The sequence below is a fragment of the Caretta caretta genome, chromosome 3, assembly GCF_965140235.1.
Source record: "Caretta caretta isolate rCarCar2 chromosome 3, rCarCar1.hap1, whole genome shotgun sequence".
NCBI lineage: Eukaryota > Metazoa > Chordata > Testudines > Cheloniidae > Caretta > Caretta caretta.
The window spans coordinates 28,331,714-28,403,802 of record NC_134208.1 but is presented as its reverse complement, the minus strand read 5'-3'; the positions used below and the strand labels follow the sequence as shown (position 1 = coordinate 28,403,802).

At 42.7% G+C, this 72,089-nt stretch overlaps 1 protein-coding gene across 2 annotated transcripts; it reads left to right on the top strand.

Moving 5' to 3' along the window:
* The first annotated feature begins 18,327 nt into the window (after window positions 1–18,327).
* Window positions 18,328–47,591, top strand: LOC125633213 (uncharacterized). Of its 2 annotated transcripts, XM_048842200.2 has the most exons (4): window positions 18,328–18,540; window positions 23,172–23,270; window positions 24,127–24,229; window positions 46,285–47,591. In XM_048842200.2, the coding sequence occupies exon 4, from the start codon at window positions 46,285–46,287 to the stop codon at window positions 47,086–47,088; it is 804 nt and encodes a 267-aa protein (XP_048698157.2). In that variant the 5' UTR covers window positions 18,328–18,540; window positions 23,172–23,270; window positions 24,127–24,229; the 3' UTR covers window positions 47,089–47,591. The 2 variants fall into 2 exon arrangements, with proteins under 2 accessions (XP_048698157.2, XP_048698156.2); XM_048842199.2 differs by lacking the exon at window positions 23,172–23,270.
* The last annotated feature ends 24,498 nt before the right edge of the window (window positions 47,592–72,089 follow it).

Here is a 72,089-nt window from a genome sequence, read left to right as displayed (position 1 = left end):
TAATCAAGGTGGGCCATTTCCAGCACAAATCCAGGGCTTAACAAGAACGTCTGGGGGGGGGGTAGGAAAAAACAAGGGGAAATAGGTTACCTTGCATAATGACTTAGCCACTCCCAGTCTCTATTCAAGCCTAAGTTAATTGTATCAAATTTGCAAATGAATTCCAATTCAACAGTTTCTCGCTGGAGTCTGGTTTTGAAGTTTTTTTGTTGTAATATCACAACTTTCATGTCTGTAATCGCATGGCCAGAGAGATTGAAGTGTTCTCCGACTGGTTTATGAATGTTATAATTCTTGACATCTGATTTGTGTCCATTTATTCTTTTACGTAGAGACTGTCCAGTTTGACCAATGTACATGGCAGAGGGGTATTGCTGGCACATGATAGCATATATCACATTGGTGGATGTGCAGGTGAATGAGCCTCTGATAGTGTGGCTGATGTTATTAGGCCCTGTGATGGTGTCCCCTGAATAGATATGTGGGCACAGTTGGCAATGGGCTTTGTTGCAAGGACAGGTTCCTGGGTTAGTGGTTCTGTTGTGTGGTATGTGGTTGCTGGTGAGTATTTGCTTCAGGTTGGGGGGCTGTCTGTAGGCAAGGACTGGCCTGTCTCCCAAGATTTGTGAGAGTGTTGGGTCATCCTTCAGGATAGGTTGTAGATCCTTAATAATGCGTTGGAGGGGTTTTAGTTGGGGGCTGAAGGTGACGGCTAGTGGCATTCTGTTATTTTCTTTGTTAGGCCTGTCCTGTAGTAGGAGACTTCTGGGAACTCTTCTGGCTCTATCAATCTGTTTCTTCACTTCCGCAGGTGGGTATTGTAGTTGTAAGAATCAACCTCAGCCTGGTCCAGTACACACTAGAGATCCACTTCCTGGACACTACAGTGCTAATAAACGATGGTCACATGAACACCACCCTATACCGGAAACCTACTGACCGCTATTCCTACCTACATGCCTCCAGCTTTCACCCTGACCACACCACACGATCCACCGTCTACGGCCAAGCTCTGTGATACAACCACATTTGCTCCAACCCCTCAGACAGAGACAAACACCTACAAGATCTCTATCTAGCATTCTTACAAGTACAATACCCTTACAAGCAACCACATACCACACAACAGAACCACTAAGTTGCTATTTTACAACAAAAAAACTTCAAATCCAGACTCCAGCGAGAAACTATTGAATTGGAATTCATTTGCAAATTGGATACAATTAACTTAGGCTTGAATAGAGACTGGGAGTGGCTAAGTCATTATGCAAGGTAACCTATTTCCCCTTGTTTTTTCCTACTCCCCCCCCCCCCCCCCCCCCAGACGTTCTTGTTAAACCCTGGATTTGTGCTGGAAATGGCCCAACCTGATTATCATACACATTGTAAGGAGAGTGATCACTTTAGATAAGCTATTACCAGCAGGGGAGTGGGGTGGGAGGAGGTATTTTTTCATGCTTTGGGTGTATATAATAAGATCTTCTACACTTTCCACAGTATTCATCTGATGAAGTGAGCTGTAGCTCACGAAAACTTATGCTCAAATAAATTGGTTAGTCTCTAAGGTGCCACAAGTACTCCTTTTCTTTTAACCCAGGAACCTATCCTTGCAACAAAGCCCGTTGCCAACTGTGCCCACATATCTATTCAGGGGACACCATCACAGGGCCTCATAACATCAGCCACACTATCAGAGGCTCGTTCACCTGCACATCCACCAATGTGATATATGCCATCATGTGCCAGCAATGCCCCTCTGCCATGTACATTGGTCAAACTGGACAGTCTCTACGTAAAAGAATAAATGGACACAAATCAGATGTCAAGAATTATAACATTCATAAACCAGTCAGAGAACACTTCAATCTCTCTGGCCACGCGATTACAGACATGAAAGTTGCGATATTACAACAGAAAAACTTCAAAACCAGACTCCAGCAAGAAACTGTTGAATTGGAATTCATTTGCAAATTGGATACTATTAACTTAGGCTTGAATAGAGACTGGGAGTGGCTAAGTCATTATGCAAGGTAACCTATTTCCCCTTGTTTTTTCCTACTGCCCCCCCCCAGACGTTCTTGTTAAACCCTGGATTTGTGCTGGAGATGGCCCACCTTTATTATCATACACGTTGTAAGGAGAGTGATCACTTTAGATAAGCTATTACCAGCAGGAGAGTGGGGTGGGGGGAGAGAAAACCTTTTGTAGTGGTAAACACCCATTTTTTCATGGTTTGTGTGTATAAAAAGATCTTCTGTACTTTCCACAGTATGCATCCGATGAAGTGAGCTGTAGCTCACAAAAGCTTATGCTCAGATAAATTGGTTAGTCTCTAAGGTGCCACAAGTACTCCTTTTCTTTTTGCGAATACAGACTAACACGGCTGTTACTCTGAAACCTGTCATTTTACAAATTAGACATCCTCATGTTTTATTACTTTACCTAACACATCTATCTCCTCCCAAGGAAAAAAATATTTAACCTATGATTGTAACTACAATATCACTCCATATTAAACTAAAACTAAATTAAAAATTTTGTCATGGGCCTGATCCAAAGCCTGATGACCTAGCTGGGAAGACTCAAAGCCTGGACCCCTTCCGGAGGGGTCTGCTTAGAGCAATTGCCTTGACAAAGAGGCTGGTGCCACTCAACCTCCACTTACTACAATATCTTGTTGTGTCTACCTGTTTACTGTGGAGGTTTATTTTGATTTTTTAGATGGATCTATCATTTTAAATTGGAAAACGGGATTCAGGGTGGGTTTTCCTGCTTCCCTGTTTTTTTGGGTAGGATTGTGTCTGCTTTTTCCAGTAGACATTACCCCTTCCCTAGAAGGGAAAGGCCTAACAAGATTGAGAGGCTATGCTATCTGAAAAACAACAAGCAAACAAATCACACTCTTTCCAGGGTAAGAGGCTTGCTGCAGCCTTGATGTCATGTGGAATGAATGAGATGTGCATTCCTTAGAGGGGGGAAAAAAGGTGACTGAAAAATCTGAGTCAGCCTGAAAGATGTTAAACAGGAATTTTAAAGACCTGTGAGGTGCTGCTGTGTAACTACCATAGACAGAAGAAATAAACTAATGTCCAGAGTAAATACTCTGAAGCAATGTATTGCTGGGATGAAAACACAACTGATTAAACATGACCATAGAAACAGTATGTGGGGAGAAATTAAGCCAAGCAGATAAAATAATTCAATGTGCTTATGAAAGATAACGAGGCACTAAACACAATGGAAAGGTTTGAAAATAAAACTAGGTCCCACGATATGTTTGTCTTAGGGATGACACCAACTTTCTGATGAAAACTTTGTTCAAACCAATACATTTGTACAAAGTGTTTGAGCTTTGACAAGACAGCATATTTTGGCAAAATGTCATTGTGTCAAAGTTATTCTGACCAGCTTTAAAGCTTTGAATGCTGATATCTATGGCTATAAGGCTGTGGTTTGTGAGAGCCTGCAGGAAAGGCATAATAATGAATATTTACACAAGTAATGCATGGAAGTGGCAGCCATGACTGAGATGACCATGTAACGCTTAAGACTGATATTATACACAGACTCATGTGATTTAGGGATTGATCCAAAGCCTTCTATGGGTATGGGGACAGGCCCATAATGAGGACAAAAGAGATAATTGCTAATGGACCCAAATTCTAATGATGTAGAAAGAGAGAGCCTGAGCCTGTTCAAGAGGCCTAGTGTAATGCCGAAGGCCCAAATGGAGTAAAGCCCTGCTAACATAAAGCAGAGTTAGCAAGAGTCAGGCCATGTCAGGCCCTGAACTGTGCCTGCAAGCAAGCATCTGCTTTGTGTGTTTATCAGATACATGAACTTGGCAATAACAGGGCTGGCATTGCAGAAAACACAGGCACTCCTAGGCACTAAGTATTCATGTGAAAATATACCAGAAGGGTAGTACCAGAACACCCCAATACAGGGTTATGATGTAAACACGCTCCCAAAAGATGAAACAAGGACACACTTATCCTTTTAAAGATAAGGGCAGGATGATAGGATAATGGATAGATATGTATTGATTGACTGAACAGGTACAAGGTAAGGGTGGTAACTAACCATGTCAGAGGGGCAATACGTAACTTGTTTGCATCAGTTTATAAAAGAGGGGCCTCAGAGGGAGTGTCTTTGTCCAGCTGAGGGGGGAATGGAAAGCCCTGCCATTCACTGAGCTGAGTCCGTTCTCATGGGCATACATGTGCTGTGTAACTGTAGACATTGATCTGGGGAGCTAATACCATGTCGGTAATAAACCTAGCCAAGTGCCTTCGCTACGGAACCTGGTATACAGGCTATCTGACCAGAGCCAGTGCAGCACGCAGGCCCAACAACTGACAACTCCTTTTATTAGAAACTCATTTTAAAAAGTTAATCTCTGAATGGAGTGTTTGCAGCTTTGTTTTTTATAATTTTGGCACCACTCCTTGTTCTGCTGTTTGCTTTTGTTGTTAACATTTTTGATGTTCAGTGAAATGAAACCCTGTTAGTACATTTTTTAAAATCTTTTACTCGATCTCTAATCTCTGGCATTATGCACTTGTATAACAGGATGTGAGAGATGTGTTGTGCTATGTTTCCATGCTTAATGTAATAACCACTGCATCCCATATAAATGAATGCCTTCAGAACAACCTCTTTTTTTAAAGCTTTCCCATGAATATGTATTGTTTGTGCTGCAGTTGGGTTTACCAATATCACTAAAAACTCGTGTTTCTAGATATTTTAAAAAACACACCTACACATCAAGCATGTAGCTGGTCTATGCAACCATTTGTTCTGATCACAGTTCCCTTTGTGACCACTCAGTATGTATATTACATTCTGTTGTTGTCTTGCCTTAATATAGGCATTAATCCTGTGCACGTGTATATTATCCCCATTGACTTAAATGAGACTCATAAGAGTAAAGTTAAGCACATACTTGTTTATAGGATCAGGACCCTAGACTGTAAACCGTAAATTCTATTTTCTACTTTATGTATGCTAGTACAAAGGGGCACTAATCTGACTGGAGCCTTTAATCACATTACAAAATATAAATTTTAAACAGTAGCAGGGTTGGCCAATATTTGGAAAACAAATGACATTTTTCCATGGAAGTTTTCATTGAAAAATCAGATATTGTTGACCTCTCCTTTTTGGGGGGTGGGGAGAATGGGGAGAGACAGGGGTACTTATATATTGCATGGCTGATTGAAGTTGCTTGATTTTTGAGACGTGTCAACATTTTGAAAACCTGTAAAGTCTTCAAAGATTGACAAACTTTTTTGACCGGATGTGACTAGGTCTCTAGAAAGACCCCTTTGCTGTCTGTTAGTATTAATGTCAGATGTTTGTAAGACCTTAGAATTCATTAACTATTTGGTGGAAAAAAAGATTAAGGTACATCCACAGGTGAAAGATTAGAATGAACAGCAAGAGCTAGGCGTGATTAAAAAGTCTGGCCATGTTCTAGGAACAGCTGTAAGGGGGTTGGTGGTTTGGGGGTTTTTTTTGGAGGCGGTGGTACTTGAATTTTTTGTGGGGGAAATATTGAAGTGTAGGTTTTTATTATTTATCATTTTCTCAAGGTATAGTGAATAGAATGTAAAATTAAATGGTGTCCCTCACTGTCATAAGAAACTCTTCTTCCATGATGCCAACAATTAATAATTGAGAATTAAGAATAAATATTAATAAGCCAGACTCTGCTTGATGGGTGTTAAAAAATATCTTGAGTCCAGAGAGTGAGCTGTTTCACTGGTGACAGAGGAGCAAGGGGGTGGTCCTAGGTTCAGAGGGCCTCAGACATAAAGAAGCCTAAATGGAGGAGATGGATGGACTCAGATGGGACTGACTAAGATTAACTACCCCCTCCCAGCTAAAACAGTGGCATGAAGGCTTGTTTGCCTACCACATTTGACCTCCAGTTACTTAATCAGGTCTCTGAAGGGGCACTGTTCTCTACATCAGTGTGTCATTGAAAGTCCATTAGGGGAAACAGAGACAGAAATGTACCTGAAGTTCTGGTATACCTGAAGAGATGTATCAGGTGCCACCAGCGAGTGTACAGGGAGTCATACTAGCCTTGACAGAAGGGGGTGCATCAGGATAAGTACTCACCATAACAGGGGCACACAGGATATGACATATGACTATGCCCTCCTGAGCTTGCATCTCTAGTCTTTATACAGTAAAACATTCAGAAGTTTGAAGTTTGAGTAAGAGTTTGTCTACATGACTACTTGTTCATGGCAAGTTAGGCTGTAATCTACCCCACCCTGTGCATTGGTGTAAGGGGTGTCACTCACCTCTTGCGCACCTCCTAGCAGCTCAGTGTGGTACTGAAGTCCTTTTGGCACCCCCTGCAGGCTGGCCAGTCTTGATGGGTCTTTCATTGGCTCGCCTTCCAGCTAAATCACAAAGTTCAAATGAGCCTCTTCCAGGATAGGGAAAAGTCCAATAAATGAACAGTCCTGTTGCCCTCATGAGGGTCTTCAATTACAGCACTGGGTCCTTTAAATACAGCCCTTTGTTCAGGCTCTCAACTAAGCTCCTCCCATTCTTGGGGTTTATGCAACTGTCATCAGTAGGGCAAACACAGGCCTGCCCACTACTCCAGATTCCAATCCAGAGACCCTCTAAAGAGCAGCTACATACTGCTAAGTTTCAGTCCATCACTTCTTCCCTGGGCCTCTTCCTATCTGGCCTCCTTTAGCTTCACCCTTACCTCAGGGTTAAGCTTCTCAGGTCTTTTTTCCTCCTGCAAAGCACATCAGAAACAAACTCTGGTTTTCCCTTAAGATCTTTGGCCAGAGAGGAACATCCTTCCTCGCTCCTCTAGTCCCAACCTGGAACTGACCTACCAAGGCCCTGCAGCTGTTTTTATCTGAGCCTGCAGAGCTCTGATTGGCTGCTTCTGTGAGGCCACTCTAGGCAGGCCTGGAAGATCCAGCTTCACTGCTCTGTTCCTTCCCTATCACTGCCTTCTGGGGTGGGGTGTTGTAGGATTATGAGACCTCCTGAAGGGAATTGCAAAGACCAGGTACACCCCATTACAACTCATTAACAATTAACCTACTGTCTGTACCCATATATCCCAACTCAAAGGGTTGATTGGATTTTGTACCAAGTAAGAATTCTATTTCCTGCCAATTTGCAGGGAAGAACAATATACAGTAAATTGTGAGACACTTTCTCTGCTGCATTCATAGTGAAGAAGGTCAGAGTCAAGAAAAGGCAGAATCATATGATCTAGAAAATTGGAAAGATGGGAAAAAATCAATATATTCATAAGGATACAGAAGCCACAAATGTTAATGTTGTTTGACTATTGATGTATTCAGCATATAGGTTTACCTTTCACATTTGCTGCTTACTTTGTGGTAGCATATTTTATGTACATGTAACCCTTCTGCCAGGCCGAGCTGATAGCAGCAAGGGCCGGGTTCAATACACAGGGGTTCCCTCTCATCAAAGCAAATGCAAAACTGGCTCGAGCCCCCACCCAGTGACCTGGGAAAATCTTACACACACCCCTGGGCGCCTCAAAGAGGCAATACTTCCCCTCTCGCAAGCACAGAGTCTCGGTGTAGCAGAGAATCTTTAATAACATGAGGTAAACGACATCAGCATTAAATTGGGAAAACAACACAACTAGTGTTTATTAACCAAACCATGAGCAAAGACCCACCTCAGCAAATTGGGCCACGTCCTTTCCCTCGGGTTCTTGAGTCCTACAACCCAAACGTCTCTTGAGTCCAGCAATCCAAAAATCATCCAAATCCAAAAAGTCCAGCCCCAGAGTTCAAAAGTTCATCTGCAGAGTGTTACTCCCCATAGAATCATAGAATATCAGGGTTGGAAGAGACCTCAGGAGGTCATCTAGTCCGACCCCCTGCTCAAAGCAGGACCGATCCCCAACTAAATCATCCCAGCCAGGGCTTTGTCAAGCCTGACCTTAAAAACTTCTAGGGAAGGAGATTCCACCACCTCCCTAGGTAACGCATTCCAGTGTTTCACCACCCTCATAGTGAAAAAGCTTTTCCTAATAACCAACCTAAATCTCCCCCACTGCAACTTGAGACCATTACTCCTTGTTCTGTCATCAGCTACCACTGAGAACAGTCTAGAGCCATCCTCTTTGGAACCCCCTTTCAGGTAGTTGAAAGCAGCTATCAAATCCCCCCTCATTCTTCTCTTCTGAAGACTAAACATCCCCAGTTCCCTCAGCCTCTCCTCATAAGTCATGTCTTCCAGTCCCCTAATCATTTTTGTTGCCCTTCGCTGGACTCTTTCCAATTTTTCCACATCCTTCTTGTAGTGTGGGGCCCAAAACTGGACACAGTACTCCAGATGAGGCTTCACCAATGTTGAATAGAGGGGAACGATCACGTCCATTGTTCTGCTGGCAATGCCTATACATCCCAAAATGCCATTGGCCTTCTTGGCAACAAGGGCACACTGTTGACTCATATCCAGCTTCTCGTCCACTGTCACCCCTAGGTCCTTTTCTGCAGAACTGCTGCCGAGCCATTCGGTCCCTAGTCTGTAGCGGTGCATTGGATTCTTCCATCCTAAGTGCAGGACTCTGCACTTGTCCTTGTTGAACCTCATCAGATTTCTTTTGGCCCAATCCTCCAATTTCTCTAGGTCCCTCTGTATCCTATCCCTACCCTCCAGCGTATCTACCACTCCTCCCAGTTTAGTGTCATCTGCAAACTTGCTGAGGGTGAAATCCACACCATCCTCCAGATCATTTAGGAAGATATTGAACAAAACCGGCCCCAGGACCGACCCCTGGGGCACTCCACTTGATACCAGCTGCCAACTAGACATGGAGCCATTGATCACTACCCATTGAGCCCGACAATCTAGCCAGCTTTCTATCCACCTTATAGTCCATTCATCCAGCCCATACTTCTTTAACTTGCTGGCAAGAATACTGTGGGAGACCGTGTCAAAAGCTTTGCTAAAGTCAAGGAACAACACGTCCACTGCTTTTCCTTCATCCACAGATCCAGTTATCTCGTCATAGAAGGCAATTAGATTAGTCAGTCATGACTTGCCCTTGGTGAATCCATGCTGACTGTTCCTGACCACTTTCCTCTCCTCTAAGTGCTTCAGAATTTTTACCCAGTCTGGGTAAAAATGTGCGTGGGGGGAGGGGGGGGAAGAAGAGGGAAGGGGCACCTTACATGACCTGAAGCCGACTGCCCCACAGGGCTTCACTCTGATCCGCTCCGCCAGCCCATCCATGAACAGCACCACTGCGCTCTAGATCTTCAGGCTTCCCACTACTTGGCACAATGCTCAGTGATTTCAGCTCTTAGTAATTTTAGCTCTTTAGTGATTTCAGCTCATAGTAGTGGGAGCCTTAGGGCTGCTGCACCATAAGGCCAAAGTGAATTCAGCACAATACCTGTAGCTAGACTCTTAATAGACCCAAAATTAGCTCTGACATACCACAGTGGAGAGAGGCAGAGATGCAATTGATGTTTCAGGCCCTCACAAAGGGGCCCACACCACCAGGTACTAATACCTGTCTCAAGTCTCTCTCAATTCACAGAGTTTTGGCACCCATGTCCCTTGCCTAGCGAGTGCTACTTAGTTGATGGTGAGTCCCTCCATCATACAAAAGCAAATACAGTTCCACTCTCCTTGATTCCCTTAATCAGGGTAATAACAATTTATACTTCCTGCCCCAATAATAGAGACACTGGGGATCCCACAGCAGCCAAAGTGACCATTTGGGCAGCTATGGCCTCATTCTAGGCGGGGTGGGTGTGCCTATGCAAATGAGATCAGCCCCTGAAGTTCTTTTCCACAACTTGCCACACCTCACCACCACATGTCAGGGTGGAGCTCATCCTGACTCTGCTTACATCCATATTACGACTCAGAGCATTGTTTTAAATGTCAATGTGAGAGGTCATATTTTGTGGCTTTCGACTAGAGAGGAAGCCATTGGTTATGTCTATGTTGTATCATATTAACTTGACTTTATGTTTTCTATAACCATGCTGGACTTTTGCCTCGATTTTTCATTGTTTTGCTGAAATGTCCATAATATTTTTGAAGAGGAATACACCATGTGGATTTATTACTACTATTTATTGTGGTCTGAATTGACTCCCACCAAAAGTGTGAGTATGGGACTTTTTCTGAGCTGCTCAGTGATATCATATGATTTATCCACACCAGGAGAAAAAAGTGACTTGGTTTAGAGTTTTTCACTTCTGTCTCCATATACACAGATAGAGTGAGTGATAACCTATTTCTTTTTTCGTGACATCTGAGATTATCAGAAAAGTTTAAATGCCTAAATCTGTCTAATATTAGTTATGATTGATGACTGATATCTTGTACCAGTAACTACCTAGAGATTACTTTCCTCAAAGATCTTTAATATACATATTTTTCTTAGAATGTTGATGCTCATAGTAAACTCCTTTGAAACAAAAATCTGATGCATTAACAATCCTGGCAGAATTAAACTGATTTTAATTACTTCTATTAATATCCAGATAAACATGTAAGGTAAAATATTCTAAATTTCTCTCAATCTCTCCTGTTGTAGCTGTTCCGTTTGTATAAATAATTAGCTATTTCATGGAGCAGGGACTTGAATCTTATTCCTCTATCATATGTGAGTGGCCTAACCGCTGGGCTATAAAGTACATCTCTTGACTGCTCTTTGGCCCAATGGATACTTAATTATTTATACAAAGTGGAATAGATTCAACAAGAACAACTCACTATAGAATACCCAATAATCTTATGGTTTCAGCACCCTCCTAGGATGTGGGAGATCTGGTTTCTAGTTCCTTGTCCATAACAGGTATTTGAAAATAGGTGTCCCATATCCCAGGTGATGCCCTAACCACTGAGCAATAGGCTACAATTGTGTAGGGGATTCCATTATTTTTTCAAGAAGAAGGCTGATCTGGATTAGGTGTCTAACTGCAGGAGAGGTTTTGTGGCTGTGAATCCCAGCTGAAGAGAGGTGCCACCCTCTAGCTCCTCAGTTAGGTGCCTAAATACCTTTGTGAATCTCCTCCTCCTCCTCCTCACCATTCCTATGCATTTAACTCTTGATTAGCTTCAGCAGCTCCTCACTTCACTTCTGTGAATCCCTTTGTTAGGTGCTTAGCTCTCTCCATACGGTGCATGGGAAACTTGGGTGACTAACTTGAGCTGTGAATTCCCCTGGGAAGCAGGACATGTAGGAGTTAGGCATTGTAATAATTCACTTTAGTGAATCTAGCTCTTTTCAAGATTTTATTCACCATCTTCACTTAATCCAGATCAGAGCAATGGTCTGTTCTACACAGTCCTGTATCCTGGCTCCACCCTGGCTAGAACTAGATGTTGCACAAAGGAACATACAAGAATCTTTGTAATGGGCTGCTACGGAATAACCTGTCCAGACGGAAAGTTTCATATGGACCCTAGGAAGTTAGTGGTTGGAATATATATGCAGAAGCATGAAGGTATATCCCCTTATATTTTTTATCCTTATGAAGTATAATTAGCCATATAGATGTCTAATCTTCTTTTGATTTTTGCTTTGAATTGCAGGAACAACAACTATTACCATGGCCTGTGCATGAAGTGTGGAGGGTAGAAAATTGAGGCAGACATTTGGCAGACCCACAGAGGGGAAAAGCAGAGGCTCCACTGAATTCTCTCATGGCTTATGAAGACCAGACAACGAGCAAACAATGACTTAGGCATGCTCCCCTCAGCTCATGCCCAGTCTTCATTATTAATATTAGTGTAGCTGTTGTCTGTTGTTGGCTGCATGGGTGTTCTCTCTGTGTCCTGCGCTGGCTCTGGCCACATAGCCCATAGAGCAGACTTTAATTGAACTACCCAAGACCACACTCCGTTCAGTGGCGAAGGCACTTGGCCAGGTTTATTGTTAACAAAGCGCAATACTAGAGCCCAGTAGACTCTACAAGGATACTAACACGTGTGCCCATTACAATGGACTCGGCTCAGTGAGTGGTGGGAGTTGCCACCCCTCCCTTCCCCCTTGGATGGACAAAGACATGGTCATCATCTTCATACATTTCCACATATCCCTTCCTGCAGGTTGCATGCATGTGGGGTTGGAACTGTCGAGGGACTTGTTCTTAATGTACAAGAAGCAAGTACATGTGACAGGAGGTGTGCACACAGGCGTATTTTGATTCAGGGTACCATGTTTATACTGGCATAAAAGTTTCAAGGCTTGCATTACCACTAAAATATGGATAAAAAGGGTGAAAGTGCCCATAGGAAGTCCCATTTTCCTGAGATCTGTTTCACTACCTGAGTCTTCCTTAACACACAGGAACTGGAAATATTTCTATACTTGCTTTCTTGAGCAGGAAACCCCTACCCATTCACTGAAATCTGAACATAAAGCAAATGATTTTCTGCTTTCCAATCAACTCTATATAAATATTAAAATATTAAGCCTCCTCCTCCTCCTTCTTCTCTCTCTCTCTCTCTCTCTCTCTCTCTCTCTCTCAATAGAACAACGTTTTGGAAGCATTATTCTGTTATTAATGCTTATTTAAGCCATGGAAAGTGATTTATCCTGTTTCACTAAGAAACCTTGGTGCTTATACTATTCTTCCTAGGACATTGACATTTCAAGGATAATATAATATTCTCTCTGAGGAATAGTCGGTCCATGAAATTACTGAAAGAATACATGCTTATTCACTTTAACTAGCTATATTCTGGGGGAATTTGCCAGGTGTTGCCAAATTTATACTCTTCTAACTTAAGGCTAATACTTAGATGTTAGGGGGCTTATTCTTTCACCCACTTACTTCCCTGGTCATTCTCGCATGAACAGAGAGCAACAATACACGAAGTCCAAAGGTGCAAATAATTCTATGTTTATTAGGGTGAACTTCCAGCAAGCATGATTCCAGTTTCCTTTCTTAGTGTCCCCCTTTCCAGCTCTGACACCACAGAGCCTTACCTGTGTCCCTGTTCCCATTCCCCTCCTTAGCAAAACATGATTCCAATTTCCCACCCCCATTCCCTGTTCCCATTCCCCCTCTTACTTCCTGACTGACTGCAGACTATATAGTAAAACTTGTGTTCTGCTTAGCTATACCTTAACCAATCATTTTACTGAAATTTAACTAACCAATCCTAACATATTGTGACATGATTATTTAACCAATTATATCCCACCACCTTAATTAGTTTACACCCAAAATTAATTATACAGCAGACAGAAACAATCACAGAACCAGACAGAGACCCTCCAAATAAACAATAGCAAAGTGGAACTATAATGACAAAACAATACAGAAGTGAGGATTTCACATCCCAGCTATTGATAAGTGAGTTCTTGCCAGACAGGATGCTATCAAACTAAGTTTCCTTTTACATTTTCTAGGCCACTTCCCTTTCTCTGAAGGTGATAGGACAGGATTGTATTCTTAACAGCCCAATAGCACCTTATTTCAATGTGACTAGGTTGGAAAGTAAGGATGTGACCGGTCGCTTCCCAGCTTATGGCTGGCTCTGCTGCTTAGCCAAAGGCCTTAGCCTAAGAACAGGGCCTCAGACTGTCACAGTAAGAGAAGGCCATTACACTGGCAGACAGTGAATTTATACCTCTATCACTAGCTAAGTGATAAGAATACACTAAACTCTTAGAGTATAGGTCTTTACAGACAGGCCTGAATATCTATATCCTAACACATACTAACATAAATTCTGCTGCACCAGTTAATTTTCAATAGACATGTACAATCTGATTATAGCTGAGCTGCTCCGTGGATTTAAAGGACAGCATTTCTCACAATGTTTTTTACTTTTAAACAATTCAAAAAACTTAGTTTAAACACAGCTATTCTATCATGTGAAGCCTGCAGGCTTTTGTCAATCTTTACTGTTTCAAATTTTAAAAATAAAATATTTTTCTGGAGCTAAGAATTTCTGTCCCTTTTGATAAGCTGTATGTTTTTTGGTTTTTTTTTTTTTTTGTTTTCTTTTGTTTTTTAAACAGGCAGGCCTAGAATGAACATCTGTTTGTGCAGCTTGTGAATCTGCATATTACCCAAGATTTTAACTATGCAAAATAATGAGTAATACTTTAATCCATCTCTTATCTCATATATACTCAAACAAATTATTTCATGATGTTGTTTTCAAAGTATTCCCCATCTTCCACCTTTGTCAGAATTGATCAATTTGATTTTGCAGTGGTATTGATTATTAATGCAGCCTAAAGTAGTTTTAAAGAACTATTCCATGATGAGATTTGCAATGTGACTTCCTTACTGGCACTTGGTGTTAGTATTTTGAGCTAACAAATCTGTATCTCATTCCACCACATTTACTTTTCTTCAGTAACTGAATTCCTCTCTTCGATTTGGAATTTTATATATTCCATGGATATAGGGGCTGATTTTTTAAAAGAGTATCAACATGGCTTCACATTTGTTTGCCCCCTAGTAACAGTGGGCACCCCATTCCAGGGGAATTTACTTTTGGTGCAAATGATGGCATGTAAAATTCTAATGACCTGACTTGTTAGCTCAAAAAGGGAATCTAAATCAGAGTCCTCACATACAGGGTGGGCATTCTGTTAACCCACATGTATTTCCTGTAGTCTATAATAAATCCCTTTATGGTCTTTATACCCTCACTTCACAATACTGTTTGATTTGTCCTTTCATACTATTCATCCTCCAAACCATCCACTGTGGATCTAATGAGCAAAATATGTGATATTTCCTTTTAAATATACTTTAAAATGATACTTGTCCTTTTCATTTACTTAGATGGTTAGCTCTTTGGCACCCAGACCATCTTTTTGTTATATGTGTTATAGTCCCCAGCACAACAGGGCACTGATCCCATGCAGGGGTCCCTGAGGTGCAACCACACTGCAAAGAATAATACTGCCATATTGGTCATGCATTGGTTCAGGGGTGGAAGAACAGTGAATCAGGCACTTAAACCCAGATCCACAAAAGAATTTAGGTGCTTAACTCCTGGAGAGGGGGCGGAGCTTGTGCATCTATTGTTTGTTAGTTTAGGAAGCTCCTAGCCCAGAGCTGGGCAAACTACGGCCCGCGGGACCATCCTGCCCAGACCCTGAGCTCCTGGCCCGGGAGGCTAGCCCCCAGCCCCTCCCCTGCTGTCGCCCCGCAGCCATGCCGCTGTGAGGCGCAATGCTCTGGGCGACGGGGCTACAGAGCCCGGCCTGACCCAGTGCTCTGTGCTGCGCGGCGTGGCTGCCTCTCCTGGTGCAGCCATGCTGCCAGCCACTGGTGCTCCAGGCAGCTCGGTAAGGGGACACGGGGGGATTGGATAGAGGGCAGGGGAGTTAGGGGGGTGGTCAGGGGCATGGATAGGGGTCAGGGCAGTCAAAGGGCAGGGAACGGGGGTTGAATGGGGGCAGGGGTCTCGGGGGGGCAGTCAGGAAGGAAAGGAGTGGTTGGATGGGGCAGTGGGGAGTGGTCAGGGGACAGGGAGCACGGGGGGTGGATGGCGCAGGGGTCCCTGGGGGGGAATCAGGAAGGAGAGGGGGATTGAATGGGTATGGTGGGCAGTTAGGGGCGAGGAGTCTGGGGGCGGTCAGGGAGAAGGGGTGGTTGGATGGGGCAGGGGTCCCGGGGGTGGGGGGGTGGGGAGTCAGGAAGGAAGGGGGGTTGGACGGGGCAGGAGTCCCGGGGGGGCTGTCAGGGGGTGAGAAGCGGGCGTGGGATCAGATGGGGGCGGGGGCTGGGCCATGCCTGGCTGTTTGGGGAGGCATAGACTCCCCTGTCTGGCCCTCTATACAATTTCAGAAATCCGATGCGACCCTCAGGCCAAAAAGTTTGCCTGCCCCTGTCCTAACCTATGGTGTTGGCTTTTGTGAATCCCATTCTTAGGTGCCTGTCTCTCCCCACACACTTTATAGGTGCCAACTGTGGATTATAGCTTTATGGATTCCATTGGATGACTAGGCACCTAAAACATAGGTTTAGCAATGCTCAGTGTTGCAATGTCTAAGTCATTTTATGGAGAGGAGCTCTAGTTTCATGATATATATTATATTTTGATGGTTGTAACACACTAAACACTGTGATGTACCAGACACTACTCATAAATAATAACAAAGCCATATTTTTCTTAAATCTTCCCCATTCCCCCTTAACTCCTCTTGATGTATGCATACTGCCTAAATTGTTCCTATTCTGCTGATTCTTTTTATACCCAACTCTGCAAACTGTGGAGTATGGAAAAGAAAGTAAATTCCATGGAGAGAAAAGGGCCTGGCACCCTGCGAGAAATAGGAGGGAAGCTCTCAGATGGCCCCCTGGTGGGAGTACACTGGTGGAATCTCCATAATCTGGAACTAGGAGGCATGACTCAGACTCTAGGGGATTACAGCAAGGTGAAAGGATACTAAAACATCCCACAAAATCTAGGTCAGTTGAGAGGTATGTTCTTCCCCCCTGGAATGGTAGATTACAATACATGAGTTTAAGGCACAATTCCACCTTCTGATATGCACACACAACTCCAACTGAATGCAATGGAAGTTAGAAATGTGTCCCTGAGATTAAAATTTGGCCTGTAGCTATTCAGAAACAAGTTTTCATAACCTACATTACCACATGCATGAACAGAAGCAGACCACATCAAGACTGAGGTTGCTGTCAAAAGAGGGTGGCAGAGGAGGAGATCCTGCTAGGTCATGCCCAGCCAAAAGGGGCATGCCAGCTGCTGAATCACTCTTCTAGGCTGCAATATTGTGAGCCAAATTAAAGCCTGGCTAAGAACATATTCCTTCCCCTCTGAGATGATTTATTCTGAATGTATTTTGTAATTCTCACTTTATGTAGAAAGTACAAAACATAGAGCTCTTTGTGGGTATGTCTACACTGCAGCTGGAAATGAGCCTCCCAGTGCAGGTAGACAGGTTTGGGCTAGAGGGGCTTGAGCTGCCATGCTAAAAATAGCAGTGTGAGCATTGTGGTTTCAATGGTGACTCAGGCTCTCATGCCCACCTCACCCCCTGAGCATGGGTGGCTAGATAAGTCTCTGCTGGAACTGCAATGTCTACATTGCTATTTTTAGCATGTGAGCTTGAGCTGAGCTAGCTTGAGTCTGTCTACTCGCACCAAGCTCCAATGTAGACATATCCTTAAAGTTCCTGTTTGTATAGATAGTCTTCCCCCTTTCTTTCACCATCAGAGTAACCACTTTTTTTGTATTGTTTCTCCTTAAACGCCTCAGTTCTACTATTGCAGGGATTACCATCTTTACAGCAGTTAGCATGCACTAGTTGATTGACAGTGTAATCCACATTTTTATGTGATTGGGTGGCTGCTGTCTCCCAGGAGTGATGTGTTCAGGATCATGCCTTTTAAACGATAAATCTCCCATTTTCAATCATGATGTTTACTCTAAGAAATTGACTCGGCTTTCTCTGTACTCAAGGGTAAACTTTTAAACTGGGGTCAAGTTTTGTGGAAAGCTGTTAATCACTTTGGTCTCCTCTATGGATGTTATCATAAGAGGATTTTAGGTTTAAGAGGTTTGATTGATTTATTATGATAACTCTTATGCATAAAAATGAATAGTCAAGCAGCATTTGCATTCCAATTGCTATTATTTAAAAGTAATCCTGGTTTATTCATTCCAGTGAGGTAAACTCAATCACATTATGAACATTTGACTCCCGTCCAGCAAGGTGATTTGGTGTCATTAGGTACTCATCATATATGAGTTTCACAGGTGGATAAATTATGATCCCCAGTGTTGTTTGTGTGTTAGGAGCTTTGTCCATGTGTACAAACACCTTGGTTATTGGGTATGTATATGGCTGCTTGGGTACACTTATTAAAAACCTATAGTATGCTGATGTGTGTATAAAATGATTTAATGGCTTTCCCACAAAGAAGGTCTAATATTTAAATTCTTAACAAAGAGAGTTATTTGGATCTCCCTTGATAGTCATCTCTGGCCAATTTTGACAGTGTGTTCATACATAATATCATTTGGGTTCACTTCTCTATTAATTACTATTATTAATAGAGTTTTTAAAGATTTCTACTTTGCTCACCTTGTTCCCAGCTTTATATATTATTAATTCCCTATTATAAAATGACCACTTGTGTTCTCTTTAGATGATCATTTGCTTTCTTATTAAAGGCATATGTTTTAGGATCTTGTATCTTGCATGTGCAAGGTTACTAGTATTGAACAAGTCTGAACATGCCCAAGGTAATGTTGGTAGTGAGCATGTGCAGTAATTCTAAAGGTTTGACAGTATAAAAGGCAGTGTGCTGACAGGTAGTTAGAAAGTCAGGAGACGGCAAGTAATGTAACCTGGGAGAAGACTGACAGAAATTGGACACCAGCAAGAAGAGCTGCTAAAGAAGAATCAGAAACTGTGGCGAGAGAGAGAAGAAGAAGACCAGAACAAATGGAGCTGACTGACCAGATATGAGCAGCAACCGCGATTAAAGAAGAATACCAAAGAATTTATAAAGCAGCAACAGAGATTAAAAGAACAGGATGTAGAAAGTAAGCCTGTTAGGTTTTTTTAAACTATAATTTTAGTGTAGTCTACTCTACCATATTATTTAATATATGTATACTTGAAATGTGAGTGTGTATTTTATTTGTATTTACTTATATAAAAAAAGTATAATTTAAGAACTGCTCTCAGTGATGTGTTACAAACTAGCCATTTGTAGCAAAGTGCTTGACTTAGAATCCTTTAAACTGTATAAAAACAACGAGGAGTTAGGTGGCACCTTAAAGACGAACAGATTTATTTGGGCATAAGCTTTTGTGGGTAAAAAACCCACTTCTTCAGAAGCATGGAGTGAAAATTACAGATACAGACATAAATATATTGGCACATGAAGAGAAGGGAGTTACCTTACAAGTGGAGAACCAGTGCTGACAAGGCCAATTCAGTCAGGGTGGATGTGGTCCACTCCCAATAATTGATAAAGAGGTGTCAATACTAAAGAGAGGGAAAATTGCTTCTGTAGTGAGCCAGCCACTCCCAGTCCCTATTCAAGCCCAAGTTTGCAAATGAATTGTAGCTCTGCAGTGTCTCTTTGAAGTCTGTTTTTGAAGTTCTTTTGTTGAAGGATGGCTACTTTTAAATCGTTATTTGAATGTCCAGGGAGACTGAAGTGTTCTCCGACTGGCTTTTCTATGTTATCATTCCTGATGTCTGATTTGTGTCCATTTATTCTTTTATGTAGAGTCTGTCTGGTTTGGCAGAGGGGCATTGCTGGCAGATGATGGCATATATCACATTCATAGATGTGCCAGTGAATGAGCCCCTGGTGGTGTGGCTAATGTGGCTGGGTCCTATGATGGTGTCACTAGAGTAGATATGGGGACACATTAGGCAACAGCGTTTGTTACAGGGATTGGTTCCTGGCTTAGTGTTTCTGTGGTGTGGTGTGTAGTTGCTGGTGAGTATTTGCTTCAGGTTGGTGCACAGTTGGTAAGTGAGGACTGGCCTGCCTCCCAAGGTCTGTGAGAGTGGGAGATCATTTTCCAGGATAGGTGGTAGATCGTTGACGATGTGCTGGAGAGATTTTAGCTGGGGGCTGTATGTGATGGCCAGTGGTGTTCTGTTATTTTCCTTGTTGGGCCTGTCCTGTAGTAGGTGATTTCTGGGTACTTGTCTTGCTCTGTCAATCTGTTTCTTCACTTCCCCAGGTGGATATTGTTAGTTTTAAGAATGCTTGATAAAGATCTTGTAGGTGTTTGTCTCCGTCTGAGGGATTGAAGCAAATGTGGTTGTATTTTAGGGCTTGGCTGTAGACAATGTATCGTGTGATGTGTCTTGGATGGAAGCTGAAGGCATGTAGGTAAGTATAGCGGTCAGCAGGTTTCCAGTATAGGGTGGTGTTTATGTGACCATCACTTATTTGCACAGTAATGTCCAGGAAGTGGATCTCTTGTGTGGACTGGTCCACGCTGAGGTTGATGGTGGGGTGGAAACTGTTGAAATCCAGGTGGAATTCTTCAAGGGCCTCCTTCCTGTGGGGCCATATGATGAAGATGTCATCAGTGGTAGCAGATGACAGAACAAGGAGTAATGGTCTCAAGTTGCAGTTGGGGAGGTTTAGGTTGGATATTAGGAAAAGCTTTATCACTAGGAGGGTGGTGAAGCACTGGAATGCGTTACCTAGGGAGGTGGTGGAATCTCCTTCCTTAGAAGTTTTTAAGGTCAGGCTTGACAAAGCCCTGGCTGGGATGATTTAGTTGGGGATTGGTCCTGCTTTGAGCAGGGGGTTGGACTAGATGACCTCCTGAGGTCCCTTCCAACCCTGATATTTTATGATTCTATGAATGTATTGCAAATAGAGGACAGGCGCTGGGGGACGAGAGCTGTATGTGATTGAGGTTTGAATGCTTTTTAACTTGCAATAAGGTTTATGTCTGATTTCTATTTTTAGATTATATTGTGTGGTAGACCCAGGCCAGTTGGGTACAGCAGAGTAGTCGAAGGCAGATATACTGGCCACCGGATAAACAGTTTTCTGCTCCCTGAGTGACCAGAGCAGGGGCTGCGCTAGAGCAATCAGGAACCTGCTATAACCAGTTAAGACAGGCAAGCTAATTAAGACACCTGGAGCCAATTAAGAATATACTAGAATCAATTATGGCAGGCAGACTAATCAGGACACCTGGTTTAAAACGTACCTCCCATCAGTTAGTGAAGTGTGTGCAAGGAGTGAGAAGGCATGCTGCTGGAGGACTGAGGAATACAAGTGTGATCAGGCTTCAGGAGGAAGATCCTGCTGTGAGGATAAAGAAGGTGATGGGGGGTAGCCTTGGGGAAGTAGCCCAGGGAGTTGTAGCTGTCACGGAGCTGTTACAGGAGACACTGTAGATAGCTGCAATCCACAGGGCCTTGGGCTGGAACCCGGAGTAGAGGGCAGGCCCGGGTTCCCCCCATCCTCCCCAACTCCCTATTTGATATAAGAGGAGTTGACCAGGACTGTGTGTCCCACCAGAGGGGAAGGTCTCTGGCCTGTCCCCCAACCCACTAGGTGGGCCAGCAGAGTCTGCGGTGATTGTTCTCCTTTTCCCCATGCTGGCCAGTGTTGAGGTTAGCCGAGTGAACGGCAGGTTTGAGCCACTGGCAAAAGTGGCCAAACTGAGGGCTGCCGTGAATCTCTGAGGCGAGCAAATCCGTCAATAAGCGCAGGACACACGAAGGCAGAGGAGGAACTTTGTCACAATTATAATAGGGATTATTAGCTTCTTTAATGAAATGATACTTTGTTTTGGAAGATATACTGCCTGTGTCAATCACGTCATCACAAGATTACATCTGTGTCCTCTAGTGTTTCCTTAACGACCCTGGAAACTCAGACCTCCTGAGCTATCAGTGGGTTATTATAAGGGCATCCCCACATTCATTTTTCGAGGTAATAGGGTTCACTAACCACAGGCAAAAGCTTTCCTGCAGCTAGAGCTTAGCTAAAAAATACTGAAACCTAAATAAATAAAATGAGTCCAACTTTTTGTCTTGCACCTAGCAGTAGCAAGTCAGAGTGGTAGCTTTTTTACCCACTTTGCACTGATATAAATGACACAACATGGTGCAGGGCAATGCTGAATTGAGTCCAATATAGTCTTCTTTCAGCAGGTCACCTTGCACTTACATTGCACTGTGGGGCTAGCTCACAGCTCAGCCCAAACCGCAAGATATATTTTTGCAAGAGCTCACCATGCTTAGATAGAGTGATGAGCTCTGCTGCATTCCCCTCATAATGGTGTAGCTTTTTATGTGTAATATTTTTTATATAAACAACTTTTTGACATATACATAAATCAAGATTGAAAAGAGCAATTTTGCAAACAAATACAACTACATGGTCGAGGTGAATTCCTTCCTGATCAGTTTATACCCTGAAGCATAAGATTTTTTTAACTAGTTCTTCTGATAGTGTAGTTGCACAAAGGGACTTGCTGTGGTAGTGTGGGATTTGTTTTAAAAAGCTGTGTTTCTGTACTGTTTTCTTTGTCTCTCACCTTTTAGATGTAAAAATTCAGCTGTATTTCTGTAGGGTGCAGTGATGTGAAAGGATTCAAGATGGAAAATCTAACAGAATGGGAAATAAACTCTGCTGTAACATTTCATGAGGCACCAGATGGTGATACAGCAGATTGTCTTGCTAGTTCTCTTTGTCTGACTGTATTTGTGTTAAAGCTTAGGAAAATGCTTATCGTCAGTTGTGAGGCAGGTTTTTTAGATACTGTGCATATCTTCGGTAATGTCTCTTCTGCTTTATTCTCTCTCTGACTGGTTTATTGCTTAAATGGACTCCTGCTGTCTATTGGTTATACTTTCAAGTAAACTCAACATCAGATAGTGTCAAAATATTACCTGGTATTAGCAGTCCTGTAAGTGAACATTTCAGCACAACCAAGTGTTTTTAAATAACTTATTCCTACCCTGGATGCACTGTAGTCAATTAGGAAATCAGCACTGACTTTGATGGGTCCAGAATCAGGCTTTAGGAATCCATGTTCTTTTTAAGATAAAAGAGAGATACTGGAACTGTGTAAATGATAGTGAAGGAGATGGGAAAGCTGCCTCAGTCAGAGTCACTGGTCTCTTTGTGAGAATGGCAGGTGGTGTTACTAATTGGACAGCCATTTCACCATGGTTTTATCCTATTTCTCAAAGCAGTAATGCACCACCACAGTATCACTTTTCAACTTCTACTTCTTTAAGTCGGGTATTCTGCATCCAGCTATTTCCAATACCATTTATCTCCAATGATGGACCTAAATGATTGTGCAATACTTCTTAACCACTGCAGGCAATGCCCTGAAACTTGATCACACTGAGTAATTTCTGCTGCTTTGTAGGCTGATCCATTTTTTCTTTCCTGCAACAAATTAAAGGTGCCACGTAGCACACCACCATTGCTAAGTATACTGTCTAGATCGTGAAAATCCTGTACTTTGACTAATAGCAATAACCTTCAATTGACCTCTGGCTAAACACTGAAAGTGTAACATTCAGCTCCAGCTTTCCTAGACTACCTTTCACTTATGCTTGATTACCCCAGTTCTGCTTGCCATATCCCTTGGAATAAAGGTAGAGGGCCATCTGCACACCAACACTTGAGTCTCATGATTGTTTAAATTGAGTCTTCTTTCCCCAGCCTGCAGGAATGCAGAATACAACTCTGAGTTCTCAAGAAACCTTGAGAAGTAACAACTGGCAGAAACAGGCCTCTTATTTTTAACAGCAGTACAAAAAGGTAAAGATAAGTGGATGGTTTTCCTTTGCAGGCCATGATCCCTTTCATTTTACAGTGGTAGAACAATGACTGTTATTGACATCATTATGAGTAATGTCCAGAGAATATTTTTTTTGTGTGAAAGATCTTCTGTTAAGGAGAGATGTGCTTACTATGGGCTAGACATTCTTCTGTGTAAATGCTCTTAGTCTTAAACAACTTTTGGTGTAATTCAGGCCAACATGTCCAAACTTTCTGCTGAAAATAAATATATTTTGTACATCCTAATATACACATGCTGCATAATTATTGATGCACTGAGGCACATTCTTGTGCCTTTGTCTGATTTATGATTTATTTAATGTCTTCATTTACACAAGCTGTGGGTACCCTTGATAAATGCATGTTACCCGTAGAAAATACCTAATCTGGGAGCAACATAAAAGAGTTTTAATGAACCCCACTAAAAGGTTCTGATCCTGCAAACATTAACATGCGTAAAGTTATGCACATACATGAATAGTCCTATTGACTTCAATAGAACTACTCACATATGTAAAGATAAGCCTGTGTTAATGCAGGATTAGGACAAAAACCACCAACAGAATCTCCTCCAACGACACCCATCTTCCAGTGGGCTGTGCATCCTGCCCTGAAGGTTAACACACTCAGTCTTTTGAAAAGAGAAGCTCCATGATGCCAGGGAGGGCAAGAAACAGTGGGTAGATACAGAGTGTGTACATGGATGTGTCTGGTTTTTGCAATTCTCAGGTGATCTGAGGATTTCAGGAACAGATCCTTTGCCTGAGAAAGATGAAAACACTGCCAGTACATATTCAAGAGTTTTCTCTATCCTATATGTGCTTTTGCTATACAGGGAGCACAAATGGAGTTAGGTGACATCAAAAGAGAGACCTGGTTACGTGTGAGCATGAGCAAGACAGTGGTGATGCAAATGAACAAGAGGAAGGCCTTCAGCGGTAAGTCTAAAATTCACACTTTTGCCTGTTAATGTTACATCCCATTCTTGCTTCAATGCCGAACTGCAAGATAGGGTTCAGAGAAGAGCTACAAGAATGATTAAAGGATTAGAAAACATGTCTTATAGGTATAGACTCAAGGAGCTCAATCTATTTATTTAGCTTAACAAAAGGAAAGTTAAGGGTGACTTGCTTACCATCAATAAGTACATACATGGGGAACAAATATTTGATAATGGCATCTTCAATCTAGGAGACAAAGGTATAACATGATCCAATGGCTGGAAGTTGAAGCTAGACAAATTCATACTGGAAATAAGGCATACGTCACTGAGGGTTATTAACCATTGGAACAATTTGCCAAGGGTCATGGTGGAGTCTCCACCACTGGTTAAGTTTTAAATTAAGACTGGATTATTTCTTCAAAAGATATGTTCTAGATATTTTGGGGGGTAGTTCTTTGGCCTGTGCTATACGGTCAGGCTAAACTATTACAACGGTCCCTTCTGGCCCTGAATCTATGAGAGCTGTCTGTGGGAGGAGTTTCAACCATGATTTGTAATTTCTTTGGTTGTTTTAGTATTGTTGATACCAATGGGTTCAATTATTTTATTGATAAGACATCAGATAAGTCAGTTCAATCAGTTTATTAAAACATAGAGAAATCAGCACAAAGAGACAGGTTCATACATTACCAATCTCTGGAGGACAGGCTTATAGCTGAAGTCTGTTCCGAATTTCTTACAACAACTACCTGTTTTTATACCCCACTTGTTTACAACAGATACAATATTCTACAGAATCCTCTTTATTAATTAAAGATCTTTCACACCCCTTCTTATGTAGTTTCCAATTATTTTGCAGGTCACAAGGACATCTGAAGGCATCTTATACCAGTTATCCCTAAAACAGATAACTAGCATTGCCCATATTTGGCAGGCCTTAACAGAATATATATCTTGTTTTTGCCATTTCCCACAAGTATAAGGAACAAGGGGCATACATAGTTTAACTACCCATGTATTTCCACTATAAATTTAAAGCATGCTGGGAGCATGTTTCATAGTTAAACAAGTTAGCAAAAATACAAAGCCTTTTAAAAATATATGATATTGGCTAACAATATCTTGTAAAAATTCACGTAATTTAAATGTTTTCTGTATTTATTGGGGGGGGGAAGTTTCAAATACAGTACTTTTCATAATCTGTGTATCTCAAAGATACATCATCAGAGTTAATTACATTACATCATCAGAGTTAATAAATTATAACACACTATATTTTGAATTCCATGTTTTTCATAAAGCAACTCAACATTAGTACCCTATATATTCTTACTTCATTGTAACTGCACAAATTGCTGCGGGACTTGGGAGTTTTATCCATAGTAACTCTCAAATCTCTTTCCTAGTCAGTATGCAGGAAGGCAGCTACTCCCATTTAAAACTCCTCTTTCTTCATTGTTTGCTACAGTATATGACTGGTTAGAGTCATTAATCTGTATTGAACTGCTGATTTCTGCAAATATTCCACCAATAACTTCTCTCTCAGGTCTTGCAGTTCTGTTAATTAGGGTTGCCCTTTTCATATTATTTTTATTTTAATTTGTAGGCCACTTGCTAATTGTTTTTTTTTCCTACAATGGTTGCATGTACTTTTCTAGTAATTGCTACATCGTCCTTAAATGCTGCTTAAAAATGAAGTACATAATTCCAAGTGTGCTTTTTCCCCAATGCCCATCTAGGTGTTAATATAAATTCAGTTGCAACAGCTCTGCATTGATGATTTAGTACTGACCCCCAGAAGAAGTTCAGTTTCTTAACCACTCAGAAACTATAGTAAAGGGCATGGTATAAGAACCTGAACAGATTAGAACAGAATCATTCTGCTCTGAGGTCAAGAATTTATTTAATTCCCTTCCTTGTATATTAATGGTTACCTTTTCCCCATAACATGTCTTTCCCTTGATATATTTTTAAATTCCCCTTAACCCTTTCAGTAGTATTAACTCATTCTCATTTGTTTCAGAGTAACAGCCGTGTTAGTCTGTATTCGCAAAAAGAAAAGGAGTACTTATGGCACCTTAGAGACTAACCAATTTATTTGAGCATGAGCTTTCGTGAGCTACAGCTCACTTCATCGGATGCATACTGTGGAAAGTGTAGAAGATCTTTTTATATACACACAAAGCATGAAAAAATACCTCCTCCCACCCCACTCTCCTGCTGGTAATAGCTTATCTAAAGTGATCGCTCTCCTTACAATGTGTATGATAATCAAGTTGGGCCATTTCCAGCACAAATCCAGGTTTTCTCACCCCATCACACACACAAACCCACTCTCCTGCTGGTAATAGCTTATCTAAAGTGACCACTCTCCTTACAATGTGTATGATAATCAAGGTGGGCCATTTCCAGCACAAATCCAGGGTTTAACAAGAATGTCTGGGGGGAGGGGGAGAGGAAAAAACAAGGGGAAATAGGTTACCTTGGATAATGACTTAACCACTCCCAGTCTCTATTCAAGCCTAAGTTAATTGTATCCAATTTGCAAATGAATTCCAATTCAACAGTTTCTCGCTGGAGTCCGGATTTTAAGATTTTTTGTTGTAAAATAGCGACTTAGTGGTTCTGTTGTGTGGTATGTGGTTGCTGGTGAGTATTTGCTTCAGGTTGGGGGGCTGTCTGTAGGCAAGGACTGGCCTGTCTCCCAAGATTTGTGAGAGTGTTGGGTCATCCTTCAGGATAGGTTGCAGATCCTTAATAATGCGTTGGAGGGGTTTTAGTTGGGAGCTGAAGGTGACGGCTAGTGGCGTTCTGTTATTTTCTTTGTTAGGCCTGTCCTGTAGTAGGTGACTTCTGGGAACTCTTCTGGCTCTATCAATCTGTTTCTTCACTTCCGCAGGTGGGTATTGTAGTTGTAAGAATGCTTGATAGAGATCTTGTAGGTGTTTGTCTCTGTCTGAGGGGTTGGAGCAAATGCGGTTGTATCGCAGAGCTTGGCTGTACACAATGGATCGAGTGGTGTGGTCAGGGTGAAAGCTGGAGGCATGTAGGTAGGAATAGCGGTCAGTAGGTTTCCGGTATAGGGTGGTGTTTATGTGACCATCATTTATTAGCACCGTAATAAAAAAACCCAACCTGCACCCCCCCCCCAAAAAAAAAAAAAAAAAAAAAAAGATCAGCATCCATTTAAGCACCCAAGTAAAGTAAGGACCGGAGTTTCAGAAGTGGTGGTCAGAGATCACACAGTGCATCACAGGCTTGCAAGAGCTCTACTTTCTTTGGAGTGTGGTTCTAACTGGCTGGACATAACAAGAGTTTCACAGCACCCTGCCTAGACTCTGTCTGGAAAGCTCAGTCCTTAAAGGCACTGCCCCAAATACTACAGTCCCAATGAGGTCCTGGACTGATCGTGAATCATTCATAAGAAAGATTAAGAAGAGGTAAGCAGTTCTGACGATGGAGGGAGCCTTGAACAACAAGGAAACCAAAGGAGAATTTTGTTATGTTTGGATCCAACAGAGAAGGAGATGGAGCTCAGAGAATCCACAGTCAAATCATGTTAGGGAGGATGATAGTAAGGAAGCAGACCTCTTAAACTGATGATTTTAGAAACTTCTAGCAGGAGGGGCCCGGTTCTGTTCCCAGTTAAATCAATAGGAATGTTGCCATTGTCTTCAGTGGTAACAGGTTTAGGCTAATATACAGAAGCAGAGGGGAAGGAAGGGTGATCCAGTGGACATACTGTATTTAGGTTTTCAGAATGCCTTTGGCAAGGTCCCACACCAAAGACTCTTAAGCAAAGTAAGCTGTCAGGGGATAAGAAGGAAGGTCCCCTCCTACATCAGTAACTGGTTAAAAGATAGGACACAAAGGGTAGGAATAAGTGGTTAGGGAAGTAAATAGTGGTGGTCCCCCTTGGACAAGTACTGTTCAACATATTCATAATCTGAGAAAAGGGAGTAAACAGTGAGGAGGCAAAATTTACAGATGATGCAAAACTACTCAAGAAAAGTCCAAAGCAGACTGAAGAGTTACAAAGGGATCTCACAAAACTGGGTGACTGGGTAACAAAATGGCAGGTGAAATTCAATGCGGATAACTGCAAACTAATACACACTGGAAAACATAATCCCAACTATTCATATAAAATGATGGGATCTAAATTAGCTGTTACCACTCAAGAAAGACCTTAAAGTCATTGTGGATACTTTTTTGAAATCAGCTGCTCAATGTGTAGTGGCAGTCAAAAAAGCAAACTGAATGTTGGGAATCATTAGGAAAGGGATAGATAATAAGACCGAAAATAACATACTGCCTCCATATAAATCCATAGTACGCCCACATCTTGCATCGTGCATGCAGATCTGGTCGCCCCAACTCAAAAAAGATATATTGGAACTGGAAAAGGTACAAAAAGGATGACAAAAATTATTAGGGGTACAGAACAACTTCCTCACAAGCTGTTAATAAGAACATAAGAATGGCCCTATTGGGTCAGACCAAAGGTCCATCTCGCCCAGTATCCTGTCTTCTGACAGTGGCCAGTGCCAGGTAATGAATGAACGGAGGGAGTAATCATCAAGTGATCCATCCCCTGTTGCTCATTCTCAGCCTCTGGCAAACAGAGGCTAAGGACACCATTCCTACTCACCCTGTCTAATAGCTATTGATGGACCTATCCTCCATGAATTTATCTAGTTCTTTTTTGACCCCTGTTATGGTCTTGGCCTTCACAACATCCTCTGGCAAGGAGTTCCACAGGTTGACTGTGCATTGTTGTGAAGAAATACTTATTTTTATTTGTTTTAAACCTGCTGTCTATTAATTTCATTTGGAACTTTTCAGCTTGGAAAAGAGATGATTAAGAGGGACATGTGCCCCATCCCCTAATCATTTCCATTGTCCTCTGCTGGACTCAATTTGTCCCTATCCTTTTGGTGGGGGGGGGGAACCAAAACTGGATGCAATACTCCAGATGTGGCCTCACCAGTGCTGAATAGAGGGGAATAATCACTTCCCTCGATCTGCTGGCAATGCTCCTACTAATGCAGCCCAACATGCCATTAGCCTTGTTGGCAACAAGGGCACACTATTGACTTATATCCAGCTTCTCGTCCACTGTAATCCCCAAGTCCATCAATGGCTATTAGCCAGGATGGGCAGGGATGCAAACCCATGATCTGAAGTGTCCCTAGCCTCTGTTTTCCAGAAGCTGGAAATGGGCTACAGAGGATGGATCACTTGATGATTACCTGTTTTGTTCATTCCCTCTGAAGCACCTTGCATTGGCCCCTGTCTAAAGACAAGATACTGTGGTAGATGGACCCAATATGACTGTTATATTCCATGCATGCAGAAAATACCCAAAAATAGTGTTTCAAGAATGCGTTAAAACAGGGAATTAATTGAGTGACGTGAATGATGTGATTTGAATAAGAATTTGTTTACTTTACCCTGATCGCCCCTGACAAACAATGATTGCTTAATATCCTGATGGCATCTATGAGCAGGCTAACATAAGCAAAAGGAGTTGTTGGATGAGAAGGTGACTGATTCTATAACCTTGGCTGTGCAACCTTGCAGTGAATCACCCCAAACTGAGACTACTTAATCCCCTCAGTAAAGGGATCAGAAGCGGGAAAGCAGCTGTAAGGAAGACCTGGCTAAAACATAGGATTTCTTGTTTGTGAGAAATTTAAATATTTGAAACTTGGTTTAGTTCCAATTAAAAATATATATATATATATTCTAAATCCTCACCCTGGAAATCCTGAAAACATTTTGTTTTGGAAACACTGGCACATGGTGTTTCTGAAACAAAATATGCTCCACAGGACCAGCTACTGAAACTGAGTCCAAGTCTACACTTACAAGCTTACAGTGACACAGCTGCACCAATACAGCTGTGCCACTGTAAGAGCACTCAGGTAGCCACATTATGCTGACAGGAGAGCGCTCGCCCATCGACATAATAAAACTGTCTCAACAAGCAACGGTAGCTGTGTCATAGAATCATAGAATCATAGAATATAAGGGTTGGAAGGGACCCCAGAAGGTCATCTAGTCCAACCCCCTGCTCGAAGTAGGACCAAATTCCAGTTAAATCATCCCAGCCAGGGCTTTGTCAAGCCTGACCTTAAAAACCTCTAAGGAAGGAGATTCTACCACCTCCCTAGGTAACGCATGTCGGCAGGAGAGTGTCTCCCACCAGAACAGCACTGCGCGTATGAGTGCTTATGCCAGCAAAATGTATGTTCGCTCAGGGCAGTGTTTTTTCACACCCCTGAGTGACAAGTTTTGCCATCATAATTGCTAGTGTAGACATGGCCTGACATTGTTAATTTCACATGAAAAGAATGCAAGAATGTCAAGTCAGCAGCTTCCAGAGTTGCCAAGTTTGGTAGCTCTGGGACAGTCCCCCATATAGATTATCCTGGAACTGGGTATCCCAGAGCTTCAAGGCTCTTGGGCCAGTCAGTGTGGTGGGGCTACTCTAGAGCTATGGCTTGATGCTTGAGGCTCCCAGCAACCTTTCAGGTGCGTTGGCAGGGTACTAGAATCATGCCTGTGATTGAACAAAATTTTGTCAAACCCAGCTGGCTTTTGAGACATCTTGTGCTCAATGAACTGGCATTTTCCAACAAAACTCTATTTTTGTCATACTTTCCAGCCACCTCTAATCTAACATTTGGCCTGAGTTTGACTCCACAACCCACTTGTGTTAGTGTCTCTGTTATCCTCATGTGTATCATGGCTGAATCCTCATGCCTGTGTATGGGCCTGATACAAAGCCCATGGAAATCAGTGAAGAGACTCCCTTTGACTACCATGGGCTTTGGGTTATACCCTCAATAACTAGCACTTAGGCTTGTGTACTGGGCTTGTGCCACTTTGTGGCATTTGGTTTCGTTTTTGTCCTGGCCTAGCCTTTCTATACCACGCATCTTATTATTGTGGCTGAGCAATGGCCATGCTTTTGCTGCCCAATGAGCACTGTGATGAGAACTTTCTTACAAAATGGTGTCTAATACTCTTTCCTTTTCACATGATGCAACTGAGATCTCCCTCACTTTTGGAAAAGAAGCCTCCCTCTCTCTATGCATTTTGTAGGTTTGATATACTGTCCTCCACAAATACAATGTATGCCCCCCCAAGTTTCCAATCTATAGAATATATCCAACAGCTTTGACATACCCTTAGAGACAGGTATGTGTGTACACACACAATAGTATCACACTATCAGATCTATCAACACCTCTAAATCTGTACACCTCTTTAAAAATATCTTTGAATTGCACAGAAAATATTTGCATACTCATTATTTTGGCAAACATAGAGCCAGGTATAAACCAAGAATGCAGTTTTACTGTAACTGGCTCTAGTGTGATACAGGATTACATAGATCATAAAGTAGTTTTGGATAAAGTCTATTAACTGTCCTTGAGGGAGAGGGAAAGGAGTCCAGCCATGTCTTATGTTTACACTGAAACATTAAAAAGTAATATACAGTCACTCACATCTCTGCTTTCTGGTGAAAACTCAAACTGTAAATTCATTCTCTTATAACCAGAAAATTAAATCAGGTATCTTTGCAGAGTGAACAAAGTGACCTTTGATCCATGACAACTAGCAGAAAATCAAATTAAGCACCACATGGTCTTTGACTCTGTTGCTCATTAGATCAGTTCAGGGACTGAAGGAGAGTAAGGAAATTTTGGTTATTAAACTCTATCTCAGACCCTCGTGCAGTAGATTTCTCCTCTTTCTCCCAGGGCAGAGACTCTTATTCTATCCAACAGGCAAGTTGCAACTGTCACATTGCCAAAGAGATAGGATTGTTTATTGCAAACATCTCTTACTTTGATTGGGAATAAGAAATGTTTCTTTGTATTCAAAACTCTGATTTGCTTCTCTGAATTCCTTCTCTGTGCTTACACCACAGGAAGGAAATCAGGACAGAAAGATGTTTACCTTTTATTTCCATTTTCTTGTCCTAGGCTTCTGCTATCAATAAGCTGCTACTGAATATGAACAAAAGAAACTACAATCATTACAGTCTCCCTCTGGATTTCCTTTTTTTCTGTAGTATACACTATGATTTTTACTCAGACAATATGGTCCTTAGTATTTAAAGCCAATAATTTAGGCGATACTATTTTGAGAGAGGGATTAGGATCATTTCCCAGGGGATACCTTACATTCCTGGATCTTACTTGAATCCTGCTCCCATTGAAATCAAATGCAAAACTCCCATTGAAGTAATTCTTCAGGGTCAGGCCACTGGCTTTCAGGAGAGCTGGTCAGGTTTTTTGGATAGAAATTTTGCTGAAAATTAATATTTGTTTTCTTTTTCACAATTGTTAACAGAAAATCTTGACTTTTCATTGGAAAACCAAAAAAAAAAAAAAAAACCTACTGAAAACTACTCAAATTGTCAAGTTTTGGGTTTTCAGTTTTGCAACAAAAAAATAAAGGAAGGCAGACACTTTCCATAAAAATTGTTTACTTAAAAATCCAGTTTTCTGCTATCAAGGTTTGACAGCATTTTTGAACATCACTATGCTCCAGTTGTTCCAAACAACATTCCAGAGCTGTATTACTTTTAGCTAAAAGTTTATTTTGGTGCAGATTCTGTTAACTGTAGAAGTCTTATTCCCCAACAGCCTACGAAGGAAGGGTCACACTGAATCAGACCAATGACCTATCTATCCTAGTGTCTATTACTCCAACATTGGCCAATACCAGGTGCTTCAGAGGGGATGAACAGAACAGGGCAATCATCAAGCGATCCATTCCCTGTTCAGTCCCAGCATCTGGCAGCCAGAGGTAAAAGACACCAGGAGCATGGGGCTGTATCCCTGATCTGGGCTAATAGACATTGATAGACCTATCTTCCATGAACTTGTCTAATTCTTTTTTGAACCCAGTTATACTTTTGGCCTTAACAACATCTCCTGGTAACAAGTTCCACAGGTTGACTGTGTTGTGTGAAGAAGTACTTCCTTATGTTTGTGTTTTAAACCCACTGCCTATTAATTTCATTGGGTGACCTCTGGTTCTTGTGTTATGTGAAGGGGTAAATCATACTTCCTTATTTACTTTTGCCACACCATTCATGATTTTATGTAGCTCTATAATATTGCCCCCTTAGTGGTCTTGCTTGTAAGCTGAAGAAGTCCCAGTATCTTTAATCTCTCCTCATATGGAAGCGGTTCTATGCACCTAATCTTTTTTTTTGTTGCCCTTCTGTATACTTTTGCCAGTTCTAATATCTTTTTTGAGATGGGCTGACCAGAACTGCACACACTATCCAAGGTGTAGGTGTACCCTGGATTTATAGTGGCATTATGTTATTTTCTGTCTTAGTATCTGTCCCTCTCCTAGTGGTTAATAACATTCTGTTCGCTTTTTTGACTGCTGCTGCACATTGAGCAGATGTTTTCAGAGAACTATCCACAATGATTCTAAGATCTTTCTTGAGTGGTAAGAACTGTTTAGACCTGTAGCAAGGCAGTGACTCACCGTTGCAGCACCTCCTGCTAGTCATCCTGGGAATTAGCCCTTCCAACCCCAAGCACCCTCTGCAGGCCGTTATCTTGCTTGCCGCTGGCACCCATGTCCCTCCCGGACCCTGGTGACCCTTTGCCTTGGGGTGCTGCCCCCTGGCAGTGTCACCACACTCTGGGTCTCCCCTCCCAGGGGAACCCCCAACCCTTTATCCCCACCTTGCCTCAGTGGCTACTGACGGTCATATCTAGCCCCCACACCCACTGGGGCAGACTGCAGTCTGTAAACCACTTATCAATGTGGCACAGGGGTTTGGACCTGCTGCCTTTGCCTAACCCCAGGCTACACCTCTGTAGCCTCAATACCTGCTTTGGGCCTTATCCAAGGCCTCAGCCTGGGGAGTTGCCAGGCTGGAACTCCCCAGCCCCTCTTGCCTTTCCCCAGAACTGGTCTACTCGGGTAACCTGCTCAGCTCCCAGGCAGCCAGATCCACCTCTCTCCACAGCTAGAGAGCTAGTAGCCCTTTTATAGGACCAGCTGTGGCCTGATTGGGGCGTGGCCCGAGCTGTGGCTGCTTCCCCAATCAGCCTAGCCTATTGGCTCCCAGGGGCAGCCCTTTCCCAGGGCTGTTTTAACCCCTTCAGGGCCGGAGCAGGTGACCACCCCGCTACAAGACCCCATCATTTTCTATATATAGTTGGGATTATGTTTTCCAATGTGCATTACTTTGTATTTATCAACATGGAATTTCATCTGCCATTCTGTTCCCTAGTTACACAATTTTGTGAGATTCCTTTGTAACTCCTCAGTCTGCTTTGGACTTAACTATCCTGAGTAATTTTGTATCAGCAATTTTTGCCACATCACTGTTTATCCCTTTTTCCAGCTCACTTATGAATATATTGAATTGCACTCTTCCCAGTACAGATACCCATGGGACAGTACTATTTACCTCTCTCCATTCTGAAAACTGGCCATCTATTCTATCCTTTGTTTCCTGTCTTTTAACCAGCTACTGGTCCACAGGAGGACTTTCCCTTTTATCCCACAACTGCTTACTTTTCTTAAGAGCCTTTGGTGAGGGACCTTGTCAAAGGCTTTCTGAAAGTCCAAGTACACTATATCCATTGGATCACCCTTGTCCATTTGTGTTTGACCCCCTCAGTCTTGTGGAAGTTAGAGGGACTACTGTCATATATGGAGTTAGTAAGTAAAAAGTGTTTTCAAAGGTATCAGAATTTGGCCTTTTGTGATGAAGCTGCTTCTAAAAACTGGATTCGAAATTTTACCTGGTGTGTTGTACCTACAAGTCAGTATTCTAATGGCTCATCCCTTCTGTTCAGCCTTTTTGCTATCAATTCAATTCTTCCTTCAGTGGATGTCTGCTGTAGCTAGCTGCATTTTGTGCAGATGAACAAGTATTTGCTCAAATATTTTTTGAATTCCTATAGATTCTCCCAGCCAAATTTCTTCCATACTGGGGTTCAGAGGGTGGCAACCCAGGGAAAAAACATTTTGAAAATGTTTCTACCATGCCAAATATGCAGGCTGATCAGGTCACCCTATGAATCTGGTTCTCTTTTGCCTCTACAGAGCCCTAAGGATTCGGACTAGGTCCCATACAGTAACCTTTATTGTCTGTGAATAGGAATCATCTGTGGAAGTCTACAATGTTTGCTGAAAGAAAGGACTATGATATCCATTACTTTCCTGACTAGGATTTTTCCTAGCACAGAGATGGTATCGGGCTGATTGCATTATGGCATGATCAAAAACTTGGCTACTGCATCAATATCTGTTCTTCAGCAACCCACCAGTATATTGACAGACTAGAAGCCAAAAATGAATTTGCACTGTGGTTCGGGGTATATGTTTCATGTGTTATCACTTATGCTGAAGGGAACATAGGTAATGCCATACCAGATCAAAGCAGAGGTATGAAATACAAATTTTTCAGCCATAACCATTTCTGCACTCACTTTTATGTTGTGCTCTATGCATGGAATGGCCTTTCAGGACACCTGCCATGCCACTTCTCTCTCTCTCTCCCCATAAAAGCCTCTTCTGCTGCACCCCGTGTTAGAGGCTGGCTGACTAAGGATAAGTTCTAGGAGTTGGGGATAATTAATATATTATGCCCTCCAAAAAAAGTTACCCAGGTTATAAACTGTAACATGATTAACTTGTAAACCCAGGGAGGCCTTGTGCATTCTCTGTGTTTGGAAAGCACTGTGCACACTGCAAACACTGCAGCTACTGCAAACAAATAACGGTGAATCATTGCTATCAATTTATTCTGGAACCTCTTGACATCTCTCTTACAGTGCCTGCAAAACGCAGGGGATGCAGACATCTGTTTTATAGAAGCACATTTTCCAGTATAAATCCCATGCAACACTGCGCATCACAACCTATAAGTCTTCAGCTAAAACTCTCAGTCACTAGGACTACTTCAGGCTATTAGCAAATAAGTAGTTTTTGTGAGCTTTGGTTCCTTTTTTAAATGTTTGTTTTGTCAGTCTGAGTTATGAGTTTGCATACTAATAATGCACCTTCCCTGAGCCAAGGCTGCAGATTGCACTTGGCAGTTCAGGAGTTGGACAACATTTCATAGGCTTTCAAGGCAATGCAGAGCACTGGTGTCTATAGGAGTTGGAAATATGTGAATAGCTTTCACTTGCCAGGCCCATGCTGTTTGAAAGGATCATGGGGTAGAATAATGGGTTGAGATGGAAAACATATCAGCACTACATATCAGCTTACTTTGAGCTGGGGAGAGTGAGGTGGGGTGAATTAAATATATTGTGGAGTACTTAAACTAATCCTCATGCTGGGTAACCATTACAAAAGCATTCTGCTTTGCCTTCACATTGAGAAAATCCTGGGCACTCGGACTCTTTAATCTAGCAGAGAATAGCACAACAAGCTGGAAGTTAAAGCAAAAACAAGTTCTACTTAGGAATACGGCATCTCTTTAACACTGAGGATGCTTGTTCCAGTGGTTAAACTGCCAAGATAAGTGGATGGATTCACCATCTTTTAACGTTGTCAAAGTGAGACAGGATGCCTGTTTGGACAATGCTTGGTCAAACAAGTTACTGAGGTCATTCTATGTAACACAATTCCAGGAAAAAACACTCCATCATGCTGAAACCTATTGTGTCTATGTAGTCAGTAAAAAGAAAAGGAGGACTTGTGGCACCTTAGAGACTAACAAATGTATTTGAGCATAAGCTTTCATGAGCTACAGCTCACTTCATCGGATACAATCACGAAAGCTTATGCTCAAATACATTTGTTAGTCTCTAAGGTGCCACAAGTACTCCTTTTCTTTTTGCGAATACAGACTAACACGGCTGCTACTCTGAAACCTGTCATTATATAGTCAGTGTGAAGCAATGGAAGCAGATACCAGCATGGCTGAGAGCTTTTTGTTCAGAATATCAATAGGCTGAATCATCATTAAGTTTCACAGTCTTTTGCCCTCCAGTTTAAGTTCTCAGCCATTTTGACTTTATGAATTACACTTGTGCAGTGTACATCTACACTAAGGCATCTATCTACGTCATGCCAAGAGTCCTACACCATGGTAACTCACCCAGTCACCACCCTTTCTCTACAGCTAATTTGCATGTAACAGTAGCATGGGTTATATAAAGGAACCTGCATAGATGGTGGATTACTTGGCCCAACTGCCATACCTGTGCGACAGCACGCACAATAACCCCAAGCACAGCCCCTTGAGGCAGTTCACACCCCTCATTCACTACCCACATACAAATCTCCTGGCACAACACACACATTCACTTACCCACCCTCACTCATACTTACCATAAAGTCATAAACTTGTGTGGCAAAGTCATGGGTCCATCACTAGTACAGGAGTAACTGGATGAAAACTTATGACCTTTATTATACAGGAGATCAGACAAGATGATCTAATGGTCCCTTTTGGCCTTAATCTACAAAAACCTCAATTCTATAGATTCCTGTTTAATACTTTGTGTATTAAATTCATCTATGTCTATATTACCCAAAAAGTCAACGGTATCATATTTTCTGCTCAGTGATTGCTGAATTTGAAAAGTTTCATTCGCCAATTAAATTTGAAAGGTTTCATTCACAAATTAAATGTTTTCAGGCTGGTCTGCACTAGACAATGGACTACGCCTATGGCTGTTCCAAGCTGACTTTGGAAGATAGAAGACTTTTTTCGTGAAATCCTGGCCCCTTTGCAGCCAATAAGAATATTGTTATTGATTTCATTGGGCCCAGGATTTATCCACAGTCAATTACAAGAACTCTAGTATCTTCTTATGAAGCATCTGCTATAGGCCACTTTCAATGACCAGAAACTAGACTTATGTGGACCCTTCAACTTATCCTGTAACAATTCCCATAGTAATATAGCCATCCTTTTAAGATACATCTTACTCCTGTGAAAGACATTGCATGGTTGGTATTGGCATAAGTGTTCCCTTGCAGAAGAAACAAGTAGCCTGAATGGAAACTTGCAGCCTGTTCTATCCCTTTAAGCAATCCTAAGTGGGAAAGGGAGGGACAAGTGAGACACAGCAAACCAAAGAAAAGACCTAGTAGAATATTTTGTGGAGTGTCAGACTAGCCTTTACAAACTATGTGCTACAGCACATTCATTAGCAAATGGCTAACTTGAGGTCCAAAGTCTATTGTACACAAAACCTAGGACATTGTCCTAGGTACCACAATAAATATGCAATAAATATGTGTACTATAGAAGGTTCATGATTGACTTAAGTAGGGCTGGCCAGAAATCAAGAATTCCATTTCACAAAATTGAGGGTTTTTTTCCTCTTCACACTGGAATGAAATATGTTTCATGGGAAAACACAATAGCTCAGAATAGTCTATGCCCTGGTGGTTCGGGCACTCAGCTGGTATGTAGGAAAGTTAGGCAGAGCAAAGACTTGAAACTGGGTCTCACACATTCTAGATGAGTAACCTAACATCTAGGCTATTGGCTGTTCTGGGGTAGGGGGCATCTCTTTCGCCTACCCACCTGAAATTCTATCCTGGACTGGAGGAAATGGTATTTTTTGACCTGCTCTAATTTTAACCATTTTGGATGTCTTTTGTTCATGTTTATTACATGAATCTCAATATCCAGTTCAGACTTTGTAAGCTGTCATTGTCCCAAGAATATGTATTAACCTTGAGCTTCAGAGATTATGGTTTACATAGATTTTAAATTCAGTATATTTATAGCAGACAGCATGACTCTATTTTTGTTGTATCTATTTTAAGCAGGTTAAGTCCATTGACTTACATTTTTCCCCATGTTTACACATGTATAAATTGGCCTAAAGCCTGTGATAACTATTACTGTTTAAAATTCTATTGTCCAAGTTTTAGTCACTGATTTTTATTCCAGTGATTATAATTTTACATAGTCTTCTAATCATAAGCAACTTTTTGAGGATTTCCACAAGACAAAACATCTCAAACTAAACAACTTCAATGAATTACAACTGAATTGTAATTCAACACTTATTTTCAAAAGGAGACTTAGTTTCCTATTCTTGATTGGCTGCAATTTGAGACACTAAGACTTATCTCTTTACCTTTTTTTTTTTTTTTTTTTTTTTTTAAGAGCTGAAGTTCTAAATACTGGATATTTAAATATTTACAACTTTTAAAAATCTGGAACCCTATAACATTATTTTAATAATATAGCATCTTAGCCTGATGTCACAGTACACAATATAATAAATAAGTCTTCAAATCAACACAGCACACTATCTACTTTCCTGTAAACTGTACTGTCACCTGAGAAAAATGGTTAACCCCAGTCCTTACTCAGATGCTCTACAATACTGTCTCAAACTAGAAAACTTACTATGTAACAAATGATTCGATTATACAGGCTGTCACCCTCTTTGTCTGGCCAATCGCAAAAACAAGAGGAAAGTATGTGAAAGGGAGGCTCCTTATGACCTAAATAAAGTGTCCTGTTGTTTTTTGGATACTCTCTCAGGGGTTATGATAGTTAAAGGTATAACTAATCCTGGGGGAAGGGGTGATCTGGAGCAAGGGTTCTCAACCTTTTTCTTTCTGAGGTCACCCCAACATGCTATTAAAAACTCCATCGCCCACCGGTGCCACAACGGGATTTTTTCTGCATATAAAAGCCAGGGCCTGCATTGGGGGTAGCAAGCAGGGCAACTCCATGGGACCTGAGAATCTATGCTGCTCAGGCTTCAGCTTTGACCCCGGGTGGCGGGGTTTAGTGCAGTGTGGCTTTGGCTTTCGGCCCTGGGCCCCAATGAGTCTAATGCCAGCCCTGTTTTGAGGACCCTTTGAAACCTGCTCATGGCCCCACAGGGGTGCTCGGACCCTGGCTGAAAACTGCTGATCTGGAGGTTCTAAATCATTCATCTTGCTGAGCTGATTTTATAACTTATTTGTTTTGTATTCTATGGACTAAGACTAAGATGCTATATTAATTTATAATCATCTGGTAAGAGCACATTAAATACAGTACAACTATGATACTGCAAACACTGAGCCTACCTAAAATAAAGGGCAGAGGTTCTTAATAGTCATTAGAATGAGTGGATTCGTTTTAGACAATTCATACATTTGCAAGACCAGTTTAGGTCTTCAAGGAAAAATGGAAAGCTTGATAATAGTAATGCTTTGAACTTAAATTTAAGCATAGGTATTTTTAATATAAATCATGAACAGGTCACGGGCCTGAATTTTTGTTTATTGCCCATGACCGGTCCATGACTTTTACTAAAAATACCCATGACTAAATCACAGTCTTAATCATTATACACTCTGCACCTATTAATCTGAAAAATATTTCAGTTAACAAAGAGAAGTTAAAGTCTGGCCACATAAGATGTGTTGCTGTCCCATTATAAAATAGTTACACTTGTAGAGACATAATTAAATTCAAATTTTCATTTAAATTTCACACAATAGTCTTGACAAATACTCCCTTAAGACAGAATTCATTGCTGGCAGTCTGGGACCCTAGTTAAGGCTGGCAGTCAACTATAACTTGACTATCCTGCACTTGTCCCTGTGACAAAGAATAAGTACAGGGTAGTCCTTTATTTTTTATATTTGCGGATTTATAGATGCTGGTTTCCTTATTTTATTAAAATAGCTTCTGTTTGGAGTACCTTATAAGTTACGGTGCTCTCTTTTGATCATATATGTGCTTGGTATATGAAAAACAGGTGCATATCTTTCATAAAGGTGAAGGGTGGAAATCTTAACCTACCATCAGGTATTGAATAGGCTTAATAGATTTTCCTTGAATGGAGAGATCAGATACGAATAGATGTCTTAGTGTGGTGGTTTGTAGGGTGAATGACATCTGTATGGTTTATTGACAATCCTGCAAGATGCTGAGTACTTCTTTGGACCTGTATGTCTACTCCTACTAACTTTTAAATAGATCTTACATGATCAGCCCCTATATAGGAAATAGCATGTGGTAAGTGTTACTGTTTGGCAGGATTATATATGACTTTGGGTGCTATGCAGTGGAGTGGCTGTAGATTATTATGTAGATTATCACTGGGAAAACCTGAAATCTAAGTGTGGAACTTGTTTCCCATATCTGTGAGGGGACTCTTTACATTGAGATCTTCTCCTTTCACACATGGAGAGTGAGGAGGGGTTGACTACCTCAGCATTCTCTATATTCAGACACTTAGAAGGATGCTCCACAGTTCTAGGGATAGACCAGGGATAGGACCCAGGCACATACTTGGTGCACCTCCATCAGAAGCCCAGATGATGAGGAAAAGATACAGCCTCAATCTGTCTCTTCCATTGCTCTCTCTGTGATGGGGATCCCTTTTTGTGTTCTCTTTCAGCAGAGACAATAGCTGATTTCAAGTTAACAAGGGTTGTATAAAATTCCCCCTTGGGAAGGATAGGACAAAACAATTAATAATGGTAGAGTGGCCATGCCTGAAACTGACTAGTTCCTTGGCAAATAAATTACAACTCTCTGCCCAGTTGTTTAACTTCCCAGCAGATATCTGCCATAGACCTTCAAAAAACACCCCTAAGTGACTAACTGGTTAGTAATTTATTACACAGTCCTACCTGAGTCCCCTGCCTTGAATGCAAGGGACTCAGAGCTCCAGTATGAAACTGGAGCAAAGCCTGTTGAGAATCTTTGGGTTAATTTTAGAGGCAAGAGCAACAAGGGTGATGTGGGTGTCTGCTATAGAGCACCAAACCAGGAAGATGAGGTACACAAGGCTTTCTTCAAACAAATAACAGAAGTTTCCAGATCACAGGCCCTGATTCTCAAGGGGAATTTCAATCACCCTGACATCTACTAGGAGAGCAATACAGCAATGTACAGACAATCTAGGAATCTTTTGGAGACTGTTGGGGACAACTTCCTCATGCAAGTGCTCGAGGAACCAACTAGGGGCCATGCTCCTCTTGACCTGCTGCTCAAAAACAAAGAAGAATTGGTAGGGGAAGTAAAATTGGGTGGCAACCTGGGCTGCGGTGACCATGAGATGGTCAGGTTCAGGATCCTGACAAATAGAAGAAAGGAGAGCAGCAGAATACGGACCCTGGACTTCAGAAAAGCAGACTTTGACTCCCTCAGGGAACTGATGGGCAGGATCCCCTGGGAGGCTAATATGAGGGGGGAAAGAGTCCAGGGAAGTTGGCTGTATTTTAAAAAAGTCTTACTGACGGCGAAGGAACAAACCATCCCGATGTGCAGAAAGAATAGCAAATATGGCAGGCAACCAGCTTGGCTTAACAGAGAAATCTTCAGAGAGATTAAACACAAAATGGAAGCTTACAAGAAGTGGAAACTCGGACAGATGACAAGGGCGGAGTATAAAGATATTGCTCGAATGTGCAAGAATGTAATCACGAAGGCAAAAGCACAAGTGGAGTTGAAGCTAGCAAGGTATGTGAAGGGTAACAAGAAGGGTTTCTACAAGTATGTTAGCAACAAGAAAAAGGTCCAGGAAAGTGTGGGACCCTTACTGAATGGGGGAAGCAACCTAGTGACAGATAATGTGGAAAAAGCTGATGTACTCAATGCTTTTTTTGCTCGGTCTTCATAGACAAGGTCAGCTCCCAGACTACTGCACTGGGCAGCACAGTATGGAGGGGAGGTGAGCAGCCCTCAGTGGTGAAAGAACAGGTTAAGGACTATTTAAAAAAGCTGGACATGCAGAAGTTACTCCTGGGGGAATTCTGCCCCATGGAGTGTGCACAGAATTCATGTCCCCTGCAAATTTCTTTGCTTCCCCCACAGAAAAATGTCTTTCTGACAAGGAAGCAAAGGGAAGCTTCAAGAGCAGTCACACACCACTCTCTAGCTGAGCAGGTACATCATTTCCGGCACCCTGAGCAGCTGGTGGAGAGGTAAATAACTACAGGACTGGGGACACCCCAGCCAGTGACTTCTACCCTGAGCCGGGATCAGCTGCTAGTTTCAGCTGGGCTGGAGGCAGGAGAGGATGGGACTTCCTCTTTCCCTGCATGGAATGGCTGGGGCAGAGTCAGACCCACCCCCAGAAACCTCCCCCAACTGCAGGAAGCTCAGCATCCTCCCCTGCTTCCTGCCCCCATCACTTCTCAGCTGCCTGGGGAGGGGTCTCTGTATGTGGAGCTCCTCCCAACCCCCATGCATCCCCCAAACTCCCATACCCAGACACCCCCACCAAGCCTCACCCCATACACCCAGAACCCACCCTGGCACTCCATACCCAAACCCCACCACACTGAACCTCAACCCTTTCCTCCAGACCCACACCCTTGCACCCAGACTTCCCCCCACCGAGCTCCCTGCACTCAAACTCCCACCCTGACAAGTCCCACCTGTTGCACCACCCAGAGCCCCCACATCCAGACCCCCACTACTACTGACTCCCAATTAGCTGCACCCAGGCCCCACCAAGCCCCACTCCCCCAGCATCCAGATCCTCCTGCTGAGACCCCAACATTCAGACCCCCTTTTCTGAGCCCCAACCACTTTTACCTGGAAGCCTCTGCAGAGTCCCATTGTCCCTACACCTGGACTGCTTCTGTGCTTCAAGATCCCCCCCACACACCTAGACCACCCACTGAGCTGCCTTCACCCAGACTGTCCCACACCAAATCCTCTCACCCCATACCTGGATCCCCCACACTGAGCCCCTCCACACTTGGATCCTGCCTGGTTGAGCCTGCCTGCCCCACACCTGGTGCACCTATCACAGAGGGGCAGGGCACCAGGGTGTTTCTGGGGTAGTCCAATGTCATCTGCTGTGTCAGGGTTGGGTGCAGCCTCACCACTGAGTCCGTGTCCTGGGGGTGGGGAGGCTGCAGGGTGATCTCCCACCTTTGTACAGCTTGACAAAGCCCTGGTTGGGATAATTTAGTTGGTGTTGGTCTTGCTTTGAGCAGGAAGTTGGACTAGATGACCTTCTGAGGTCTGTTCCAACCCTAGTATTCTATGATTCTATGATTTCCTTCCAGTCTTACACTTCTATTATTCTATGATGCCCAGGATCATTTGTGTCCATTTTTTATAAATGGTAACAATAGTGTCAGTGGATCAACCTGGAGAAAAGTCCCTTTATTTACACTAAAAAGAACTCTGCCTACACAGGACTGCCAATCAGTATTGTCTATATAAACTTCTGCTAGGATAAGATCTTCTCGATAAGCTTTATTGTGGCATAGAATTTTAATGAACCAGCAGACTTCCTTGGTGGTGACTGAGAGCCAGTCTGAAAGGGAAAACAGCTGAGGTCCATTGAGATGTACCATAACAAATGACTGATAATAAGGGTCAGAAAAATGTCTCTCCAAAAGCATATTGGGAATCAGGGCTCTGAAATTTACCTTAATTTTCTCATAGCCTATGGCCAGCAACGTCCAAAATACAGATTTCTTTTTTCCTGTGGTCATGAGTTCAAATTTCTTCCACAGGGCTGTTTTCTTATTCAGCAATATTTTATATTCCTTTCTAAGGATAACTAATCAGGGGACCCATTATTTCTAATAGCTCTTGCCGTAGACTGATGCTGTTTTTTATAACCAAAGTAATGCAAATCATAACAGGTTTTTATCTTTTAGATGAAAATATTGTTTTTAGTGGTCAGACCACCCTGTAATTTTTTAACAATCACAACAAATACTATGTGAGCTTTCTGGATTGCTGGTTCATCAAAACTGGAATATAAAATATAAAGGGAAGGGTAACCACCTTTCTGTATACAGAACTATAAAATCCCTCCTGGCCAGAGGCAAAACCCTTTCACCTATAAAGGGTTAAGAAGCTAGGATAACCTCACTGGCACCTGACCAAAATGACTCAATGAGGAGACAAGTTACTTTCAAAGCTGGGGTGGGGGGAGGTGAGGGAACAAAGGGTCTGTCTGTCTGTGTGATGCTTTTGCCGGGACCAGGTCAGGAATGCTCTTCAGAACATCTGTTAAGTTAGTAAGTAATCTCGCTAGAAATGTGTTAGATTCTATTTTGTTTAAATGGCTGGTAAATAAGCTGTGCTGGATAGACTGTATATTCCTGTTTTTGTGTCTTTTTGTAACTTAAGGTTTTGCCTAGAGGGATTCTCTATGTTTTGAATCTGATTACCCTGTTAGGTATTTACCATCCTTTACAGAGGTGATTCTTTTACCTTTTCTTTAATTAAAATTCTTCTTTTAAGATCCTGATTGCTTTTTCATTGTTCTTTAAGATCCAAGGGTTTGGGTCTGTGTTCACCTATGCAAATTGGTGAGGATTTTTATCAAACCTTCCCCAGGAAAGGGGGTGTAGGGCTTGGGGGGATATTTTGTGGGGAAGACATCTCCGAGTGGGCTCTTTCCCTGGTCTTTGTTTAACACACTTGGTGGTGGCAGCATAGGGTTCAAGGACAAGGCAAAGTTTGTACCTTGAGGAAGTCTTTAACCTAAGCTGGTAAGAATAAGCTTAGGGGGTCTTTCATGCAGGTCCCCATACCTGTACCCTAGAGTTCAGAGTGGGGAAGGAACCTTGACATGGTGGCAGAGTGGTGGGATCATTTTAAGATTTTTTTTTTAGATAATTTTGAGATTTTTTTTTAGATAATTTTGAAGCAGAAGCACAGTAGGATTTTAAAAGGACATTTTTTCCCCCTTTGGGCTGCTTGGAAACAAGTTTTAAGCTGAAAGCAGTTAGAGTTTTTTTGTCTCTGCCTGGGGGCCAGAGCAGCAGGCATAACAAAGGGATTTGTCTTTTTTGAGCTGGAGTTTTCTCTACCTCAAGGCAGGGTAGTTAACCTCCTGCAGGGAAATTCACAAGTTTTTCACAGACTTGAAGAGGGTTTTTTGGTTTTTGTTTGTTTGTTTGTTTTTCAACAAAGAGCAACTAGAGGGTTTTTCTGTCTATTTGCCTGGAGACAAAGGATTTTTCTGTAGGCTGAAATAGCTATCAGAGAACATAGGTATCATATTACAGCACAGCAAAATTTTACAAGCCAAGTTTTTTTTTTTTTTTTAACTCTCTGGTGTAAAGTTAGTTAAAAACAGAGAGGCTAAGATGACAGAATCCAAGGCAGAAAAAAGCAAAGAGGCTGCCCACAGGAGAGCTATGGAGGTAAAGGAAACAGAATGGAAGCATGCTGAGGAGCAAAGGGAGGCTGCGCACAGAAGAAAACTGGAGGCAGTGAAAGAGGCAGAAAAAAAACAAGAGGCTGCCCACAGGAGAGCATTGGAGGCCAGGGAAAAAGCAATGGAGGCAAGAGGAAAAGAACTGGAGGAAAAGGAAAAAGAGAAGAAGCATGCACTGGAGATGGAGAAGGCAAAGGCTCAGCAGAATGTACCAACAATATACCCTAGCAATCCTTCTTCAGGTACTGCTTCACATCCCAGGAAGTTCCCCACCTACAAGGCAGGCGATGATACTGAGGCCTTCTTAGAAAACTTCGAAAGAGCCTGCCTTGGGTACAGCATCTCTACAGAACAATACATGGTAGAGCTGAGGCCACAGCTCAGTGGACCCTTAGCTGAGATGGCGGCTGAAATCCCTAAGGACCACATGAACAAGTATGAACTGTTTAAAACCAAGGCGAGAGTCAGAATGGGGCTAACAACCGAGCATTCCCGTCAACAATTCAGAGTCCTAAGGTGGAAACCAGACGTGTCATTTACCCAACATGCCTACCACATTGTGAAACATTGGGATGCCTGGATATCAGGGGCAAGTGTTAAATCTCCAGAAGATTTGCCCTTCCTAATGCAAATGGAGCAGTTCTTAGAGGGTGTTCCTGAGGAAATAGAAAGAGACATCCTAGGTGGGAAGCCCAAAACGGTAATCGAGGCAAGGGAGATTGGAGCCAAATGAGTGGAGGTGGCAGAAAAGAAGAAAACTGGTCGCAGTTGGAGCAGATACCAGAAGGGACAACCTCAGACCACACCCTACTACCAGGGGCAACCCAAGGCCCCAACTGAACCCCAAGGAACACTCCAGACACCTTATCGTCCCGCCACACTGTTCTCCAGCAACCCACTTCGCCCCAGTGACCCGTCAGCTGGACGATGTTTTAAATGTAACAAGCCGGGGCCCAAGACCAGGTCAAAGCCCCTCTCAAGCCACTCCCCATCATTGAGGTTCCATTTCAGCCAGTAGCTGTGTATATTCTGGGTTCTCTTCTGAAAAAGACACACAGACGAAAGCAGTACATACTGATTTTCATGGAGTTTGCCACCCGATGGCCCGAAGCAGTAGCTCTAAGCAACACTAGGGCTAAAAGTGTGTGCCAGGCACTAGCAGACATTTTTGCCAGGGTAGGTTGGCCCTCCGACATCCTCACAGATGCAGGAACTAATTTCCCGGCAGGAACTATGGAAAGCCTTTGGGAAGCTCAAGGGGTAAATCACGTGGTTACCACTCCTTACCACCATCAAACAAATGGCATGGTGGAGAAGTTTAATGGAACTTTGGGGGCCATGATACGTAAATTCATAAATGAGCACTCCAGTGACTGGGACCTAGTGTTGCAGCAGTTGCTCTATGCCTACAGAGCTGTACACATCTCAGTTTAGGGTTTTCACCATTTTAACTTGTATATGGCCGCTAAGTTAAGGAGCCATTACAGTTAGTGAAGCAGCAATGGATTTACACCTTCTCCAGGAACTAACATTCTGGACTTTGTAACCAACCTACAAAACACCCTCCGAAACTCTTTAGCCCTTGCTAAAGAAAACTTACAGGATGCTCAAAAAGAGCAAAAAACCTGGTATGATAAACATGCCAGAGAGCGTTCCTTCAAAGTAGGGGACCAGATCATGGTCTTAAAGGCGCTCCAGGCCCATAAAATGGAAGCATCGTGGGAAGGGCCATTCACAGTCCAGGAGTGCCTGGGAGCTGTTAATTGTCTTATAGCATTCCCCACCTCCAACTGAAAGCCTAAGGTGTACCATATTAATTCTCTAAAGCCCTTTTATTCCAGAGAGTTAAAGGTTTGTCATTTTATAGCCCAGGGAGGAGACGACGCTGAGTGGCCTGAAGGTGTCTACTACGAAGGGAAAAGTGAAGGTGGCGTGGAAGAGGTGAACCTCTCCATGACCCTTGGGCGTATGCAGCGACAGCGATCCAGGAGCTGGGCACTAGCTACGCGCCAACGTTCTCAGCCACCCCAGGACTGACTGAATGGGCATTCCACTCCATTGACACATGTAATGCTCACCTAATTAAAGTCCAACCTTACCCGGTGTCTCCTCAAGCTAAAACTGCTATAGAACGGGAGACCCAGGATATGCTACAGATGGGTGTAATCCGCCCCTCTGGCAGTGCATGGGCATCTCCAGTGGTTCTGGTTCCCAAACCAGATAGGGAGATACGTTTTTGTGTGGACTACCATAAGCTAAATGCTGTAACTCGGCCAGACAACTATCCAATGCCACACACAGATGAACTATTGGAGAAACTGGGATGGGCCCAGTTCATCTCTACCGTGGAATTAACCAAGGGGTACTGGCAGGTACCGCTACATGAATCCTCCAAGGAAAGGTCAGCCTTCACCACACATGTCAGGCTGTATAAATTTAATGTACTCCCTTTCGGGCTGCGGAATGCACCCACCATCTACCAAAGACTTGTAGATGGTCTCCTAGCGGGACTAGGAGAATATGCAGTTGCCTACCTTGACGATGTGGCCATATTTTTGGATTCCTGGGCAGAACACGTGGAACATTTACAAAAAGTCTTTGAGCGCATAAGGGAGGCAGGACTAACTGTTAAGGCTAAGAAGTGTCAAATAGGCCTAAACAGAGTGACTTACCTTGGACACCAGGTGGGTCAAGGAACTATCAACCTCCTACAGGCCAAAGTGGATTCTATCCAAAAGGACTTTGGACTGTCCCAAAGTCAAAGACACAGGTCCAATCCTTCTTAGGCTTGGCCGGATATTACAGGTGATTTGTACCACAATACAGCCAAATCGCCGCCCCACTGACAGACCTAACCAAAAAGAAACAGCCAAATGCCGTTCAGTGGACCGAACAGTGTCAGAAGGCCTTTAACCATCTTAAAGCGACACTCATGTCTGACCCTGTGCTAAGGGCCCCAGACTTTGACAAACCATTCCAAGTAACCACAGATCTGTCCGAGCGTGGTGTGGGAGCAGTTTTAAGGCAGGAAGGACCGGATCAAGAATTCCATCCTGTAGTTTTTCTCAGCAAGAAGCTGAAATATTTCTGTGAACAGATGAATGAGAGTGTCAAGCTCTGCCCATGAAGACTCATAGAAGGGGAGCCTGATAGGGTGAAGGGGGTGGTCCAAGCATTCAGTGCTAAAAGAATAAGTGCTTTGGTGAAAAATACTGTTAACCGGAAAATAGGGCTGACCAGATGTTAACCTGTTAGTTATGACATTTAATTTTGCAGAAACAAAGGCTAAACCACTTACTAGTCTATTCCGCTTTGTGAGCATAACACCTTCTAAAAGAGGTTCAAAGCCTGTGTCACCTGGGGTGCCTCCCACTGGAAATGCCAAGGTCAGGGAACGCTGCAAGAGGGAGAACAGATACTCACCAGTCTTGAGAGTAACAGTGAAATTAAACTCCCCAATCAGTCACAAACTTCTGTGCTTCTGGTCCCCCACACTGGTTATCAAGAAAAAAAAAAAGAAATCTCACAGCCCTTATTGCATTTCAGTTCTCTGGCTCCCAATCAGGACCTAGTTACAGTAAGAAATTATTTTAAAACTCTGCTCGCTATACAAAAAGTTCTTCTGAACCCCAAAGGGTCAGCCACATTACCAGATCAGTATAAGTTTGGATCTTCCCCAAAATACCATGCTGCCAGCCAATCCTTTAGCATCTAAAACTAAAGGTTTATTATAAAGAAAAAGAAAGAATAAGAATAGAGTTATTAAATGGTAAAGGAGTCACATATATACAAAGATTCCAACTCAGTGTATCAGATTAGCAGTATTGGTGAGTTTGCTGACTTGAAAGTCCCTTTGGAATACATCCACAACTTGGATGGGTCATTCAGTCCTTTGTTCAGAGCTTCAGTTTGTAGCAAAGTTCCTCCAGATCTAAGAAGCAGGAATGAAGACAAAATGGAGAAGATGCAGCTGCCTTTTATAGTCCTTTGCCATGCAGCTTGTATTTCCTTTGTTACAAACACAAATTGCCCAGCACATGGCATGGAAGCCTTAGACATCTGTTCATATGCATGGCCTGCCCATCCCTGCATGCCTTGCTAAGTCATAAGGTGTAGCCCCTTGCCCTTTCAATGGGTTCATTGTGCAGCTAATGTCCCTTGATGGGCCATCAAGCAGGCTCAGTGCTGATGCCAATCTGTCTGGGAGTGTCACCCAGAGACACAGCACAAGTTTGGAAATACAAATATAACCTATATATCTATAATTCACAATACAAAGGTGATACAAACATATGAACAAGATTATCAGACTTGGTAAATTATAACATTTTTGCAGATACCTCACGCAGCATATCTGGCACAACTCACTGCAATTTTACAACATTGATATTCATCATATCCCAAAGTGTCCCCCAGATTCCATAGAGCATCACAGCCTGTGTAACAAGACAGTCTGCCCTCTAACAAGAGCAGCTGGCTTTGTTCCGGCGAGGTGCCCATCTGACAAAGCTGGACAGCATTTAGTGATTGCGGCTGATTCCTAGCCAGGGGGTATAAAGAAGAGCCCCAGCTCCGTGAGGGATCCCTAGAACTAGGAGAGGGCTAGGAGTGCACACTCCTTTGGCTGTAGTACAAGGCTGTGAGAGGTCAGACAAGCCTAGCTACAGGTCTCCTGATTCAATTAGTTTTGCAGTTGTCTGTCTTTCAGCATCTTCCTATCATTAAAAAAAAGAACTCTACTACTTGGAGCATTTAGGCATTGCACATATAATTCTCAAATGAATTCTCTCAAGGCTGCTGTGACTAACATTGTGGGATTTCCAGGAAGTGCCTTTGCATTCAATTTGAATCAGTTTAAGACCAAAAAGGACCTCCAGATCATCTAGTCTCACCTCCTGTATTTCAGGCCACCAACAGCACCCACAAACAGTATCCAGCAACTAAAATGAGGCCAAAGTATTTCAGCCCCCACAAGACTAGACTATTATGAACCACATCCAGAGAACCAGGAGGTACAGAGGGATACGTATGTTTGTAGGCATCTTGAAGGCTCTAAGTCTGGAGCAGAAAGAAAGCAGTAGCACAGTTCAGTACCTGCTGCTGGAATAGATCCTTGTCCATATATCGTAAGGTTTTCTGTAACAGCCATCACCATAGTACCAACATCTTATATCTTCCAATGTGCATATTATTATAAAAATAGCACGTTTTTAGTTCCATACACTTTTTCATCTGGGTTGGAAGCACTGTCTCCATGATGCAACTTGCACTTAACCCATGAAGTGTGAGATCTCACCAAGTACTAAAACCTGGTTCTTCTATGGAATGGACAAAACTAATTTGTTTATAGATTACATTTAATAAGAAACTATAAACTTTTCAGTGTTGTTCAGCTTAAAACACATTATCTTATTTTAACCAGTTAAGTATTAATAAACTCATGTTCTTTATCAGAACAGCCTTCATTTTTGGAAAATTATAATTGTTTTAATGTAATTATCTTGAACTGTTTATTAAACTGTATGAAAATAACCCTTGAAGCATTCTTCAGATATCAATACATCTTTAGTTATACCTGACAGAGTATTGATCCTTATCAGTAATCACCAATCAATCTACTCAGAGCAAAGTGAACAATTGAAACCCTGCTGGGTTGTTAGTGTAACCCTTCTGCCCGTCAGAGGTGGCAGCAACAAGGGCCGGGTTCAATATCTAGGGGATCCATTCCAATAACACAATGCAAACCGGTTCGAGCCCCCACCCAGTGACCTGGGACAAATATATACCACCCCCGCTGGGCGCCTCCAAGAGGCAATACTTCCCCTCTCGCAAGCACATAGTCTGAGTGTAGCAAAAGCCTTTTAATAACAGAGAGAAACAATGTGGCATTATGTTGGGGAAACACCACCAACAGGATTCATAACACAACCCATGAGCAAAAAACCCACCCCAAGCAAATTGGGGCATGCCCTTTTCCCTTTGGTTCTTGAGTCCAGCAACCCCAAATCACCCAAAGTCCAGGGCAGCCCCAGAGTTCGAAAGTTTATCTGCGGAGCTTTACCTCCCAACCTGGGTGGAAATGGGACGGGGGTAAGAGGCACCTTACATGATCTGAAGCTGACCGCCCCATAGCTCCATAGCGGCGCTCCGCTCTGCCAGCCGCCCCACAAACTCCTTCGCTCAGCTGCACTCCGCTCCGCCAGCCGCCCCACGAACTCCTTCGCTCAGCTGTGCTCAGCTCCGCCAGCCGCCCCACGAACTCCTTCGCTCAGCTCCACGGCCCACAAGCAGCTCCTGCCATCCACAAACTGCTCCGCGTCGAACTGCTTCACCAGCCGGTCCGCAAGGCACTCCAGCCGTCCCGCAAACTGCTCCACAATATATCTTCAGGCTCCCCCACTACTTAACACAACACTCAGCGATTTCAGCTCTTAGGTGAATTCAGCTTGTAGTAGGGAAGCCCCAGTGCTGGTGCACTGTCAGCCCAAAGTGAGCTCAGCAGCCTATAACTAGACTTCTAATGAAATCAAAATTAGCTCTGATATTCCACAGTGGAGAGAGGAGGAAGTGCAATTAGCATGTAAGGCCCTCACCAAGGGGCCCATGCCACCAAGTATTAATACTTGTCCCCAGCCTCTCTCCATTCACACAGTTTTGGAACCCATGACCCTTGCCTAGCGAGTGCTACTTAGTTGATGGTGAATCCCTCCATCATAACAAAAGGCCACGTACAGTTCCAAGCACAGTTCCCATAATCAGGGTAATAACAATTTATTCTTCCTGCCCCAATAACAGAGACACTGGGGATCCCACAGCAGCCAAAGTGACCATTTGGGCCGCTATGGTCTCATTCTAGGCGTGGTGGGTGTGCCTATGCAAATGAGATCGGCCCCTGAAGTTCTTTTCCACAACTTGCCACACCTCACCACCAGATGTCAGGGTGGAGCTCATCCTGACACTGCTTACATCAGAATGAGTTTGAGTCTGAACTGTAAAACTCTCACGCTATCAAAGGCCCTATTATGCAGTTACTGTGACATTTTCCTGGCCAAAAAAATGTGATTGTGGGTTGGGAAATAAAAAAAATCCTTAACTTATAAAGCATCACATAAAAAGCGCCGGCAGAGGCAGGGATTGAAATCAGTTACCCATGGGGCAGCATTCAGCTGCTTTAACCATGAAACCCTCCTCTTTCTGCAGTTCCCTGCCTCACTCACAATGTACCTTTAAACTTCCTGAAAAAATGTGGCAAGGTTGCTACAGACCATGGCCTCACTAACTAGACAACCCTGAATCACTCTCAGAGCATTGTCCATCTTGTGCTCTGGCTGAGGCAGGGAGGACTATGGGGAAAAATATGATACACTTTAATTACATGATCACTTGCATATACACCTAAGTATGTGAATTAAAATTAAACACGCAGAGACCTTAATTCTTGGCATTTCCTTTGCCATATTCATTTGAATACTTGGCTTTTCAAAACTTAAGCAATCATGAATGTTAATGTTCTAAACAACTAAAAAAACAACAACAAATTTTACCATGTGGAACTGCATTGACTCCTCCATATGGTCATCACCAGGATTAGAGCCATTCGATTCAAAGCAGACTTCTATCACTTCCGCTGGTTGTGTAACTCTTCAGCCACTATCCCCCGCACTTGTAAACAGTCTCTCTTTGCTACTGGAGGAATAGCATGGAGGGATCGAGAGCAGAGAATCTCCTGGCTCTTAGTTCCACTTCCTGGCACCGCAGTTGTTGGCACCTAAAAAGAAGTTTCAGGGAAAGTCCCTCAACTCTGCACTGCTGGGCTGGAGTACTCTCAGTGCAGACAAAAATTGGACAAATTTTCCAAGATTCTAACAAAACTTTCCCGAGCGTGTGCAAACTGCATCTGGCCAAACTCAGGTGAATTTTCATGGGGATGGCATTGTAGTAAGAAGAAGGCCTGAAACATAAGCCTGTGTATCAGAGGCCTGGTATGATGCCTGAGGCCTGAACTAAAGTATTGGTCAAAACTTTGCCAACATGAAGCAAAGTCAGGTTGTGAGCAAGAGGCACATAGAATCTGCTCACAGACACTGGCAAGAACAGGGCTAATACTGCAGAAACACACATTCCTAAGTAGTGCTAGGCACAAGAATATATACGCAAACACATTCCAAAAAGGTGGTACCAGAAAACCTCAATATCAGCACATTCCCCAAAGATAACAGGAACACACTGACCCTCCTTAAGGATAAGGTCAGGATGACAGCATGTTGGATAGAGATGTTTAGATCAAACCAAGAGGTACAAGGCAATGGGTGGCACCCTAACACATCTGTCATAAATATAAAGGGAAGGGTAACCACCTTTCTGTATACAGTGCTATAAAATCCCTCCTGGCCAGAGGCAAAATCCTTTCACCTGTAAAGGGTTTAGAAGCTAAGGTAACCCCGCTGGCACCTGACCCAAAATGGCCAATGAGGGGACAAGATTCTTTCAAATCTGGAGGGGGGGGACAAAGGGTTTTGTCTGTCTGTGTGATAACTTTGCTGGGAACAGATCGAGGATGCAAGCCTTCCAACTCCTGTAAAGTTAGTAAGTAATCTAGCTAGAAAACGCGTTAGATTTCCTTCTGTTTTTTGACTTGTGAAATTTGCTGTGCTGGAGTGTGTATTCCTGTTTTTGTGTCTTTTTGTAACTTAAGGTTTTGCCGAGAGGGATTCTCTGTGTTTTGAATCTGATTACCCTGTGAAGTATTTACCATCCTGATTTTACAGAGGTGATTCTTTTACCTTTTCTTAAATAAAATTCTTCTTTTAAGAACCTGATTGATTTTTCATTGTTCTTAAGATCCAAGGATTTGGGTCTGTGTTCACCTGTACCAATTGGTGAGGATATTATTATCACGCCTTCCCCAGGAAAGGGGGTGTAGGGCTTGGGGGGATATCTTGGGGGAAGATGTTTCCAAGTGGGCTCTTTCCCTGGTCTTTGTTTAAATTGCTTGATGGTTGCAGCGTTTTAGTTTTTAACCTAAGCTGGTTCCCAAGGCAAGAAAGAAATCTGTGCCTTGTGGAAGTTTTAACCTATGCTGGTAAGAATAAGCTTAGGGGGTCTTTCATGCAGGACACCACATCTGTACCCTAGAGTTCAGAGTGGGGAAGGAACCTTGACAACATCAGAGGGTGGCACCCTGATACGCCAGGGGTGATATGTAACGTGTTTGTTTTGGTGTACAAAGATGTATCTCAGAGGGATTGTCTTTGGCCAGTCTAGGGGTGTCAAGGTTCCTCCCCCACTCTGAACTCTAGGGTACAGATGTGGGGACCTGCATGAAAAACCTCCTAAGCTTATCTTTACCAGCTTAGGTCAAAACTTCCCCAAGGTACAAAATATTACACCCGTTATCCTTGGAATGGCCGCTACCACCACCAAACTAATACTGGTTACTGGGGAAGACCTGTTTGGACGCGTCCTTCCCCCCAAAATACTTCCCAAAACCTTGCACCCCACTTCCTGGACAAGGTTTGGTAAAAAGCCTCACCAATTTGCCTAGGTGACTACAGACCCAGACCCTTGGATCTTAAGAACAATGAACAATCCTCCCAACACTTGCACCCCCCCTTTCCTGGGAAATGTTGGATAAAAAGCCTCACCAATTTGCATAGGTGACCACAGACCCAAACCCTTGGATCTGAGAACAATGAAAAAGCATTCAGTTTTTTACAAGAAGACTTTTAATAAAAAATAGAAGTAAATAGAAATAAAGAAATCCCCCCTGTAAAATCAGGATGGTAGATATCTTACAGGGTAATTAGATTCAAAAACAGAGAACCCCTCTAGGCAAAACCTTAAGTTACAAAAAAGATGCACAGACAGAAATAGTTATTCTATTCAGCACAATTCTTTTCTCAGCCATTTAAAGAAATCATAATCTAACACATACCTAGCTAGATTACTTACTAAAAGTTCTAAGACTCCATTCCTGTTCTGTCCCTGGCAAAGACCAGCATACAGACAGACACAGACCCTCTGTTTCTCTCCCTCCTCCCAGCTTTTGAAAGTATCTTGTCTCCTCATTGGTCATTTTGGTCAGGTGCCAGCGAGGTTACCTTTAGCTTCTTAACCCTTTACAGGTGAGAGGAGCTTTCCCCTGGCCAGGAGGGATTTCAAAGGGGTTTACCCTTCCCTTTATATTTATGACAAGGGGGCAGTGGAAAATCCTGCCACTAACTGAGCTGTGTCCATTGTCACAGGCATACATGTGCTAGTGTAACTGTAGACATTGATCCGGGGAGCTAGGACCATGCTTCATCGGCAGTAAACCTAGCGGGGTGCCTTCATGTCTTAACAGATCTTGTGGTCATTGAATGGTTCACTTGAGGTCTATTGTGCCAACTGTCTGTGCAGAACTGGGATAGCACAGTGAGAACACACACGCACACAGCTGAACATCTGATGACAGGCATAAGGCCCTTTTTATGCAACGTTGATGTCCCTGTCAAATCTTCAGTCCCTGCTCTAAAGCATGGAGACATAATGAAATGACTGTAGGAATTTTTTTAACATGGAAAAAACACTTTTTTCTCCCTAATCTTCTTTGAAGTGAATAAACTATTCAGCTGAAAGTTTCAAAGAACAATTGAGCCTGAGGCAATTGCCTAGCATGGCAAATTTCAGCTTGAACGGTTGAAGTCTAGCAAAGTTTTGAGCAACTGAAAACAGGGTCTCTATACTCTTCACCTAAGCAGTGCCTCACTTTTTACACTGCTATTTATACTGATGCTAGGGAGGCAGGTGGTGTATGTATTCTACACGCTGCAGTAAGGAGAGAGCATTGTAGACATACCCTTAGGAGGGAGGAACAAATAGTCTACCACCCATGAGGATCAGAGGCTATAATAGAAAACCTAATACAAGTCTCTTAGAGCTGCTATAAATGTAAGTCCTAGAGCTGAATTTACTGATTGCTAAGAAGGCACAAAGAAGCTGAAGTCAATAGATACACGAACACTTAAGTCAAGCTGAGGAGACTCAAAGAGCTTGGCTTATTTAGCCTAACCAAAAGAAGGCTGAGGGGAGATATGATTGCTATCAATAAATACATCAGAAGCTTAAATACCAGGGAGGGAGAGGAGTTGTTTTAGTTAAGAGCCAATCTGGACCCAAGAACAAATGGATATAAAATGGCCATCAACAAGTTTAGGCTCAAAATTAGGTGAAGGTTTCTAAACATCAGAGGAGTGAAGTTTTGGAACAGCCTTCCAAGCGGAGCCGGGGGGCAAAAAACCTAACTGGCTTCAAGACTGAGCTTGATAAGGTTATGGAGGGGATGATATGATGAGACTGCCTATAATGGCATGTGGCCCATCAGCGACTGCCAGTAGCCAAAATCCCCAACGGCTGGAGACAGGACAGTAGATTGGGAGGGCTCAGAGTTTCTACAGATAATTCTTTCCCAGCTGTCTGGCTGGTGGGTCTTGACCACATGCTCAGGGTCTTACTGATTACCATATTTGGGGTCGGGAAGGAATTTTTCCCCGGGTCAGAGTGACAGAGACCCTGGGGTTTTTTTCATATTCCTTTGTGGCATGGGACATGGGCCACTTGCAGGTTTAAACTAGTGTAAATGGTGAATTCTCGGTAACTTGAAGGCTTTAAACAATGATTTGAGGTCTTCAGTAACTCAGCCAGAGGTTGGAGTCTGTTTCAGGAGTGGGAGGGTGAGGTTCTGTGCAGGAGGTCAGATTAGATGATCACAATGGTCCCTTCTGAACTTAGAGTCTATGAGCTGGTCATCATTGTGTTCTATGTTTCACAGAGTCCAAAGGTCACAGTGCAAACAAACATATTACAAAATGTATTTCTGATATCTGTTTTTCCTACCCCTTGCTTACCTTTTACCCTACCCCTGGTTTAGCTAGGCCAGTGCAAGCTTACCATGTACTGCCAAAACTTCCTTGTCACACTGTTCAGCACAACTTTAGTTTAGTTTACTCTTGCAATTTTGATCAGAAGTCCTACAATAATTGGTATATTTCTCAAATCCCCAGCTCTTGGAAAATTTGTGAATACAAGAATATTTACTTTCATTTCAGAGAAGTATGTTTCTAAACCGGGGTGGGAAAACTTTTTGGCCCGAGGCCCACACCTGGATATAGAAATTATATTGCAGGCCATGAATGCTGATGAAATTGGGGTTGGGGTGCGAAAAGGGGTGAGGGAGATGGCTGGGGGTGCGGGTTCCAGGGTGTGGCCAGAAATGAGGAGTTCAGGGTATGGGAGGGTGCTCTGGGCTGGGGCAAGGGGATTGGGGGGGAAGAGGGGGAGGGCTCCGGCTGGGGATGAAGGCCCTGGGGTGGCTGGGAATGAAGGGTTTGGGGTGCAGGAGGGTGCTCTGGGTTGGGATCAAGGGGTTCGGAGGGCAGGAGGGAGATCAGGGCTGGGGTTGGGGCATGGGGGGGATGGCTCAGGGGTGCAGGCTCCTGGCAGCACTTACCTCAGGCAGCTCCCAGAAGCAGCGGCATGTCCACCCTCTAACTCCTACGCAGAGGTGTGGTCAGGCAGGTCTGCTGTACGGTGCCCCATCAGCAGGCACCATCCCTGCAGCTCCCATTGGCCATGGTTCCCAGACAATGGGAGCTGCGGGGCTGGTGCTTGGGGCGGGGGCAGCATGCAGAGCAGAGCCCCTGCCTGCCCCTATGCATAGGAGCCAGAGGAGGGACATGCCACTGCTTACAGGAGCAGCACAGGGTGGCCCCCGACCCTGCTCCCCGGCTGGAGTGCCAGAGCAAGGCAAGCCCCAGACCCCACTCCGCAGCAGGAGCTCAAGGGCTGGATTAAAAAGGCTGATGGGACAGATTCAGCCCATGGGCCGTAGTTTGCCCACCCCTGTTCTAGACCTTGTAATTGTGGAGAAAAGCTTGAAAACATAACTCAAGTGTACCCTTACAGGCTTAGAAATTAGAAGGCATATTTCCCCAAACCTCATGATTTTTATGCCATTCTCATGATTTTTGGGGGGCTAACTCATGACTTCTTAACATTTGGTGTTCGCTCTACAGCTGTCTCTGTGAGTGCAGTCACTTCTTACACCTGTGCAATACATTTACATACGACTTTGCATTGATAAGAGACCCTTCACCGTAGGCAAGACCCTAAACTTTATATATATATATATATGAAGACTGCATTTATTTAAGGATCCTAAAGAGGTCTGGGTTGATGATGTGAAACCCATCAGGTTTAGAAAGGAATTTAAAGTTAAGTAAGCAGGGAAAGACAGCAGAGTAGAGGATGGAGGAAAAAAGATGATCTTAAATGAAAGTGACAGCCTCCCACTGCTTTCTTGTATACTGCACATCTAGTTTAGTTGTAGGATGAAATACTGTAAAGGCTGATGGAATGACATGAGGTTGGCTAGAAGTTTGAACCTGATGAATGAAATATACTAAGCTGATAGTGGCAGTGTTTGTATGTCATCAAGTATGTTTATGGCAATAAAGTGACATTTCATTGTAGTTGATAACTATACAACAAATATGATGTGCTAACTCAGTACACTATTTTCTTGGTAAATAATAATTTGTTTAAAATTGTTCATAAGTTTATAGAGGATTCCTATAGGGTTTGTAATATGCAGCTGCAATACCTCAGGCTTTGATCTCATTAGATCACAGATGCTAAGACGTGTCAGACCTTGTCAGTATTTGACTAGGAGACCAATAACAGGGGAAAAAACTGACTACTGACAGAAACAGTGTTGATTCTGTAATGGATTAAATAACAGAAGTTAAAGTGCTTCAGAGTCTTTGACTGAAACAACTTCTATATTGAGCAGCTAGTTTTATTCTGAATCTTATTCTTTTGTAATATATACATTTTTGAGTAAATTTCTTCCAAAGACAGTGACATACCTACACAAATACAAAGAACTTCTGATGCCAAAATGCTGAACTAAAAATCTTCTCTTTGTGATTTTTTCTCCCTTTTCCCTCCTTAACTGATTGTCCAGAGATATTCAAAAGAATAGGGAATATTAAACAGGTTTTTGTTTGTTTTTCCCCCCTAAGTTCCTCCAGTAACAATAAAGGGGGATCTGGTAAAAATAGATTAATTTTATGTTAATGAAAAATGTGCAATGCAAATCCTTCATGAGAGAACCATATGCTCCCCTGTGCATGCTGAATGGGCCAAATTCTGTTCTCATGGGGGTTTCACAAGTAGCTAAATATCAGTTTGACTCAGTGTGAGATACACAAGAGAAGAACCTGACCTATAATATGGGGGCTAGATCCATAACTAGATTTGATTTTTTTAAGCAGGTATGAAGATGCCAAATAAAACTAGCTACATGCTGCCTTCAAATTATCTAGCCTATGTGTCAGACATTCTAATCGCAATTTAATATCAATTAATTCAACCCTGAAGGTACCATCCCTGTAAAAGTGGGATTTTTAGGTATGTTGCTAGGGAAATGGACTGACTTTTAAGTCCAATAGAGTTAAACTAGCAGCTAATAAGAGAAGAATCTGGCTCGCTTTCCTTCCCCCCGCTCGGCCTCCAAGCCCCTCATCTTTGTAACCATTTTTGCCCCTGAATGATGGATTCAGCTTGCATGCCTCATCTCTATAAACCCACCAAAGGAATCCAAGATTTGGGGGTGGGGAGTGACTAAAGCTTTCAGTGGCATCTAGATCAAGGTTTGCAATTACAACACATGCACTAGCAGAAGTCACTTATTGAAGAGAGTGCACTTTCTGTCTAGTGCTAACAAGGTATGATTGACAAGGAGTAAATCTAAAAGCTGCCTTTACTCCCTAATGGGTTTACCCGGCAGGCATGGACTTTGTCTTGTTATTTAGTTAAATTTTTTTCACCTTTCAAAGCACTCAGCAGTCTATAAATTAGAAATAGCGGCAGCAACTGTGACCACTTTGTCAAACCCTGCACTAATGAGGCTGGGAAGTAAAAAGTGTTTCTGAAAAAAATCTATTTGCTATGTTTCTGAGCCAAGATTTTTGAGTTGTGATAAAAATGGGGAAACCTTACATGAGATGACTGAAAGGCTTTCGCTTCTTTCGGTGACTTCTTTGGAACAGTTGCAATTTCTCAAAAGCCATTCTCAATACCTTTTCAGTTACCTCGTGGTTTGGGTTTTAGTAATTCCAGTCTTCTCATGAAATACTCACATGTGCATTAGCTCTTTTCTCCAAACCTCTTTTCATCCAAAGATTAACTGTATTGTAGACAACTATGATAAGGGAAAAAATAGATTCCATACACACAAAGAGAATATCCAGCCTTTTATTTTGTACAGTACCAACATTATTACACTAACTTACTAATACTGGGCTCTATTTACTAGAAATAAAGTGTCGTCTGCAGCCTTCTACAACTTGCAACTACAAACTAATACTAATTCAGGAATTTAAAAAAAAACCCCACAAGTATTTTTGGCTGAAGAATATGAGTTTTCCACAGGGCCTCCCATTTCCATCAGCATAAACTTTCTGGATCTGATTACAAATGATCACTTCTACAGCTCTCCAAAAGATTCCAGTTCAGCATGTTTTATGGAGTCCATCAAAAGCGTGCTCTCCCTGGAGGAATGGAAGAAACTGTTTGTTTAGTAAGCCACAGACAGCCTTAAAAGCCCATCTAAATTAAAAATGGATTAAGGACATGGGGTCTTGATTCAGAGAGAATGGCTTTGTCTTGTTTGCATGGCTCCCTCAACAAAGGATGTTGCCTCCATATCATTGCTTAGAGCTGGATTAAATCCCTCCTGAAATATGCCTTCCTGTAGCTAATGGTCACAACTTCAAATGTTGGATTAATCTAATGTAGAGAGATACCTTAGGTGAAGATGCGGGTCGGGGGTGGAAGAGAGGCTGATTCTCCAGAAGCTTGCGCTGTAACTTACATCTCAGCAAAGAGGTAGTAAAACACTACTGGAGCAGAATGTAGTGACTGCACCCGCTTTGCATAGCTGCGGATGACACACAGCATCAGACACTGGAAAACAGGGCATTGTTTGTTAGCAACTGGGGCTTTGCTGCGGGCAGAGGTACATTTTTTAATTCACTGTTCTTTGGAAAAAAATGGTTCATTTTCCACTTCAAACTTATTCCTCTCTTGTTCTCAATCAGAAATTTGTGGGAATAATACTCAAATTTCCCCATGAAGTAGGTAGGTTTTACAGATAGAAACAACAGACATAGGCAGATTTATCATCATAAATATAACACCAGCCAGAGAATTTCATCCAGTTACCCCTATACTGAGCCCAATAACTTGTTTGACTAAGGCATATCTTCCAGAAAGGCATCCAGTTTTGAAGGCATCCAGAGATGAAGGATCCACTGCTTCTCTTGGTGGTTTATTCCAATGGCCAATTACCCTGACAGAGTTCTAAGAGCTTCTACCCTATTTCTAAAGGTGAGTGAAGTGGAAAGTGTATAGAACATATTGTGGAATAAGTGTGATATATGGGTTCATGCAGCTCATGTAATGAGAAGATACATCTAAACCTCTGTAAAACATAATTATTAGGTAGTATTTTGTACTGCATGGGCAATACAAACACATTATAAATACCATAGTTAGGCATTCATCACTTCCTAGTTTTCTTGAAGGAGCGGGGAGGAAGGAAGTCTAGCCGTATAGATTTTTAGATATGTATTATGTCAACTAACTTAAAATGGTAATTAAAAGTTGTACTTTATAGACCAGGAGAGGCCAACCTGTGGCTCCGGAGCCATAGGCAGCTCTTCAGAAGTTAATATGCGGCTCCTTGCATAAGTGCTGACTCCAGGACTGGAGCTACAGGGGCCAACTTTTCACTGCTCAACTCCAGGCCCTAACCCCACTCCACCCTTTATCCCAAGACCGCCGCCCCTTCCCGCCTCCTCCATTGAGCCTGCAGCGTCCTTGCTCCTCCCCCCTCCACCCCAGAGCCTCCTGTACCCTGTAAAACAGCTGATCGCAGCAGGCAGGAGGCATGGGGAGGGATGGAGAGGCACTGATCGGCAGGACTGCCGGTGGACAGGAGGTGCTGGGAGGCTGCTGGGGATTGCTGATGTATTACTGTGGCTCTTTGGCAATGTACATTGGTAAATTCTGGCTCCTTCTCAGGCTCAGGTTGTCCACCCCGTTATAGACCATACACTCTGACCCTGTAGCTACAAATTCTTATGCACATGAGTAACTTTACACCTGTGAGTTGTCTTGAACTATGCATTTGAAGGAAAAAGCCCTGTTTGCTTAGTATTCCAGCTTGAACCTTCATCCAAAATTTAAATGAATTTCAAAAAGCACCAGTTGTGTGAACTTTTAAAATTGATCATGCTCCCCTAGATATCACAGTGTAACTCCTAAAGTCCTTACTTCAGTGGGGATTTTGTCTGAGAAAGGAATGTATACGAAATTGAATAACAACTTGAGTGATTACCCCAAAGTCTCTAGATGAGCATAACAAGTTCATGGAAGTTAAACTGGGGTTGGGGAGGTGGGGAGTGGGAGAGGCTAGACTAATTATGAATGAAGGCTCAGGATGGTTTCAAAGTTAGGCAAAGATAATAATAAAAAACATTTTGTAACACTTTGTTCAAAGCCTGGTACAGGCACTAACCTTCTTACCCTTAAAATGCCTCTGTGAGGTGGATGGGGAAATGGAGATAGAAAGGTAAAGTGATTTAGTTAAGGCCACACAGTTGCAGCAGAGTCAGAATTAGAATTTGGGATTGCCTGACTCACCTCAACCCCCAGGCTCAAGTCTTCAGGCTACACGGCTTTATCATAGCTCTAAATAGTTATGTATAGACTTGTGCCAGCGTCTTAAAATCAGTAGCGACGTAGGCCCCAATCAGCAAAGGCTTATGCATGTGCTTAATTTTTTGCAGTGTGAGGAGCTCCATTAAAGTCAATGGACCCTTGTAGGTTCAGGACTATAATCATGAAAGGATTTTTTAAAATATCAAAAATCATTTACTCACCCCAAAGGATTTTAAAAATAGAAGGGAAAACTAATGATCAACTTCTTATTTATGAACTGATTGAATTACCTGCAAAACATTACTGGGTCATTTTGCTTTACAGAAGCTGAAGTATCTCCTCATTACATGAGTCAAAGGGAACTGTACATAACACTTACCCAACAAGCTATTTTATAGTCTTTCCACTTTACTAATCTTGCCTCAGCTCTTATTGCTTTCCGCTTGTTATGTAAACTGCCAGGAAAGAAATAATTTATCTCATTTTAATACATTTTACAATTTTTTATTGACCTCAATGGACTTTTGTCTGACTAAGTGTAAGAGGGTTTGATTTAGATTACTGATCAATGAGACATCAGATAGTTCAGCTCAACTGGTTTTATTCATCAAAGGCAAATCAGCACACTACAGAAAAGCAAAAGTTAATACATTACCTCTCCAGAGAACAGACTTGCAGCTTAATCTATTCCAAACTCATAAGCCAAATTTGTTTTATTTTTTATACCCCATCTATTTACATCAAATAGAAAATAAACCAATTATTAGAGATCTTTTTCTCTTCTCTTTCTCTGTACCTTCTGTTTTCAGGGTACAGAGGCTTCCACCTCAATTATTTCGAGCACTTGAACCATATTTATCTAGCATTTTATCTAGTTAAAGGCACCTGTACCAATTATCCCCAGAAGGTAACCAACACTGATAGTTGGCATCACTTCTGAAAGGTTCTGCATACTAAACAGGGGTTACATATAATTCATCATAAGCTTAGCATGAGTGCAAAGCATGTCGGTAGTTTCGTTCATAGTTAGCATAAGTGCTGAGAATACAAAGCCTTCTAGAAGCCTGCTATCCGTGTCTATCCCCCTTGTCACACTGACTTAAGATCAGCATGGCATCTTTGAAAAATGAATATATGTAGCTGTTGTTAAGGCATTTAAATGAAGTGTGGGTTTTTTTTCAGCAAACTGTGTAAGTGACAGAACAAAATCAACACAAGTAAAATCAATACTACTTGAAAAACAATTAAAGCCTTAAAAATAACCTCTCTCCATGCTGCCAAACTGTCCTGCAGTGGCTGAAGACCATGAGCAGCACTTCAGGGCAGATTCTTAAGAGGCAGGGCACAAACACCAAATTGGTTGAGTTCTATACTTTGATTTCAGAACCCAATTATCAAGTGTAAACTCCTCAGGCAATTAAAGAGACATAACATGGACTCACAGACAGTGCTCTTGGGTACTCTATTCTATCTTGCCATCCACATGAGCTTACCTTTGTGATAGATGACCCCTTACACCAAGAAGCACGACAGTATTCACATTACTCCCAGTCCCAAAGGAACAGTCACTTACCCCAAGTCAATCACACTTTAGCTCTCACACCAAAGACAACACTTATAGCCAATCCTTTTATAAACTATTAATTAAGAAAAGGAAATAAGAGTTATATACAAGGTTAAGTTCACATCTTAAATTTCAAAAAAGTAATAGAAGCTTCTATAATGAGCAAGCTCCGTATATCCTTTAGGGCTAACCAGTCAAGCACTGGGGATCTTTTACTTATGCTTGCCCCCTCAGAGTCTAAGCAGTATAAAAAATATTGTTCCTCCTTGTCAGGGCTTTTTTTCTTCTCCCCCTCCAATTCTGCTTCAAGTTGCAAATTCAGCTGTTGGAATTCACTTGCATGTCTCCTCTTCTTGGAGGGCAGGGGACAGCAATTAAGGAATGTTCTTGTCCCCTTAGTTGAATAATAGTTTGCCTGGTGTTGATGGGCCTCCTTTTTTGGGCAGGAGATCACATCTCTTGTTGGAAACTAGTATTTCACACATGTTAATGCTTCTTCCCTGTCTAGAGACTTACAGTTACAGAGCAAACACCTAAATATTTATCTTATAACAGGGGATACATATATGAGATTAATGCATGAAGCAATTTAGAAGTATCTGATGAAGTTTAAACACTATTAGAATTATACCAATTTTAACAATGCTAACACAGGTGAACCAGATTGATTCCAGCTATTTATTTGTCGGAGTTCAGTTGAGACCTATGGGCCTTGGCATGAGCTGACATCTTGTCTTCCAGCATCACACATGTATTAAAGACAAGTATTTCCAAATCACCATCATGGATGAGATTATTCAAAGACTTTTGTGCATGTCACTGCTAATCTGAATAATATAGGTGTCTTTTCATCTGTTAATTTTTTTTAAGATTAATGGATCAATACGTACATGTATTAGCAGCATATGTTCCACAGGTTCATCCTGGTGATGGAGCTCACTTTGCATAGCAAAGTCATTGTGTTAGTTTGGAAGGGAACAGGCATAATTAGGGTTTGACCCAAAACACTTTGTACATGAAGAGTAAAACATAAATTTGAGTAGGAACATCACAAATGAGGTTTCATACATAAATTCCTTATAATTAGTTATACTGTCCATGCGTAATATAGGTCACCTTTACTGCTGGACATCACTACATGGTAAGCGTCACCGAACGAGATAGCGGTGGCTAGTTCATCTGTCACATTTAATGGCTCCAGGCCAGCTTGGCCACATACTGGAGTTGCAAAGCCAAAACCATCACATCTACATACATTGATATCCCTTAATGTAACAAGAAGTTGTGAGGTCATGCCCTCCAGGCTTGTGTTGCTGAATGAAATACCAATAGCTGTGGTAAACCAGGTGTTTCTTGTGGATACTTCCTTCTAAGTAACCTATTGAATCGACAGATGCCAATTTATCAAAAATAGCAGGTTTAGGGTCTAATATGGATAGAGGTACCATTAAAAAAAAATCTTGGAACTCAACACTGAACAAAACTGGGCAGGATAACATCCTTTGAGGATGCTGTTTCCCTGAGCCCAAATAAGAATTGTACTATAGGGAGCTTGTTTGCACAATTTAACATACTTCTGGTTTACAAAAGTTTTTGATATATACTGCAGGCAATACCATCTGGCTAATTGTTCATCACTAATAAGATCAGGCAATTTACCCTTTTCCAGATCCCTTAATGAACTGGTTATGGCAGGTAACAAAATAAAAATCATAGAAAACGTTCACAGTTTGCTATTCACCGTTAGTATTAGAATACTAGAGTAGAAACTTTATCTTGCTAGGTATAATGTATATAAATATCCCTATCACTCTCTTTCACAGAAATAGCACAAAATCTCATCAGACTGCCAGTACTTCTCAAGTTAGTCATATCTTTCAGAATGATCTTTTATTGCCTCCAAGTACATTGAGTTCCTCCTTGTCAGAAGGTTATAGCATAAATGTCAACTTTGTCTCAAACTTGTAAAAGTTGCGGTTGCAATTGTTTCATGCTGTGTGCCTCTGAAATATACTTCTCGATACATTTCACTTCTACTTGGAAAATACACAAATTATTGTACATAACACTGTCCTTTAAAAGTTCACTATTCAGCATGTCACCAGTACAAATGGGGAGGATACCAATGGGCCACGCATATGGAATCATCAGAAGGATAAGGCCATACAGTGTCAGCTCTTATGCCTCTGTGACAAAGCACTCCAATAATTGCTTTCTATAGAGAGAGATTCTACAGTCCAAGGAGCTAACAAATTCTAACTTTCAGAGCTTAAAAACAAAAAGAAAAAAAAATAAAACTTCACAGTTTTCTGCATCTGCTGAACTCTGTATAACAGCTTTCAATGACTCATTGTTCATATGCTATGTTTACTTTTCAAACAATTATCCCTACAGTATCCATAAAAATAATACATCAGCAGAAACTAATAAGCTATTTCCTTTAATAGAATACAAGCACTCATTCAGAAGAATGGAAAAACTATTTCTATTCCTCAAATAAGTATAACTTATATAAAAAGCCTCATGAGCAATAAAATTAACATCAAGATCAGGTTCTTCTGTTCTATCTTCACTTACCTGTTTATTAATTAATGCAGCTCTAGAAATAATTAGTGAGATCAGGTGTGACTAAGATACCAAACACAATTTTTGGAAAATAAATGCAATTGTCAATAAAGCAGATAAAAATAATGTCCTTTTCTCTCTGTAAAATTAATAAATTAAGGCTCTATCGCACAAGAGAGAACAAATATCCTCCTTGAAAAACAGGTATACGGGAATAATTCCAGAAATTAATTACTTAGATATCGGTGTAGTTTAAACAGCGTGCTAACTGCTTTACAGAAATATGAAGACAGTCACTCTGTATTTGACATTGGTGAGACTGATACTGGAGTACGATGTATGGTTCTGATGTCCATATTTTTAAAAAAGGGACGTTGACAAATTGTGGGCGGTGCAGATGAGAGAGCCACAAAAACTGAGGTGTAAAATTACTTGAGATGTATTTGAGGTCTGAAGAAAATGCTTTACACTGACACCTGAGCTCAACTGTTTAGCTTGTCAAAAAGATTGAGAGGTGACTTGATTGCAGTGTATAAGTACCAAGACATGGAGAAAATACCAGGCACTAAATCTAGAGGAGAAAAGCATAAAAGCAATGGCTGGAAACTGAAGGCAGACAGAGCCAGATTAGAATCAGGCAGACTTGTAACAATGAGGGTGATTTAAGCATCCAAGAGAAATGGAGGATTCTCATCTCTTGATGTCTTCAAATCAAGACTGGATGCCTTTCTAGAAGATGTGCTTTAGTCAAGCGCAAGGTATTGGACTCAATACAAGGGTAACTAGGGGTATGTCTATACTGCCCACATCCACACCCCACCCTGAGACAGAGAATTTCAGAGCCTGGGTCAACTGACTTGGGCTCATGCTACAAGGCTAAAAATAGCCATATAGATTGTTCCCACTCAGGCTGGAGCCTGGGCTCTGAGACCCAAGTAGGGGGTGGATATCAGAGCCCAGGCTCTAGCTGCTAAGACCCACCCCTCTCCTTGGGTCTCAGAGCCTGGGCTCCAGCCCATGTGGGAACATCTACATGGCTAGCCCTGTAACATGAGTCCAACTTAGTTGACCATAGCTCTGAGACTCCTTGCCGTGGATTTTCATGTTCACTGTAGATGTGCCCTAGGGTAAATTTCTATGACGTGTACAGAAGATCAGACTAAATCTAATGGTCCCTTCTGGCCTTAACATTTATTAATCTATTTTATAATCTAAACTTATATGAAAGTCATTAGGGCTCTGCACAGGTGTATCTATCCATGCATATTCTATTGCAGGTTTGGAGATTGTAGAAAATAGAGAAATAAAAGGGAGGCAGGGATGGGCTATAATGATACTTGCATGCTTCAGCAGTGGGACTGAACTTGCATCTTGGTAGCTTCATGGGCTTTGTTTGAATTCTATATACTTGAAAACTACATTAAAGTAACAATAGGAAAGGGGATTGTTGGCCTTTTACTGAAACTTAGTTGGTTTTTTTGATTGGCCATCTCCTAGTACCAAAAGAAAGGGCCAATGGAAAATCAAGACCTTGAGACTGACAGTGCCCAGGGCCAATATGCCAATGCCCCAGGTCAGCCCAATTGACAGGGCAGGCAGGCCAAAGGGGGAATCGGGAGCCCTGGGTACCATCTTCAGAGTGAGCTGTGTGAGCCAGAGTGGGGCCCAGCAAAGGGGAGAGCACGTGCCCAACCTGAGCTGGGAGCAGAGCAGCACCAGTCAGAGCCAGAGAGGAGCAGAGCTGAGCTGAGAGCAAAGCCACAGCAGCAAGAGCCAGAGGGGCCAGAGAAGCAAACCAGAGAGCTGAGCTGGAGCAGAACAGCAGCAGTGTTGAGACAGAGTGGAGCTGGAGCAGGCCAGGGCCAATGGCAGTGAGCAGCTGGGGAGAGCAAGGGGGATCCTGGGCAGCAAGGGCCCATCACAGGGAGATGTCACCAGCCAAGAGGTCTTGCTGGCTGGACTTGGTGTGGGGTTGTAACTCCGATGGGAGGGCCGATGCCAGGAAGAAGGATCCTGCCGACTAGAACATGAGGTCACGTGGCCACCTCCAGAGCAAGTGTCCAATCTGTGGCATACCTACAGCACAGCCAGAGCCTGGAAAGGAGGCCTGGAATAAGTGAGGAACAGACTATGAACTTCCCTTACCTTCCCAAGACTGCTGTTGTGGTTTGCTCATGCTCACAGGGTGGGGTTACTTGTTTCCTTTAAAAAGAAAAGGCCTTTCCCATTGTTTTCCTTATTTTTTTCTTAGTTGCTGTTTAATAAATTGTATTTCCTTTGAACTGTATATAATGATCAATGTGTCAGAGAAGCATCCAGTGCAGAGAGAGAGAGCACCCCGGAGTGGGGACACCCTATCCCTGTCCTAAGTGACCATGACACGACTGGGGGTCGAGTCCCCCAGGAATCCTGGGCCCAGCCTTATGAGGATTATGAGGACCCTGCTGCATGGGAGTGAGGAAGGAGAGTCCTTGAGGTCAGGCAGGCCTCTGGGGAAAGGGAGTGGGAGTGAGGACTTCAGATCCTTTGGCTAGCTAATTCCATCAGTATAGTGTAAAAGCCAGGAAAGTTCCTCACAATAGTGGGACCATTTCCCCACTTACAAATATCAAGGGGGTTATAAAATGTGGAACAGTTTCAACAAGAGCAACTGAGGGAGATGCACCTCCAAATATCCCATAGTTCAGTGGTTAGGACACTCTGCTGGGGGATGTGAGTTCAAATCTGTGCTCTAAATCAAGTAGAGGGGGAACTGAACCTGTGTCCCACCTCCTGCCTGAGTGCTCTAACCACTGGGCCAAACATTATATGCAGGGTTATCATCTCCTCCCTACAGTTACTGATTTTTTTTTCAAGAAAGGGCTTAGGCACCTAACTCCAGAAGAGGGTTCATGGCTGTAAACCACAAGCAGAGGGAGATGCCTTTCTCTGACCCAAACATAGTTGCTTAAGTCCCTTTGAGATGTGGGGCATAAGCCACACCCCTCTCCTCAGCACTTCCTAGTGGTTAGCTTCAGCAGTTTTTGCTCAGAATGGTGGCTTCAGTGAATTCCATGCTTAGGCACCTAGAGTTAATCATGGTAACAACGAATCTAAGTCCCCCGTTGGGACTCTTGCCTGCATGCTTAGGGTTGCCAACTGGCTAATTGCACAAACCCAAACACCATTGCCCTGTCCCTTCCTCAAGGCCAAGCTCCTGCCATGCCCCTTCTCTGAGGCCCCACCCCCTGCTCACTCCAGCCCCCGCCCTCCCTCCATCCCTCACTCACTCTCCCCCACTCTCACTCACTTTCATCGTCTTGGGGGAGGAGTGCAGGAGGGTGTGAAGGCTCTGGGCTTGGGAGATGGGTCCAAAGGTTTTGAAGTGTGAGAGTGGGCTCCGGACTGAGTCTGGAGCAGAGAGTGCAGCAAGGGGTGCAGGCTGTGGGAGGGAGTTTGGGTGCAGGAGGGGGCTCAGGGCTGGGGCAGGAGATTGGGGTGCAGAAGGGGGTGCGGGCTCTGGGAGGGAGTTTGGGTGTGGGGTGCTGGTTCTGGGCTGGGGCAGGGAGTTGGAGTGAGGGAGGGGACGAGGGGTGAGAGACCATGCAAATAAACGCAGCAAAGTGAGAACTATAATGACAAAACAATACAGAAGTGAGGATTTCACAACTACATCTATAAAGACATAAGGGTTTCCCAGCTGTGTCTATTGATAAGTGAGTTCTTACCAGACAGAAAACTATCAGACTAAATTTCAGAGTAGCAGCCGTGTTAGTCTGTATTCGCAAAAAGAAAAGGAGTACTTGTGGCACCTTAGAGACTCACAAATTTATTTGAGCATAAGCTTTTGTGAGCTACAGCTC

Bases quoted from the DNA above. Each gene is read 5' to 3' on its own strand.
- LOC125633213 (XM_048842199.2), top strand. From the start codon at position 46,285: ATGACAGAATCCAAGGCAGAAAAAAGCAAAGAGGCTGCCCACAGGAGA.